General features: G+C 56.9%; 8 protein-coding genes and 1 non-coding gene across 19 annotated transcripts; 5 read left to right on the plus strand and 4 right to left on the minus strand.

Annotated features, from left to right (window-relative positions):
- Positions 1-1,693: 1,693 nt before the first annotated feature.
- TRIR (telomerase RNA component interacting RNase) lies at positions 1,694-4,850 on the minus strand. 2 transcript variants are annotated; one of them, XM_059918229.1, is made up of 3 exons: positions 4,413-4,835; positions 2,436-2,513; positions 1,694-2,131 (listed from the first exon to the last, which is right to left on the minus strand). In XM_059918229.1, exons 1-3 carry the CDS (start codon positions 4,761-4,763, stop codon positions 2,024-2,026), a joined length of 537 nt encoding a protein of 178 aa, XP_059774212.1. In that variant the 5' UTR covers positions 4,764-4,835; the 3' UTR covers positions 1,694-2,023. The 2 variants fall into 2 exon arrangements, with proteins under 2 accessions (XP_059774212.1, XP_059774213.1); XM_059918230.1 differs by lacking the exon at positions 1,694-2,131 and having other exon boundaries at positions 2,437-2,513; positions 4,436-4,850.
- A 1,421-nt stretch (positions 4,851-6,271) lies between these two features.
- Positions 6,272-12,469, plus strand: GET3 (guided entry of tail-anchored proteins factor 3, ATPase). Its single transcript, XM_059918231.1, has 7 exons — positions 6,272-6,460; positions 7,296-7,443; positions 10,171-10,319; positions 10,412-10,562; positions 11,311-11,418; positions 11,510-11,707; positions 12,127-12,469. Exons 1-7 carry the CDS (start codon positions 6,300-6,302, stop codon positions 12,256-12,258), a joined length of 1,047 nt encoding a protein of 348 aa, XP_059774214.1. The 5' UTR covers positions 6,272-6,299; the 3' UTR covers positions 12,259-12,469.
- A 3,740-nt stretch (positions 12,470-16,209) lies between these two features.
- Positions 16,210-20,652, plus strand: BEST2 (bestrophin 2). 2 transcript variants are annotated; one of them, XM_059919794.1, is made up of 9 exons: positions 16,210-16,550; positions 16,700-16,794; positions 17,637-17,870; positions 17,959-18,113; positions 18,455-18,532; positions 18,713-18,865; positions 18,953-19,033; positions 19,234-19,388; positions 19,856-20,652. In XM_059919794.1, exons 1-9 carry the CDS (start codon positions 16,399-16,401, stop codon positions 20,277-20,279), a joined length of 1,527 nt encoding a protein of 508 aa, XP_059775777.1. In that variant the 5' UTR covers positions 16,210-16,398; the 3' UTR covers positions 20,280-20,652. The 2 variants fall into 2 exon arrangements, with proteins under 2 accessions (XP_059775777.1, XP_059775778.1); XM_059919795.1 differs by lacking the exon at positions 16,700-16,794 and having other exon boundaries at positions 16,471-16,550.
- A 1,613-nt stretch (positions 20,653-22,265) lies between these two features.
- HOOK2 (hook microtubule tethering protein 2) lies at positions 22,266-33,718 on the minus strand. Of its 8 annotated transcripts, none has more exons than XM_059918236.1 (22): positions 33,564-33,718; positions 32,958-33,043; positions 32,816-32,888; positions 31,813-31,863; positions 31,591-31,723; positions 31,429-31,496; positions 30,862-30,924; positions 30,458-30,538; positions 30,201-30,361; positions 29,975-30,115; positions 28,518-28,719; positions 28,112-28,222; positions 27,363-27,450; positions 26,908-26,977; positions 26,032-26,169; positions 25,850-25,937; positions 25,617-25,651; positions 23,396-23,478; positions 23,212-23,312; positions 22,935-23,045; positions 22,795-22,869; positions 22,266-22,706 (listed from the first exon to the last, which is right to left on the minus strand). In XM_059918236.1, exons 1-22 carry the CDS (start codon positions 33,606-33,608, stop codon positions 22,557-22,559), a joined length of 2,154 nt encoding a protein of 717 aa, XP_059774219.1. In that variant the 5' UTR covers positions 33,609-33,718; the 3' UTR covers positions 22,266-22,556. The 8 variants fall into 8 exon arrangements, with proteins under 8 accessions (XP_059774219.1, XP_059774217.1, XP_059774216.1 ...); XM_059918234.1 differs by having other exon boundaries at positions 22,795-22,866; positions 23,212-23,315; XM_059918233.1 differs by having other exon boundaries at positions 23,212-23,315.
- Positions 33,719-44,527: 10,809 nt separating this feature from the next.
- JUNB (JunB proto-oncogene, AP-1 transcription factor subunit) lies at positions 44,528-46,350 on the plus strand. The gene has a single exon (XM_059918241.1). It carries the CDS (start codon positions 44,806-44,808, stop codon positions 45,847-45,849), a length of 1,044 nt encoding a protein of 347 aa, XP_059774224.1. The 5' UTR covers positions 44,528-44,805; the 3' UTR covers positions 45,850-46,350.
- A 2,163-nt stretch (positions 46,351-48,513) lies between these two features.
- On the minus strand, positions 48,514-51,642 carry PRDX2 (peroxiredoxin 2). Of its 2 annotated transcripts, none has more exons than XM_059918243.1 (6): positions 51,533-51,642; positions 50,959-51,063; positions 50,709-50,862; positions 49,978-50,100; positions 49,683-49,813; positions 48,514-48,836 (listed from the first exon to the last, which is right to left on the minus strand). In XM_059918243.1, exons 2-6 carry the CDS (start codon positions 51,059-51,061, stop codon positions 48,751-48,753), a joined length of 597 nt encoding a protein of 198 aa, XP_059774226.1. In that variant the 5' UTR covers positions 51,062-51,063; positions 51,533-51,642; the 3' UTR covers positions 48,514-48,750. The 2 variants fall into 2 exon arrangements, with proteins under 2 accessions (XP_059774226.1, XP_059774227.1); XM_059918244.1 differs by having other exon boundaries at positions 50,959-51,133; positions 51,533-51,635.
- Positions 49,078-49,150, minus strand: TRNAR-UCU (transfer RNA arginine (anticodon UCU)). The gene has a single exon. It is a non-coding gene; the product is annotated as a tRNA-Arg (tRNA).
- Positions 51,643-51,667: 25 nt separating the features above from the next.
- THSD8 (thrombospondin type 1 domain containing 8) lies at positions 51,668-54,279 on the plus strand. The gene is made up of 3 exons (XM_059918245.1): positions 51,668-51,996; positions 53,113-53,318; positions 54,191-54,279. The coding sequence occupies exons 1-2, from the start codon at positions 51,798-51,800 to the stop codon at positions 53,310-53,312; spliced, it is 399 nt and encodes a 132-aa protein (XP_059774228.1). The 5' UTR covers positions 51,668-51,797; the 3' UTR covers positions 53,313-53,318; positions 54,191-54,279.
- A 207-nt stretch (positions 54,280-54,486) lies between these two features.
- On the plus strand, positions 54,487-58,819 carry RNASEH2A (ribonuclease H2 subunit A). Its single transcript, XM_059918242.1, has 8 exons — positions 54,487-54,615; positions 54,829-54,900; positions 55,026-55,152; positions 55,248-55,335; positions 57,052-57,189; positions 57,296-57,383; positions 58,375-58,498; positions 58,607-58,819. The coding sequence occupies exons 1-8, from the start codon at positions 54,489-54,491 to the stop codon at positions 58,734-58,736; spliced, it is 894 nt and encodes a 297-aa protein (XP_059774225.1). The 5' UTR covers positions 54,487-54,488; the 3' UTR covers positions 58,737-58,819.
- Positions 58,820-64,630: the final 5,811 nt, after the last annotated feature.

A 64,630-nucleotide genomic window follows, 5' to 3' on the forward strand; every position in this document is an offset into this window, starting at 1 on the left:
TTAGCCTGAACACTCTTCCAAGGACCATCTTCACTGCCTGCCCCACCTCCTTCGGGACTTGGAACAAATGGTGTGGCCATTCCCGACCAACTTAAAAGTTGCCATCTCTCCCACTCTCATCACAGTCCCCCTTTCATGCTTTTTTCCCCCACCATAGAATGTATAACCATGTGGTGTTCTGTATTTTGTTTCTTGTCTGTTTCCCCCAACCAGAATGTTTGCTCCACTAGGACAGGGAGTTTGGTGTTTTGGTGCTCAGTATTTGGAATGCCCCACGCCCCACAGGCTGAATCTGGCAGTGTGAGGCTGGATAGGTGCTACCTCAGCCCTCCTCCCCCTGCCTCCACGGGTGGTGGAGGGCCAAGCACATGGTTACCACCTGATCCTGAGTCATGATGCTCCCCTGTGGTAAGAGGGACGGGAGCCTGGCCCTAGGATGGGCAGGAGTGTCGAGCTGCTCAGCATTCGTGCCTGGGAAGGCCTGGGAGATGGGCCCACAGCTGGGGGGCCTAGATGTTGCTCCAGGTCTAATAGGTTTGAAAAGGGGTCAGGAGGCAAGGGCATCTTAAAACATTTGTGGGCTCCAGGGAAAGCAGGCAGCCAGGCAGCCTTCAGCTCCAGCAGGATGAGCAATGCGGCCAGGAAGACACAGAAGTACAAGGAGTACTAGAGGGGCACTAGGGGCATCAGGTTTCCTTTAGGACGCCTTGTCCCCTGATATATCAGCTGTCATGTTCTGCAACGTGGGACAAACAAGACCCTTTGCATTCTTTCTCCTGATTATATATACGACTCGGTGGGGCGAACCCCAGCTTCCCTGGAAGGGCTACAGGTAGCTGGCAGGACAGAGCAGCCCCACGGGAATCCAGATCCTAGCCCTCTTTCCTTCCTCCACTGCCAACACCCCATCACCTCCCCTTGCCTGATCATGGCCTGGCCTCCTCCATCTCCCAGGTTCTGCCCAGACCCCTTCAGCCAGAGGGATCCTGTTAAGACATACTGAATGAAACACATCATGTTGCTCCTTACCTCACAACCCCCCCAAAGGTTTCTCACCCAAATTCTCACCCTAGCACACAAGGCTCTGCATATAACCCACCCATGCTCCTCACTCAGCCAGCTCCAGTCATAGGGGCCTCCTCAAAGCTCCCCATAAGGGCCAGGCACTCTCCCTGTCTTTATGCTGGCTGTTCACTACCCCTGGGACAGGCTTCCTCACCTCCCTCAGGACTCTGATCAGATGTCAACTAAAATAGACCCCTCCCTGCAGCCTCTATCCTGTCCTTCTTCGCAGTCACCTCCCAAAATGGCTTTCATCTGTTTGTTTCCTTCCACAATGGCAGGGAGCATGCATGGTCTGTTCTGTTCACTGCAGCAGCCGCAGGGCCCAGAAAAACCCAGGCACATGGTAGGTGCTCAGTGTCTTCTGATTTGAACAAACTGACAGCTCTGGCCCAGCACAAATGGGACTGTGAAGAGACACTGAACAAGAACACCCAACAGTGGGGGGGAAGTCAGGGGTGAGACCTGAGGAGAGTTCAGGCCTACAGGAGGTGATGCACCCTCGTTCTCCCCCCACACCCCCAAATCCCTCCCTCACTGGGCCAGATCCAGGCTTTGGTGGGTGCAGTGCCAGCCATGAGGGGAGGGCTTAGGTTGGAAAACAGCAAAGAAGGCAAACCAAGCACACAGCTCCAGCACTAGGTCAAGTTCTTTACTTCCCAGAAGTGATGGCTAAAGGGAGGGAGGAGAGGGTGAGACGAGGAAGACAGAAAGAGCCAGAGAGAGGGAGGAGCTGGGAAGACAGGGGACAGTAAACCACTGTTCTATGAAGTCTCAGGAGGCAAGTGCTCAAGGTAAAAAAGAGTCCTGGAGAATCGTCCGCAGCTGCGGCAGCTGCGGGAAGCATCTCGGTTTCCTTCTGTATATAAGTCCTTGGGGGAAAAAGGCTGCCGCGCTGCCGCTGCATTAAATAGTTATGTACATCGCAGAGTCCCAGGCCGTGGGCAGGCAGGGAGGGGGGTCATTTCACCAGGGGCCGAGTTTTATCATCATCGCCGCACTGGTGGGCTTTGTACTTTTTCACCTCTGCCATGTACTTGGCCCATGCATCACCTTTACTTGTTAATACCTGTTGGGGGGAGGGGAGGGACACACGGGGGTTGGGAAGGAGATGCCAAGGAGGCCAGGAACCAGGGTCAGGACTGTCCTGAGACAGCTGACCCACCCACAGTGTCACCCCAAAGGTCTTGGGTGTGAGGTAAAGATATGGAGAATCAAGTTATCTGGGAACATTGTTGAAAGCCCTCCTCCCCAACCCAGTACACCCATCCAAGGGCTAGATACTGAAGAGGGAGGGACAGGGCACCTGGGCCAGGAACTGAGGCTGGAAGGAAAAGGCAACGTGGGCGGCCCCCCACACCCAGCCTGCTCACCTCATCCTCCGTCTTCTGCTTCTTGGCTACTATTCCCGTCTTGAGGGCTAGTTTGTTCCCGCCTCTGCGCTTGCCCACCTGGGTGAAGGGACAGAAGACTGCAACGGTTACAGGAGCCGGGGCCCGCACTTGGCGGCGCTGAGGCCCACTACACCTTCCTAGCCCGGCCCGGTGGCCCGTCCCGACGCCGCGCCCAGCTCCACCAGCCGGCCGACCTGCGCAGCAATCAGAGAGGAGCACACGCGACTCAGCGCCTGCCCTGGGCCCATGATGCCCAGGCAGTCCTGGGCCCCCGGGCTGCCCTCCCAGGGAGAGAAAAGAATTCCCACATCGGTGGGGACGAGCGCTGTCCTCACCCTCCCCTAGTAGGAACCACACAGGCAGCAACAGCTCCCTTTATTGAGCACTTACTGTATGCTAAGCCCTGTGCCAAGTGCTTTGGATATACTATCTCCTTCCACTTTCACAGTCACCTTACAATGAAGGTTACGATCCCCATTGTAAAGATGAGGAAACATCTCTGAAAAGGAGAAGCCTGTACCCTGGATCATGCCGACAGCAAACAGTGGAGCTGGATTCAGGGTCAGGTGTGTCTAGGCCACAGAGCAGCATTCTTAACCACCAAGCGACACTGTTCCCCTACACGTAACCGGGCCTGGCCTCTTCGAGGGTGCTCCTGCAAATGGCCCCTTGATGAACAAATGAAACAGGCAGTGACAACTACTGCTATTCTCACTCACAGAGGGGCACTCGGCCTCCACCCAGTTCTCACACCAGCCCAGGTCCTGCCACTTCCCCTTCCTCAAACATAAGTCTTACTCTGAACTTTCATCCTGGTCCTCTGTTTTCTCCCACAGACTTGAGGGTTTCTTGTGCCCCAGGGGCTGCAACAGGCTTTACAGACATCCCATCCCTATCCCTCAGCCAGGCATTAAGTGACCTGCGCTGCTGGGACTATTCTCACACTCATTTTTGACGGATGAAGAAACTTGACCCCCAGTTCGTTACTATCACACCACACTTTGTTCTCCACACCACAGGAACTTGCTCTCAACACCAGAGAAAAAGCAAGCTCAGAGTTGACAATCAATATAGGTACATTTCTTTGGCCTAGAGTTTCTCAATCGCATATATTAGTGACATTTTGAACTGGATCATTTTTGTTGGGGAGGGGGAGGAGACGGTTGTTCTGCGCATTGTAGGATGTTGAGCACCATTCCTGCCCTCTACTCATAAATGTCAACAGCACTCCCTCCCCCAGTCTGACAACCAAAATGTCTCCAGACTTTGCCAAATGTGGGGATGATGTGAGGGGAATTGGCCCCAGTTGAGAACCACTGGTTTAGCCCTTCCTATAAGAAAGGCCCAGCGCTAATCACATCAGAAGATGCGATGATGCCCATTTTTGCAAGCAGGGAAAATGAGGTTAGGCCAGATCAGACGCCCCAGGAAAGCAGAGATGCCTGTCATAATCAACACAGCATACCCATCACCTAGCACACTGCCCAGCACAAGGTAAGGTGCTCAATAAATGGACACTGGACGAATGAGACTCAGGTAAGTCAAGCAAATCTCCTAGGGTCACACAGTAAGCAGACTGAGTCTCTCATCCACACAGCTCAGACTCCAGACTTGACTATGCCCCCCATCCCCATAGTGGGAGATGGTCCCAGTATCCAAAGTTCGGGATTCCACTCAAACAGGAATCCTGGTATCCTGGTTTCCCCATCCTCGGAGCGCTGTTTCCAATGGAATTCCCCCCAGCTCCCAGTTCTTGCGGGCATACTGCGGGGGTCCCCACCTCCGCCCCCAGACCTCTCTCGTCGAGAATCCAGTTTCCGAATCCTCAGCGGGTGACCCGGACGGCTCCCTCATCGGGGTCGGAGGGTGGACCTGGATCCCGATCCCCTTTCTCGAGCCCGATTCCCCCTGCCAAGGAAGGCCCTGGCGCCCGCCCCCACCCCCGCGGCTCCTTACGAAGCTGAGCGTGGGGCCCGGGCCGCCCTTCCTCTTCGGATCCCCGGGACCCGCGGCGGCGGCGGTGGCCGGCTGGTCGGGTCGCTGCGGGCCCGGGGGCGGCTCCTCCTGCCGCTGCCGCTGCTCCTCCTCCATCTTCCGCTTGAACAGCTCCAGGAAGCTGCCGTCGTTGGCGAACAAGTTCACGCCGCCCGACACCGGGCTCGAACCTGCGCCCGACACTTCATCATCCCCGCTCTCGGGCGACGTCCCGGGCCCGGACTCAGCCCATCGGCTCCCGCCGCCGCCGCCGCCCGCGGGGCCCGGCGCCTCCCGGCCCGGAGGTTCCGCCCGTCTCCCTCGGGCAGCCATTTTGTCGCCAGGTACCTCGCAAAGGATTCCGGGAAGGCCGCTCCGGGCCCGCGCTTGGCGCCAGACTTGCCTCGTCCCGGGCAATGCATGCCGGGAAGACCTGTCTGGCCCTCAGGCATCCGCAGTGGAGGCGGGGCATGAGGGGCGGGGTGAATGAGGAGTAAGGTTTGACGCTGCGCGCCGGCGGGCAGACGCCCCGCCCCGCGGATCGTTATAGCCCTGCTAGACTCCCGCAGACGTTACGCAGAGATGGTCTCTTCCGGAATGAGACTATTGTCCGCGCCTGGGGCTGTAGCTGGCTCTCGGAGTGAGGTTCCCGCTTGGGACTTGGGGGCGTATTAGCTTTTCGGGGCTAGAATCCCCTTCTGGCACCAGGGATAATCTCAGTGAGGGGTGGGACCTCGCCTGAGGCTGTGTGTTCAGCTGACACCTCGGAAGCTGGGTCCCTAACTAGGACTAACTAGAGGGCATATCTAGCCTGGGACCCCAGAATAGAAATGGGGGTGTCTCTGGATTGGGTACCTGTCTCTGGGGTGAAACTTTTATTTGGGAATAGAGACACAGCTGACTCCAAGGAGCTGGGGTCCCCATTTGAAAGTCAGGGTATTATTTTATGTGCTAGAGTACTCAAATGAAACCGCGGATATTTCTAGGCTGGAGTCTCTATCTAAGAGTGTCCACTAAGGGCCTGGGACCCAGCCTGTATTCCTGCCCAGGGCAGAGTTTCAAACAGAGAATTGCCTGAACTGGAATTTCCCCTCGGACAGAGAGCAAACTGGAAGGAGGTTTTCGGGAACAGGGTCCCTTCTACGACAAGGAGCGCAGTTGCAAGTGTTGTCCCTGCCCTGTCCTGTCCTGCATGGGGGCTCAGGGCTCACTGGACAAGGACCTGCGGACCTCGCCCACAACTGGAGTCGTCCTCCCTCTAACCCACTAGCAGCCCCGGGACCTTCTCCAGCCAACTAATCGGTTCGTTTATAATTGGTTTGCGTCAGGAGCCCGGTGGCTCCCAGCCAATTGAATAACAGAAGAGACAGACGGACCTGAGGCGGTGTTGGGACCCAGGTTGGAGAATAGGGGGGGAATGATCGACATGAAGTTGAGCCTATGGAGTCAGGTCAGGGTGGACCTCGGATCTAACTTCTTGAAAAAGGTATGCAACGGGTGTTTGGCCGGTTGCTAAGGAGAGGTTGGCGGCTACCGGGACCTGAGAGTGATTGGTAAAAGTAAGAGAAGATGTAGCCAATGAAAGGAGCGCTGCAAGACTTAGGGGCCAATCAGTAAAGGGGAGTAACCTAGGATGTACCAATATGTTAATTAGGCAGGGGGAGTCTTTGAAGAAAATATAGACAAGAGGCTGACAAGCCGAACCTTGGAAGGGGAAGACGTTGGAAATATAGCTTCTATTAGCTCCTAAAAGTTAGGCCATGAGAAAATTAATTCAATCTTCTGGCCTTGATGGGGTTGTGATAGGAAATTTCCCCTGTAGGTGCTTTGCATGGTGCGCTCCGCTTGATCACGTGAGCCGGTTCCAAGATGGCGGCGGGGGTGGCCGGGTGGGGGGTTGAGGCAGAGGAGTTCGAGGATGCCCCTGATGTGGAGCCGCTGGAGCCCACGCTTAGCAACATCATCGAGCAGCGCAGCCTTAAGTGGATCTTCGTCGGGGGCAAGGGTGGTGTTGGAAAGACCACCTGCAGGTACGGAGGCTGCGGTGGTGGCCGGGAAAACGGGTGGGATGTACCACAGGGCGAAGGGGAGGCCAAGGACCGCGTCTTCCACCACCAGACGGGCAGGAGGGCTGGGCCGGGGCCTTCCGGGTTGTACTCTTCGGAAGTTATCTGGAGCAAATGGAAGCTACCTCCTGAATGCAGGCCTGGCACCCTCTGCGTTGGACCATCCCTGTTCAAGGGCTGAACCACACTGGATCCAGCGCACGGGAGCCGGGAGAGCGTTTAGATGTCCCAATCAGCTAGACTGTACCACAGTGAGCCCAGAGTAGGGGGAGGGGCACCGGGGCAAACTATCCTAGTCTGGTGAACCTTGCCATTCTATGCCCACGTGGGGGTGGGGGTGGAAGGCGGGAGAGAGGGCACATGATCAGACTACCCATTCAGCTGGGAAGAGGGGGAGGGGTCCCCGGGGCAAATTACCCTGGACAAGTGGACTGAACTATCGAATTTAGCAGGAGGTGCAAAGGACCCCTTAGCTTAGCGTTGAGGGAGGGGACACAGGGTCAAGCTGGCTGGATAGCTGGACCATGTTACTTTGCCAGCAAGGAAGCAGGCATCAGGTGGGACGGACACATTCAGCTGAACCTTACCACTATATAGCCAGCTGGAGGGCTCAGTAGGTGAGGTCTGAGAGGGTCCCTCTGCAGGGATTGAGGCTTGATCCCACAGTCATCCGTACTCTTCTCTCAAGGCCCTTGCTGATCCAGGTCCCCTGCTCCGGGGACCCTTCTTCTCCCCATGCAGACCTAAGGAGCAGAGCCTAACCCTTCACTTCCCACCTTTTGGCCTTTCCCTTGCCCAGCTGCAGCTTAGCAGTCCAGCTATCCAAGGGGCGGGAGAGTGTTCTGATCATCTCCACTGACCCAGCCCACAATATCTCCGATGCATTTGACCAGAAGTTCTCCAAGGTGCCTACCAAGGTCAAAGGCTATGACAACCTCTTCGCCATGGTGAGTGCAGCAGGGCTCAGCCCCGTCCCCCACACCTTCAGGCCTTTCCTGTGAACACCCACCATCAGCTACCATGTCCTGCCCATTCTCCGTCCTCTGTCTCTCCACTTTCACTCCTTCTTCAACATACCCACAGGGGAACGAGTGAGGAACGTTTGTGGAGCAGAAAGGAGGCCAGAGTGACTGGAGCTTAGTGAGCAAGGGAAGGGGGGGAGACATCAATCAGGACCACATGGTGTAGGACCTTGCAGCCCACTGAGATCAGTTTAGCTTTGTTTCCAAGTTAATGGGAAGCTGTTTGTTTTAAGCAGAGTAATGTCATGGCCAAATTAGTTTTCCAAAAAGTTCCCTGTAGCTCTCATGCAGAAATTGGATTGTAAGTCAAGGATGGAAACAAGGAGACTGGGGCAGTGACCAGGCTACGAATGGTGGCAGCCCAAAATTGGGAGGAGGGGAGAGAAGTGGTCAAATTTGGGATGTATTTTGGAATTAAAGCAAGTTAACTGCTTGGTTGTAATGGGTGAGGGAAAGAAATGAATTAAGTATAAGTACATGTCTTAGTTGGCTCCCTGGGCAGCTGAGGTGGGGAAGACTGTGAGAGGAGCAGGTTTAGAAGGCCAAAAGTCAGGAATTTTATTTGGCCACAGTGAGACCAAGGTGCCCACTGGTCATCCAAGTGGAGACATCAGGACAGCAGCTTAGTTATGTGAACCTAGAGCTCAGAGGAGGTTGGTGTTGATTTGAGAGTCATTGTCCCAAGGGTGGTATTTAAAGCTGTGTGAGTGGAGGAACACGTGAAAGAATAGAGAGGCCCAGAAACAACCCCGGGGGCACATCAGCATTTAGGATCCAGCAGAGGAGGAGGAAGAACCATTGAAAGAGGCCAAGAAGGAGCCACAGGTGAGGTGGGAGGAAAGCCAGAGAGTGTGGGCTCCTAAGCTCCAGGAGGACAAAGGGACTCAGGCAGAAAGGTTGTCAGCTCTAGCAGGCACGTCAGTTTTAAGCAGATCACCCTGGGAATGGGGGCAGAAGCCTGCCTGGAATGGGTGAGCTGAGGTGGACACAGTGATCACCATGATGGGAGCAGAGAAATGAGCATGGCCATCCCTGGAGGGGGAAGGGAATGAGGGTTAAGGAAGGCTTTTCTGAGGAAGGAGATGCTAGAGCATGTTTGTTTGCTGCTGCACATACTTCAGGGAATTCCCTGGCGGTCCAGTGGTTAGGACCCTGGGCTCTCACTGCCAAGGGCCCAGGTTCAATCCCTGGTCAGGGAACTTAAGATACCACAAGCTGCGCGGTGCAGCCAGAAAAAAAAAAAAAAAGCTTCAACTGGGAGGGACAAGTGATGTTGCAGGAAGGAGTAAGGATACCGGCTGAGGACGGGCCTCAGGCAGGCGTGAGCTTGCTCCAGCGCACAGACCCAGGACTTGGGCTCTGCCAGGACCAGGGGCTTAGAAGGAATGTGGGGGGAGTGGGGCGTTTCCTGGGGGGAAATGAGGGTGTTGGCAGCCAGTGGCTTCGCTTTCTCACTGAGGCACAGGCGAGGCACAGGCCTCAGCAGAGGGTGAGGGACACACGGGCCAGAAGGGGTTTGAGGAGGGAGAAGATGTGGCATTAACATTCCCATGGGTGGATTTTCTGGCTCGTCGAGTGCCTGTTAGAGATTTGTGATCAGAAATGGGGAGCAAGTTTGAGTTCTTTGTCTGGGGTGTTCCCCTGATGTTCACCTCGGTGTAGCCATGCCAATGAGCTGCGAATAACCAGGGTGGGGCTTTTGCCAACCACAGAGGGAGAAGGGAGTGTTTGCAGAGGCATCTTGTGGAGACTGGGCTGAATAAGAGTGCCGCCCAAGAGGGACACTTACGGTGAACAAGCGGGCAGAGGTGCGGGGATGAGGTGGCCCAGGAAGGTCTAGAATAACAGGAAGTGAGAAGGCTGGGGTCAGAGAGTGGCCTGGTGACTAGGAACAACCCATCAAGGGTGTGACTGTGGGGGGGTGATGTGTGGACAAGCTCTCTGCAGGGAAATGACCTCTGAGGCCAGGGAGTGGAAGGCTTCGCCACAGGAAACATGAAGTCAAGTAGAAGAGGTGACACAGGCGGGAGAGAGAGAGGCAATGAGTGCAGGACGGGCCAGGGACCCCAGGCTTGCTCATCCCCTTCATGGAATCTGCATCCATGTTGAGGACCTACTCTGTGCCAGACACTTCCAGGCACTGGGGACACAGCAGTGAACAAGACAGAAAAACCTTTGCCCTCATGGGGCTGGCATTCTGGTTAGGGAGACAGGCGATAAACATGCTAAGTAAACCATGTGAGGAGAGGCCAGATGTTAAGAAGAAAGGAAGGCAGGGCAGAGGGGGCTAGGGCTGCACTGTTAGATTGGGCGGTCAGGGAAGACTCATATTAGAGGAATGATCTGGAAGAGGTCACAGGCCCGGGTCAGGGAACAGCCCGTGAGAAGGCCCTGCAACGCACTCTGGCTTCCCTCTGGGGCACTGAGCACAGTTGGCGATTTTCCATCTGCTTGTGGAAGACTTTAACAATCTGTGCCACCACCCGAGACCTTAAGCGCCTAAGGGAAGGGCCATGGCACCTCAGGGGTCTCCCCAGCTGTGACCTGATGAAGGGCTGTGCTCAGGGCGCCCCACAGGCTCCCTTGGGCTCCGTGCCCAGGTGGGAAGGCTCCAGCAACAGCAGTCTGAGTCTTGACCCTCTCGGCCCCCAGGAGATTGACCCCAGCCTGGGTGTGGCGGAGCTGCCGGACGAGTTCTTTGAGGAGGACAACATGCTGAGCATGGGCAAGAAGATGATGCAGGAAGCCATGAGCGCCTTCCCAGGCATCGACGAGGCCATGAGCTATGCAGAGGTCATGAGGTCAGGCCTGGCGGGGACTCTGGGTGCCCGGCGCTGCCTGGGGCTAGGGTGGAAGAGGGGGCGGAGCGGGCCTGATCCTCATCTCCCTGCAGGCTGGTGAAGGGCATGAACTTCTCGGTGGTGGTGTTCGACACAGCGCCCACAGGCCACACGCTAAGACTGCTCAACTTCCCCACCATCGTCGAGCGGGGACTAGGCCGCCTCATGCAGATCAAGAACCAGATCAGCCCCTTCATCTCACAGGCAGGCAGAGCCCCAGGGCATCCAGGAGTCCCCTGAGTCAGAGTGGGCCTCCGGACCCCCAGATGTGCAGTAACAAAGGCATTTCCCACATACGCTCTCACTCAGCGCTTCCCAATGGGTGGGATGGATCTTCACTGCGGGGGGACTGTCCATCCTACTCCGCAGCACTCAGTGTCCCCGCCTCCACCCGCTGAGTGCCCCAGACAGAGCTTGAAAGCACATATCCCAGAGCCAGGTGGCCCGGGTTCAAATGCTTTGCACTCTGGTGTGACACAGCTGTGTGACCTCAAGTCACTTCCCCTCTCTGGGCCTTCTGTGTCAAATGGAGAGCATGTGAATCCCCCCATGGATTATTATTAGCACGACATGACAACCCTGATGCCTTCACACTTTCGCACACCACTGCCACCTCCTTGGTTGTGTGTGGTCCCCCGGCGGGGACCTGTGCCTCAGTCACATTTGTGGAGCACTTACTGTGTGCCAGACACTGTTCCAAGCACGTGACATGTCATATAGCACAACAGCTCTACACATGGGGAAACTGAGGCTCTGGGAGGTCAAGCTAACCTGGCCACAGTCCCGCAGAAATGGCAGAGCTAGGGTTGGACCCCTGCGATCTGCTCAAGGGCCCACACCTTTAACCACTGGGGGGGTGTCAGGAGTCGTCCGCCGGGTGTCTAGTGAGCCCAACCCAGGGAGTATAATGCACCCCTGGTAAACCATGAGCCCTCTCACATCGTCCCCACAGATGTGCAACATGCTGGGCCTCGGGGACATGAACGCAGACCAGCTGGCCTCCAAGCTGGAGGAGACGCTGCCTGTCATCCGCTCCGTCAGCGAGCAGTTCAAGGACCCTGTGAGTTGCGGTCCAGGCGGGCGGCGAGAAGCTCGGGGGAAAGAGACAGGGCTGAAATCTGCCCCTCCCTGTCCTCTCTTGGATCCTGCAGGAGCAAACCACCTTCATCTGTGTGTGCATTGCTGAGTTCCTGTCCCTGTATGAAACGGAGCGGCTGATCCAGGAGCTGGCCAAGTGCAAGATCGACACGCACAACATCATCGTCAACCAACTCGTCTTCCCTGATCCCGAGAAGCCCTGCAAGATGTGTGAGGCCCGCCACAAGATCCAGGCCAAGTACTTGGACCAGGTGCGCACACCCACCCTCCCACCCAGCCCTCATACCTCTGACCCTGGAAGCTGGGGTCTGGCCCAGCCCAGCCAAGGCACTGCTGACCTTTTACCGTATTCTATGACCTTTTGCTCCAGCCCACCTTCTGTTCCTTGCCCCAACCCCCTGCCCTTCACCCACTGCTTCAGACCTTCTGATTCTGGCCTTCACAGACTGGCTGGCCTGGCCTGGATACCTCTCACCCTGGGGAGTGGGAGGTCCAGCCCAGTGGTCTCTGACCTCACTGGCGCCACTCCCACCTATGTCCCTGTGAAGCCCTTGCTCATATTCTCTCCCTGACTCTGGGAGACCCCTAGCCCGACCCTTTACATTGATCACATTCTGTCCCTGCCCTGTGGCCCCTGACTGCTGCCTTCTGCCCTCTGCCCCTGCCGCAGATGGAGGACCTATATGAAGATTTCCACATTGTGAAGCTGCCACTGCTGCCCCATGAGGTTCGGGGGGCAGACAAGGTCAACACCTTCTCTGCTCTTCTCCTGGAGCCCTACAAGCCCCCCAGTGCCCAGTAGCACCACCACCAGCCCCAGCTGCTGCCATTTCACACTCACCCGCCACCCACCGGGGCAGAGTTTGCACAAAGTTCCTCCATAATACAGGGGAACCACTTGGGGGAAGGGAGGCGGGGAGGGGGTCTTTTCCCCCTGGTGGGGCTGGGGGAGCTGTAGCTGCCCCCGCACCTCTCCCCGCCTCTCCTCCCTCAATAAAATGATCTTAAACTACTGTGGATGTTGACATGGGGGGTTGGGGCCTAGTACCTCCATGTACAGTTGCAAAGGTTGTACACTGCACAGAGATGTCACATCCAGAGAGGCATAGATGTATGTTTAGGTCTGTCACAACAGAGACCGAATAGAGATGTGTGTTTGTTGTGGTAATTTTGGAAGGAGGGTTCTTCTGTAAAGGGGTGCCTTTTTCTAGCTCTATATGGGTAAGGGTGTCCTCTGGGGCTGTAAAGCCTGGAGTAGAAGAAAGGGGCATCTGCCCACTTCCTTCAAGGCTCAGAGCGTGGGAACTGGGAGGCCCCTTGGCCAGCCCCAGGCTGGTGGGGAGCGGATTAGGTTGGCAGCGGGCCCAGCACTGCCTGCTGTTTGGTTTGGGAATTAGTGGGCACCCTGGGCAGAGGCTGGGCCTGCCAGACTGCGGATTAACAGTCTCCACCCCCACCCCCCAATTCCTGTTACATGGAATGGCATCAGCCCCTCCCAGCACAGGGCTGCAACAGGGGGGCTGATTAAGGGGCAGGATGACAAAGGACTCAGGCTGGACGGGCCCTGAAGTCTTGTCCTGCCCCCAGAGCAGTCTCACTGAGTGGCCTGCCGCCTGTTTCCTGCAGTTTGAGCTTCAGTCCCCGTATTCCTAAAATGGAGACAGAAGTGTGGCCATTCATAGGACCATGGCACAAATTCACCTGACCCTGGAAGGGTTAGCAAACCAGCCTAAAAGGCATAAAGCAGCCTCCCTTCTCTCCTTCGCTCCTCCCTCTGCCACTGCCTGGACAGTCGCTGTCATCCCCAAGACCCAGGACTGGCATGACCTTGGACGTTTGCAAGTTCCAAGCTGGAGCTGGATGGAGGTGGAGGGAGAAAGGGGGTGACTGAGGACACCCATGAGTCAGGAAGTGGTGTTCACAGAGCACACCCAGGGTGTGTATGAGGGGAATGCAACCACGAGCCTAGACGTGTCCCCCCAATTCAGTCAGGTGTACACAAGCCCGTGTGGGCACGTCCACATTGAGGAAGTGCTTGTAAACGAACGAACATGGCAGTGCAGCCCATGGCAGGACCCCAGGCTCCCAACCAAACTGCCTGGGTTCAGATCCCAGCTGTGCCATGAACAGGCTGTGCGTCCTCTGAGCCTCAGCTTCTCTACCTTGATAGCGGGAATCAGAGCACAAACTTCACATTTCCTGCTTGTGAGGACGCAATGAAATGAAATAGGTAACGACTTTACAATGGCCCCAGGCATGTACCTGCCAAGGACTATTTGTTACTATTCACTGTAACAATTAGTAAGCACGTGAACTAGCCTGGGCAACCCGCCTCTGCCCCAGCAGGAGTCCAGCAGTCAGAAGTGTGTGGGGACAGGAGCTGGGGGAGGGGAGATGAGCACGGGGGTCGATGGGGGCTGTGGAGGGGAGGGCTGGCTGCAGTATGTGAGGATACATCCAAGGGAATAGGGGCCTCTGGTCAGGTATGGAGCCCATCAGCCTGAAGCCTGTCCGCTCCCCAGTTCCCGTAGCTAGCAGAATCACCCTTCATCCTCTTTTATGTACTGTCCAGCAGCTGGATGGCAGAGACACGGGTCCGAGGACAGCCAGTCCGGGCTGGTTCCTAATTACCCCGGGCTGGGCAGACACCTGCCAGGTTAGGAACACAGCGTCCTGGCTGGCCGGACCTTCGGGGGCAGGATCGAGCGGAGCCATGTGCACTCCTGGTGCTGGGGTGGACTTGAGAGGCTCAGGGGCACCCCAGGGCGCCCCTCTTGGAGCCGGAACCCTGAGCATCTGCCCCTCCCACACTGGGCTATGCATTCAAAGGTGAGGATGGAGGGCTGTTTGTGCCAGGCTAGAGTGCCCCCTTTGTAGGTGTGTCTGTGAAGGGAGAACACCTATCCTGTATCCATGCCAAATGTGGGGACAAGGTTTTGTGTCCCTAAGCTTGTGTGTTCATGGCAATGTCCAAAGCGTCTGAGACCCAGGGTGTGTGTGTGCCTGCCCGTCGCCGCCCACAGTGAGGGGGTGTTGGGGAAGGTGTGTCTTACGTATTGATGTACAAATAAATGCAGGTAAGTTTCATAAGGGGTTATGGCCTGACTCCATCTGGATGTGACCCTCTGGGTCTGTGGGACTGTTGGGAGGGGTCGATGTTGTATGAGTGTGTCTTTGCTACATTGGCATATTGAAGGGACTCCCTAGGACCCAGCTCTGACCCCAGGACTGTGTGCTGCTGTGCTGAGGGCAGGTGCTCCTGCATCTGGCGTGTGGCCATGGTGTGTTTTTGTGCAGGGGAGATCAGGAATAAATGTCTGCTACCTCCCTCTGTGTGATGGCTCACGTGTGAAGGCATTCAGGAGTCGGGCTGGGGTCTGCACTTGGCTGGTTGTGTGACCTTGCGTGTGTCTTTATTACATAGTATGATCATGAAGGAATTCAGGGTGCCTGGGTCCCTGCCCCTGTGTTCCTGGGTGGCTGTTTGAAGCACTATGTGGGTGCCTGAGAGCTGAGAGCCTGGTGGGTTAGGGTCCATCTGCTTTATATCTGCGTATGGGGGGGGGGGGCTAAGTGTTGTCTCTTTGGCGACTCTGGAAGTCTTTGTGACAGTGTGTACTGCTTTCTGGGTCACCGTGGTCATGGGAGGCTGTGTTGAGGAAAGCTGTATTTGTATCTGGGTCTATGGTGTGTGTTTCTAGGTGCATCTTTGTGTGTGATTACAGGTGAGTGTGGAGCGACCCAGACTCACTGAGCAGTGTGTGTATATGTCTGGGTCTGGTAAAGACAGGGTTCCTGCCCCCTCCCCCAGGTCTAGGTCCAAGATTTCTTGGATCTGCCAGTGACTAACTGGGAGACGGGACAGGGAGGAGCTAAGAAGGACAAGGTGAATTCCCCACCCCCTGCCCCAGGTAACAAACTGATGAGACTTCAAAGTTCTGAGGCTGCAACTGAGGGGGGAGGGCCAGGGAGGGGCCACCCACGCCCACTCCCCAGCCCCCTCCCTCACAGAATCTGGCTTCAGCCCCACCCAGCCCTGAAGCCCATCCTTTCCCCGTCCCTGAGTGTCCCTGAACCAGCCACCAGGTGAGAAGGACCCAGGCCTGGGGGAATAGGGAACCTTGAGGACAAGTGGGTCTGCAGGCAAGAATCCATCTGAGTCCTCAGGGTAGGATGTGTGTGGAGGGCTCAGAAGGCTAGAGGGGGATGGACAGAGGAAAGGTCTAGGTGGATCCAGAGGAGGGAGGGGGCAGGGCCAGGTCGATCAAGTGGGAGGGAGATAGGCTGGGGCAGCCGTGCAGGAGAAGGAGCCAGCCTGAGGCCGAGGGGCTATGGGAGAGGACCTGGGGCCTGGAAGCTTGGGGACCCGGCTTTGGAGGGCTTCAAAAGGAAGTGCCGGGGAGAGAATGGGACGAGACTGGGTTAGGGGAGTAGGGGGAGGGAAAGCAGAAGTGGGACTTGAGGGAGGGAAGTCAGTTGGAGCCCCGGGAACATAGAAACTGAGGCGCTAGGGACTCGGGGAGCGGGGGGTGGCTGTAGATGGCGTCCAGGTAAGGGGTATGGGATCAGAGAGGGCAGCTCGGGTTAACTCGGTGCACCAAGGGCCTTGGGGGTGGGGGATGAACGGAGAGGGCCTGGGGAGGTCGGCGCAGGACGCTGGGACCTGGAGTCCAAGGAAGGGAGTGGCCTGCCAGAGGGGCCTTGGGGAGGAGGGCTGGGGGCTAGGGCAGGACTGAGCAGGTGGGAGGAGACAGGAAGCTGAGCCAGAGCCGGTACCGGGGAGGTGGCCGGGCGTGGAAAGTGACGCGGAGCTGAGTCGTCCCCACACCTTTCCACCCTCGCCCGCAGCCTTCCAGCCCGGCCCGGCCCCCCATTCCTCGGCCCCCAATCCCGGGTCCGGTCCAGCCCCCTCTCCTTGGGCTCGACCGGCCCGGACGCCGCGATGACCGTCACGTACACAGCTTGCGTGGCGAACGCGCGCTTCGGCGGCTTCTCGAAGCTGCTGCTGCTGTGGCGCGGGAGCATCTACAAACTTCTGTGGCGCGAGCTGCTGTGTTTCCTTGGGCTCTACATGGCGCTGAGTGCCGCCTATCGGTGAGGCGGCCCCGGGAGATGGGGGAGGGCCGGCCGGAGTGGGGGCGTCTGGGGAGGGGCTCCGGGCCGGCCCCGGAGGAGGTGCGGGAAGAGAGACCTGCAACTGGGGACCGGGGCTCGCCCGTGATCCCGCGCCCCCTCCCTCGCAGCTTCGTGCTGACCGAAGAGCAGAAGCGCTACTTTGAGAAGCTCGTTCTTTACTGCGACCAGTACGCCAGTCTCATCCCGGTCTCTTTTGTCCTCGGTGCGTTCGCGCTCCTGAGTTCCCCATTCCCTTCATCCCGAGAAACCCATTGCCATTCATGCCTTTTGGAGACTCCCATTCCTGCCTTTCTGAGACGCCCCCCCATCAAAGCCACCCCCCACAAATCCCCATTTCTGCGTCCTTTAGGCCAAGTATGGCCCCAATTCCTGAGACCTTGTATGTCACCTGGTCAGAGGGTCCCCTGAGGTGCCCCCAGTGAGAACTCCGTGTCACGCATAGGCTTATCCCTGATCAACTCAGGGACTCCCATCTGTGTCTGCATGGGATTACTAGTGCCTCCCCTCACATGTACTGAGCCCCAGGGACCCCCCTCCAAGGACCCCACATGACTCCATCCTCTCAAGTCCAGCCTGAGGGGCATCTCTCTGACAAGTCCCAGCCCCCTGTCCTCAGTGACTTCACTTGACCTCAGCCTTCCTCCCACCATTCTGGGCCCACAAGGATGGGGTGACCAGCCTGCCCCAGGTTCCCTGACTTAGACACCGTGCCCAACCCCTTCACACATCCCTGGCTCCGGGGCTCCCTGTGGCTTTGGTGACAACCTGCCTGTGGGCCCTCTGTCTCCACCTCTATACCGAGATCCCAATCTCCCATCCCAGGTGACATCCAAGTAGCCAGGGTGATCCAGCCTGCACCAACCTCTCTGACCTCAGGGCTGAATCTCCAGGTTCCCAGCTCAGGTGGCCCCACATGATCTGGGTATCCAGCCTACCGCATGTTCCTGATGAAGACCCTATGTCACTCCTCTTCCCATGACCTGGGACCCCAAATCCCTGGCCCTAGTGTCCCAACTGAGTCTCCCATTCCCGGCTCTCCCGCAGGCTTCTACGTAACGCTGGTGGTGCACCGCTGGTGGAACCAGTACCTATGCATGCCCCTGCCCGACGCGCTCATGTGCGTGGTGGTCGGCACAGTGCACGGGCGCGACGAGCGCGGCCGCCTCTACCGACGCACGCTCATGCGCTATGCAGGGCTCTCTGCTGTGCTTATCCTGCGCTCTGTCAGCACCGCTGTCTTCAAGCGCTTCCCCACCATAGACCATGTGGTGGAAGCAGGTGAGGCTCCGGCCAAAAGGAACGCGGGGGGGCGGGGGGGCGCAAAGACTGAGGGTGGGGCAAATAAACCCCGACCTCGCCCCTCCAGGGTTTATGACCCGCGAGGAGCGCAAGAAGTTCGAGAACCTGAACTCATCCTACAACAAGTACTGGGTGCCTTGCGTCTGGTTCTCCAACCTGGCGGCGCAGGCTCGGCGCGAGGGCCGCATCCGCGACAACGGCGCCCTTAAGCTGCTGCTGGAGGTGGGCTCTCCAGGTGGTCACTCATATAAAATGCCAGGGAAATTGTACCCCACGCACCCTGAGGTTGTGTGCCTGCCACGCGCCTCCCACAAGGCGGATTCCAACCACCCTTATCTAGCAGTCCCCAGGTGTACACTTATCTCTATGGGGTGGCTCCTAGGTGCATAGTGCCCCTAGGTGTACACTCACCACTAAACACTCTCCCTAAAGTCCCTAGTAGCACACGCCCACCTCCCACCAGGTGACCACTCACCTCCATCCCAGGTACACCCCCCCCCCCACTTAATCCCCATGTGTGAGCTCACTATTCAGGCCCCCTCATGACCTGTATCTGCCTCCAGGAGCTGACTGTGTTTCGGGGCAAGTGTGGGATGCTCTTTCACTACGACTGGATTAGCGTACCCCTTGTCTACACCCAGGTAACCCCGCCGTGCCTCTTTATATCCCGCGTCAGAGGCCCTGGAGCGTTGGTCTCAAGGAGAAACTGAGGGCCAGCTAAGACCCCATCACAGTGACTCGCGATCCTAGCTCTGGTCTCTCCATGACCCCCCAAGGCCCAGAGAACCCTGAATTGGCACCCCGTCCTGCCCCTCCCCCAGGTGGTGACCATCGCTGTGTACAGCTACTTCCTGGCCTGCCTCATCGGTCGCCAGTTCCTGGACCCGGCGCAGGGCTACAGAGACCACGACCTGGACCTGTGCGTGCCCATCTTCACCCTGCTGCAGTTCTTCTTCTACGCGGGCTGGCTCAAGGTGGGTGGGGCCCCGAGGCCAGGACTCCAGGGTTGGAGCGGGCAGGGGTTTTCAGTTCTCCGCCTACCTCTCCTCTTCCCCACTCAGGTAGCTGAGCAGCTTATCAACCCCTTCGGAGAGGACGACGATGACTTTGAGACCAACTTTCTGATCGACCGCAACTTCCAAGTGAGACTCTCTCGATTAAGACCATCCCTGGGCTCCCAAAGCGGCCCTGGCCCCACCGCTGCTAAGACTCGCTCAGACACATCGCCCCTGATCCATCCTTCTCTCTTTGGTCACCGCACTCCTACCCATCCACAGGGGTCCACCCTGCGGTGCCGGCGCTTTTCCATGCCCCACTCTTCCCCGCGTATCCTCGCCCGCAGGTGTCAATGCTGGCCGTGGACGAGATGTACGACGACCTGGCCATGCTGGAGAAAGACCTGTACTGGGACGCAGCTGAGGCTCGCGCTCCCTACACCGCGGCCACCGCCTTCCTGTTGCAGCAGCCCTCCTTCCAGGGCTCCACCTTCGACATCACGTGAGCCAGTGGGGATGGGCGGGGCCCCTTGGGGGCGGGGCTCATGACTGCGGGGTGTATCTGATTGAAGGGGCTGTGGGTGACCAGGTCGGGGCTAAAGGCTACACCCTGGAGATTCGGGGCTAAGAGCTAAAGTCATGAGGACTAGGACGGGGCAGGGGTCAGGGATCCGGGTCAAGGTCTGGGACCCGGCCACTAACTGGGGGCAGAGCTAAGGGCTACAGTCTATGAGGACTGGACGGGCCAGAAGAGATATAAAAGGACAGGCGGCAGGGCCCCAATTTAGCCTTTTGAGGCCTAAGTTTGAGCATAGCCAGAGCCAGAGGATAAGGCCAGGCTCTCGGGTGAGAAGCCAAGGTCTTTTGGGATAAGTGGGACAATGGGGTGGAAAAGCAGCGTTCCTCGGTCCCAACTCTATTGATGAAGAAGGGAGAGGCCGCAGCGCTGACCCATTGTCTCTTCCGCAGGCTGGCCAAGGAGGACATGCAGTTCCAGCGGCAGGACGGCGTGGATGCGCCGCTGAGCGATGCACACGGCGACTTCCTGCAGCGCCTCCTGCCGGTGGGCGCGGGCATGGCCGCTGGAGGCCTGCTGGGCCGGCGCCTGTCTTTACTGCGCCGCAAGAACAGCTGCGTGTCGGAGGAATCCACAGCCGCCAGCTGCGCATGCGCGGGCGCCCCTGATGGCGCGGCCCCAGAGTGCAGTTGCGGTGACCCGCTGCTAGACATAGGCCTGCCGGAGCCGGAGTCTGAGCCCCACGCCGGCCACGAGCCGCCAGCCCCCGGACCACCCGCCGAGCCCTTCACCGTTGTGCCAATGCCCGGGCCCCGGGGGCCGGCTCCACTCTGGCTGCCCAGCCCCATTGGCGAGGAGGAGGAGAGTCTAACCTGAGACCCTTGGACCCTGGATCCCCAAGGACAGGGAAAATGCCCCAACACCGCCCGCAAGCAGTGGTTTGGGCTTTATAAGCTGCCTGTGGACTCTGCCTGCCCGCTTCTTACCTGCCTGCATCCCGCCTTTACGTTTGGCACAGAGGCTTGGAGCGCCTCCTGTGGGCCAGGCACTGCACTGAGGGGCAGGGTATTCTTCCAGCATCTTTGAACTGCCGGTCCTTACCACCAGCTCTACTTCCTACCCGCCACTGCGTGAGAGTTTTTATCAGTGTGCCCTGCCTTTCTTCTTTCCTCAAAATGGACATATGAGTGCCCACCTCAATGAGCTGTGAGGGTGAAATGAAATGTGGCTTTAAACTGTTTAGTACATAATAGGTGCTCAATAAACTTTTAGTGTTTTTTTTTTTTTTTTTTTTAACTCAACTCCTGCCAGGCATTATGCTAAGTAAGCTTTAAGGAATCCTCCAGATTCTTTGATGATGCCCTGCCCACTTCTTCCCAAATTCTCTCTGAAATGGCCCCATTAGTGCCCAGGGTTTTACTCATTCATCAATGTAGGACCCACAGTCCAAGGACCATAGCTTTCTCCTGCCAGCGTTTTTCTTTTTCTTTTCTTCCTTCTTTTTTTTTTTTTTTGGCCGCGCGGCTTGCGGGATCCTAGCTCCCCGACCAGGGATCGAACCCGGGCCCAAGGCAGTGAAAGCACAGAGTTCTAACCACGAGACCTCCAGGGAATTCCCCTGCCAGCCTTGATTTATGCTTCTGCAAGTGACCCCTCTGCCTCAAGCCCCTGCACTCTCAGATACCCCTTCAGTGCTCTAGGTCTTACATCAATCGTATGTAGATGACTCCTGAATTTAGACGTCCAGCCAGGATCCCTCCCCTGACTCTAGACCCAGAGAGCCAACTTCCTGCTTGACATCTGCATGTGGGGATCTCACGGACACCTCGAACATAACATGCCCCCCAAACCAGCTCCCTATCGGCTCCCCACCTGTCCCAACCTCTGTCAGCTTTGTCCTTCCAGATGATGAGGACAAAACCTGGGAGTCACCTTCAGCTCCTCTCTTTCATCCCCTCTCCTTATCAACCCAGTAGCAAATCCCATCAGCTTAGTCTTCAAACTGTATCCAGAATCCAACCATTTCCCATTCGTCCAGGGTCCACACCCTGGCCAGAGCCCTCACTATCACTCAACCACCCATCTGGACTAGTGACCTGGTCTCTCAGCTCTGGCCCTAACACCCCCGCAGTCTGTTCCTCCCACAGGAGCCAAAGGGAGCCTGTGAAAACTTGAATCAGGTCATGTCGCTCCTTTGCTTAGAACGCTCTGTGGCTCCCACTTCACTTAGAATGAAAGCTAAAGTACTCCACATACCCCACAAGGCCCTGGACAGTCTCCCTGGTCTTGACTCTCTCCACTCTTCCCCTCACTCACTCCACTCCAGCCACACTGGCCTCCTCACTGTTCCTCTAACCCACCGAGCAAGGTCTCGTCCCCGGGCCTTTACACGTGCTATTCCCTCTGCCTGGATCACTCTTCCCCAGATACCTACATGGTCCCTCCCTCACCTCCTGCAGGTCTCTGCTTAAATTATGTCACTTCCTTGGTGAGGCCTCCTTTCCTGGCCTTTTATTAAAAATCACCACCTCCCAAATCCACTTCCTGCATCCCCATGACTTTTGTCTGCTTTATTTTTCTCTGTAGCACTTCTCACATCAAATATTTTATCTATTTTGTTTATTATCTGTCTCCATTGGAATTGACAGCTTCCTGAGGTAGGGATTTTTGTCTGAAGCTTCTTCAAAACCCACCACACACACATACAGTTACACAGATACAAACATGATTCAAACTTCCTACTGGGTGCTATCGGTCACTCACACTTTAGTAAGAACACAAGCTAGGATTTTCTTAAAAGCAGTGACCTGAGCCCCTGGCCTACCTTCTCTCCCTCCCCTCAGTGCCCAGAGTCCAGCCAAGTCAGATTGAAAGTCTTTATTATCTTTCTTCTCAAATATAAAATCACTCTCTCCCCTGGCAGCTCACTAAAATCAAGAATAAGAATCACATTGCTAAAAAGAATAGGCCCATTCCTGCCTCCCGCCTCATCCTGCACTCTCGTCCCACCTGGGAGAGAAAAGGGCAGAGATTGTGACTTCAAGGCTCTCAAGCAACTGGCTGAGGCATAATGCTGGGCCCCATGTGAGTCAGGGGAATCCAGGGTGGATTAAGCCCTGATTGGCTGGGCAGGTGGCAGGATCCTGAGATCCATCAGTGCTTGTCACTGGGGCGCATGTTCAGGGGTGCTAGGCGTCCCAGGGGTCCGCGGCGAGCGTTGGTGGCCAGCCGCTGCTGTGCCAGGAATGACTGGGCATGGGCAGGTGCCCGCTCTTCCCCGGCTCGCTGCTGCAGAGCCATGCCCTGGAGGGAGGGGCATAGTTGGGGTCAGGTGAGCCCACAGGACCCTCACCCCCACCCAATACTTCAGCCATGACAACGGTGCACTCACCATATTATACCAGGCACTGATGAGCAGCTTTTCTTCCTGCTCCTGCTGACTTCGACTCTTCTCAAAGTCCATCTGCTAAGGAGGCAATAGTCAAGGACCTGGATATGCTGGGGACAGTGAGAAGGGATACGGACACCCACCTCCAGGTGCCGGATGCGGACGTCCCGCTCCCGGAGCTGTGTCCTCAGGGTGTGGAGGTCCGGAAGAGCCCCCCCGGGTGGCCGCTGCTTGGGTTCCAGGGTCTGTATGACCTAGGGGTTGGGGAAGACACAGCCAGGGTGACCTTGGCCTCACAGGCCGTGGTGTAAAAGTCTGTGACATGATTAGGTATGACAGGTGTGGGGGCAGGAGGCATGAACCAATGGGAGGCAGCAGCCTCGGCAGGAGGCGTGTAGGGCACCCAGTGTCCGTCCTCACCATGCGCGCCTTGTCCACGTAGCGGCGGTACCGCTCCTCCATGGCCCGCAAGTCCGCGTCCTTCTTCTGCAGGTTGTGCTGCAGCTCCTCGATACGCCGGGCTGCTGGGGGAACAAGGTGGCCCGTCAGCTCTGTGCCAAGCTTGGGGCTCCCTGCACCCAGCCGGCCACCCAGTCCCACTCACTGCTGCTATCGGCAGGGGGCTCTAGCTCCTCGATGTACTCGCGCTTCCGCTGCAGCTCCAGATCTGCCTCATGCAGCTTCTGCCTGCGGGCAGGGGACCGGCAGCAGCAGGCTGAGCTCTGGGCCCATTTCTCCTCTCCTAGTGGTGGCCACAACCTTCCCAGCCAGCCAGAAGTGTCCCTGCAGACCTCTCTGCCTGACCCCAAGCCTGGGGGCTATGTGCGCTGGCCCCACCATCTCCTCAGCCATCAGAGTCCCAACCCTCCACACCCCTCATCAGGTGGCCCCTGGACCAGCCCTCCCATCTGTCCACTTCTCCCCATTCCACAGCCCACACGCTGGTCCAGGCACCATCATCCCTTTCCAGCCCCCTCTACTCTCAACCCCTCAGGTCCATTCTCTACCCAGCAGCCAGGCATCTTTCTGGAATGCAAATCTCTTATAAAACGAAAGGAAATGTGGGACTTCCCTGGTGGCACAGTGGTTAAGAATCCGCCTGCCAATGCAGGGGACACAGGTTCGAGCCCTGGTCCGGGAAGATCCCACATGCCGCAGAGCAACTAAGACCATGTGCCACAACTACTGAGCCTGCGCTCTAGAGCCCACGAGCCACAACTACTGAGCCTGTACTCCACAACAAGAGAAGCCACCGCAATGAGAAGTCCACGCACTGCAACAAAGAGTAGCCCCCACTCGCTGCAACTAGAGGAAGCCCGCGTGCAACAACGAAGACTCAACGCAGCCAAAAATAAATTAAAAATTTTTAAAGTTTTTAAAAAAAGGAAAGGAAATGCAAGCTAATACTTTACAGTTCTGCCACCTGTGGCAAAACCCCAAAGATTCCTGTAGGTGAGACTATTATCATGTGTTGGACATGGAACATGGTGTAACATCTAATAGTGAACCTCTGGCTATGTCTACTAAAATTACAAAGGCATGTACCCTGAGAGCCACCCATTCCATTTTTGTGTATATTTGCACACAAGCAAAATGATGCATATATAAGGTTTACTTTGTTACATTGCTTGAAATTGCAAATATCTAGAAAGAATGAGTTAAACACATTATGGTATTACAAAAAATGTTATAGGCCAGGCCTTCTGGACCAGAATTCTACAGGAGAATTAAGCCCTAATGCCTCCAGGTATCCATCCTCTGTAAGGAAATAACTTTCTGTGTTCTGGGACGGCATTAGCTTCATTGCATCCTTGGCAGAACTGAGAAAATAGTCATGAAAATAATTTTCTGTAAGGCCTAGTTTCCCTATGGACCCCCAGTTGACAAAGGCTGCTATATTTGAAAAAAAAATAAGAAGGACTCCCTTTATTTATTCCTATGGAGAAATTTCTCCAGTTAACTTGTTAAGTAGGGAAAGCAAAGTGCACATATTACACTACTTTTTGTGTAAATGAGGAATGATAGTAAAAATCTATATTCATACTCATTTGGATCTGCTTTAAAAATTCTGGAAGGAATTGCAATCATTGTTGCTTTTGTTGTGGTCATCCATGTACAATGCTTGGTGTCAGTCGATTTATCTCTTGTAAAAATAAAATACAGTGTGTGTGTGTGTGAAAAAAAAAATATATATATATATATAAATCCAAAGCCCATGAAAAAAAAAAAAAAAATTCTGGAAGGATTTCCATAATAAACTAATAGAAATGGGGGTGGAATGGGGCGGAAACTGAGTCAATGAAGGAGGACTGAGAGGTATACCCTTTATTTCTGTATAGCTCGGTATACATTTTGGTTTTTAAACTATAAACGTGATAGCTATTTAAAATAGTTTCTTTCTTTCTTTTTTTTTTAATAGTTCCTTTTTTGGGAATTCCCTGGCAGTCCAGGGGTTAGGACTCAGAGCTTTCAGCTTTCACTGCTGTGGGCCCGGGTTCAATCCCCGGTAGGGGAACTAAGATACCACAAGCCGCACAGTGTGGCCAAAAATGAAAAAAACAAAAAAACAACTTTCCTTTTTAACAATGCAAAAGTAAAAGGTAACTATTACTTTGTCACACAACCTTGTTGCAATTTCCTCTGTGGCTCCCCATTGTTCCCCCAAAACATTCCATACGCCTTCCCTTAGTCTATAAGGCCCCACTTGAGCTGACCCTTCAGACTCCCTTTCCTCATCAACAACTCCCCATCGACACCGGCTCCACCCCACACACCTTTGTCCCAGCCTTTCCCCCCACCAAGAGTAGCCCCACTCTGGGACTCACAGATGCTCCTCCAGCTTCCTCTTCAGCAGGGTTGACTGGAGGAGAGAAGAGGCACTGGGTGAGTGAGGGCTCCAGAGGTCCCAACCTCTTCCCAGACTGAGGGTAGGGGGTGCCACCCTGGGCTCAAGGTACTTACAATGGACTTCACGGGGCATCGGGCAGCAGGGGGGAGAGAGAGAAGGGTTATTGGGGGGCACAAAGGAGGGCCAGGCAGGGAGGAGGTGGGCACTCACGTCTTCAGTCTTGCCCCCTTGCTCTTGCAGGGCCTTCTGCAGGTCCTCCACCTGGGCCCGCAGCTCCGACAGCTGCTGCTGGTTCAGCCTGCAGGGGGAGGGGGGCCCACTTAGTGCCTGCGCCCGCCCTCAGCCCCCCTCCAAGCGTGTAAGAGGCCCCCCTCCACCAGTTGGGTCCTCACCGGTGCTGCATCTCCAGGCCGTGGCGCGCGCGGTTGGCCTCCTCCAGGTGGCGCTGCAGCTCCTCCTGCCGTTCCCGGTCGGCCGCCTCCTGCTGGCACAGGCGCTTGTTCTCCAGCTGAAGCTGCAGGAGCGTCTCCCTGCGGACCGGGAAGGAGTGAGCAGTGCTGGAGATGGGTCACCACTCAGGCCTGCCAAGGCTCCAGCAAGGAAACTGGGCAGACGGGGCCAGGAGAGGGATAGAGCCCTGGGGGAAGAGCCCAGCCAGACCCTGCGGTAGGGTTAGAGTACAGGGGACAGCGCCTAGGCGTGGGTGGGCGGAGCGCCGGTGGGGGTGGGGGGCAAAGTGGGAGGAGCCATGAGCTGGGTCTAGGGGTGGCGCCAGGGAAGGGCGGGGCTACAGGAGAGGGTTAGAACACTGATATGCGGCTGCAGGAAAGTAAGACACTGAAAAGAGAAAAGCTGGGGTGGGAGTTCTTACGGACAGCGCACAGGGCAGTGAACCTAGCAGGGAATATACTGAGGACAGGGCTGTATCCTGGGGGCAGAACCCGATGTGGACAGGGCTGTATCCTGGGGGCAGAACCCGATGTGGGCAGGGCTGGGGCAAAGGATTTTTGCCTGGGGAGTGGAGACAGATGGGTTGGATCTAATTTGTGCACTGAGGACGGATCCTGAAGAGGTGAGCCACCAATAGGGCTAGAGCCCTGGCCAGGTAAGAGCAGAATTAGGAGTGAGTGGGCCTAGAAGCCCGGCTAGGACTTGGGAACCAAGTTGAGCAGGCCTGGCTAGCGGTAAATACCTGTACTGGGGACGGGGCTGAGGGTGGGCACTGGCAGGCCCCAGTGGGGCCAGAGCTCTGAGTGACCCCAGGATACCTGAGCTCCGCAGGTAGGATCTCGGCTGCTAAGTTTTCCACAGCCGGTGAGGTGGGATCCAGTGAGGGGTCTGGAGAATGCACGAAAAGTCTTCAGGTGGCTGCACAGGGCCTGTCCGCATCCCTAGGATCCTCTTTCCGAGAAGCATCTTTGGGGGCTCAACTTCAGCCAAAAGCCTGACTTGACCCAAACCCCACCCCTGGCATGACAGGGAGCCATGATCCTTGGCCTGGGTTTGCCTTTGCCCCACCCAGAGCCCCGATAGACAGCCCCTGCTTTCTGTCGGCCCATGTCACCTCTTTCCACTCTAGCCTCCCTCCAGCGTGGCCTAGCTCTGTCCCCAACCTAGACAAGCCCTGGGACACTGCCTTTTCTGCCTGCCCTAACAGCACACCAGGCCAGGTAAGGCTCCAGGCCAGCCATCTCCCAGGCCCTGGGATGGGCCTCCAACTCACCGGCTTGGGTCAGCCCGCGAGGCTGCATCTGGGCGCAGCGAAGCTCCTCATTGGCCTCCCGCAGGGAGTCCCGCTCTGCCAGCAGCCGCTGGAGGGACGGGATGCAACAGGCCACTTGAGGCTGGATCGGTCTCCTAGGGTAGGGGTCCCCAACTCCTGGGCCGCGGACCGGTACCGGTCCGCGGCCTGTTAGGAACCGGGCCGCACAGCAGGAGGTGAGCGATAGGCAAGAAAGCGAAGTTTCGTCTGCCACTCCCTATAGCTCCCCATCGCTCGCATTACCGCCCCCCACCCCCAGTCCGTGGAAAAAATGTCTTCCACGAAACCGGTCCCTGGTGCCAAAAAGGTTGGGGACCGCTGGGCTTCCCTGGTGGTGCAGTGGTTAAGAATCCAGGGGACACAGGTTCGAGCCCTGGTCCGGGAAGATCCCACATGCTGCGGAGCAACTAAGCCCATGAGCCACAACTACTGAGCCCACGTGCCACAACTACTGAAGCCCGTGCGCCTAGAGCCCATGCTCCGCAACAAGAAAAGCCACCTCAGCGAGAAGCCCACGCACCGCAATGAAGAGTAGCCCCCGCTCACCGCAACTAGAGAAAGCCCGCACAGCAATGAAGACCCAAAGCAGCCAAAAATAAATAAATAAATAAGGTTCCCTTAAAAAAAAGAATCTTATAAAGGTTGGGGACTGCTGTCCTAGGGAATGGGCTCTGCAGGGTGGGGCTTGGGCGGAGGGACCTCAGCCTCACCTCCTTCTCCTTTGACACCAACTCATACTTTTCCTCCAGATTGCGGCACTCAAATAGCCATTTCTCGGCCTTCATGGCCTCCTCCTGCCGCTGGCCCTGCAGTTCCTGAACCTAAACAGAGGAGCGGGGAGAGGACAGCAGGGTGGGAAGGAGGGGCAGAGACTGAGTACAAGGTGAAAGGGCGGGGCCAGAGGGACCAGCTGAGGGAACTTGGAGGAGGAGGCTTAAGAGAAGGGGTGGGGTTTACAAGCCTAGGGAGGAGCTGGCTGGCCTAAAGGGCCTCTATATAAAAAATGGGAGCAGACTCTGGGTGGAAGAACTTAGCACCACGCTGAGGGTGAGCTAAAGTCAGCGGCCGGCCAAGAGGAGCCCCCACCCCAGTCCAGGTCCAGGCCCCCGCCGGTACCTGCCGCCGCTGCGCCTCTAGCTGGGCGCGCAGGGAGCCGGCCCGGCGCAGCTCTTCCTCCAGCTGCCGCGTGCGCTCAGCGTGGCCGGCGTTGCGCTCCTCCAGCTGCCGCACCTGCCGCCGCAGCTCCCGCAGCTCGCCCAGGCGGCGCCGGCAGCTGCTCAGCGTGGCCTCCAGCTGCCCTGCGCGCTCTGAGGACTGCCTGGGGGCGGGGGCAAGTGAGAAGAGGAGGCGGGGGTCTGAGGTCAAGGGTTCAGCCTGAATGCCAGACCCTCAGGGCAGGGGAAGGTGTCAGGTCAGCCTTGGGGCATTTGGGTTCAAGGTGATGGGTCATGAGGGTCAGGGGTCAGCGGGGCCTGGTGGTGTTGGGGGAATCATTAGGGAGCATAAAGGGAGCCCTAAACATCAATGGTTAGCCCAGGGTCAAAATCAGAATCTGGGGGACACAAAAATGACTGTGGGGTTACAGGGGGAATGATGGGGCCCAGAGGGTCTGAGGAGCCCCCATGGACACTTTGGGGTCATGATGTAGCTGTGGGCCTAACAAGGGTATTGTGGGTGCAGGGGCCGTGGTGGGGTCATGGGGGATCTTTGAGGCAGAGCACTGTGGGGCTCTTGAAGGTATGGTAGGGGCTCATTAGGCACTTTAACATTACAGGGATGCCATGGGGGTCACAGGGGAGCCCTCTGAGGCAACAGAAGGCACAGTGAGGTTGAGGGGTGGGTGCTACGGGGGCCTACCAAGCACTCTGTGCTTGCAGGAATGCTGTGGAGTCATAAGAAGGTACAGTCATGTGATGGGGGGACAGAGGGGTCACCAGGGGCAAAGTTATTGCATCATGGGGTCCTGGAGGGCACCATGGGATGCTGGGGCATGATGGGACCCGGAATGGTGCAGTGGGGTCTGGGGAGCATTATGACCCCTAGGCTTGCTGGGGTCACAGGGATCCTATAAGGCAGCGGTCCCCAAACTTTCTGGCACCAGGGACCGGTTTCATGGAAGACAATATTTCCACGGACCGGCGGGGGGTAGGGGGATAGTTCAGGCAGTAATGCGAGTGATGGAGAGTGGTGGGGAGCGATGGGGAGCGGCAGATGAAGCTTCGCTCGCTCACCCGCTGCTCACCTCCTGCCGTGTGGCCCGGTTCCTAACAGGCCGCGGACCGGAACCAGTCCGCAGCCCAGGGGTTTGCGACCCCCGCTATAAGTTATGTGGGATACAATGTGGGATAACAGGAGGACACTGTGGGGTCCTGGGGGGCACCATGGATCCAGGGAGTTTGATGTTGTCCAGAGGACATGGTGGATCCCAGGATAGCGCAGTGGGGTTCAGGATGGTATTGTGGAGGCAACAGGGCATTGTGGGTGCCCACTAGGAATCTGGGGGTTACAGAGGTACTATGGCATCAGAGGAGCACTCTGGCAATGGGGGTGTGTGGTGGGGATCTGCCACTCACCGAAGTTCATCCATCTCATCCTTCAGGGCCTGTGCCTCCTGGGCCAGGCTGGTCAGCTCCTGGTTCCGCTGCTGCAGCTCAGCGACCTCCCGCTCCAGCTCGGCACAGCGCACGCGCTCGTCCTCCCTGCCGCTCTCCAGCCTGGGGGATGGGGGAAGCATCACATGAAGGGACTGTGCCTGCCCCAGTCCCCTGGCCTGCTGGCCCTGTCCCCAACTGACTATACCTGAAGTTCTCTTCCTGCAGCTGCTCCAGCTGGGACTGCAGCAGCAGCAGCTTCTTGGCGGTGAGGCCGGTGGCGCCCTCACCCTCGGACCGGCCCACCCGCTCCCTCAGCACCTCATTTTCCTGAACCAGGCTCTGCTTCTCCTCTGACAGGAGTACTAGCTGTGGGCAGGGCATACAGACGAGCCGGAGCTGGGAGGGGGGCTATGCGGGCGGCCCTGCCCTGGGAGCACCTGTGGACCCCCACCTCGGCCCCACCTGCCGCTCCAGGTCCAGACAGCGCTGCCGCAGCTCATCACCCTCGTCAGCGTCCTCACTCAGGAAGTAGTACCTGCGGGACTGATGAGAGGAGTGGAGGGGGGAGGGTGGGGAGAGACAAGAAACTCAGGGATCCAGGGGAGGAAAATGGGGAAACGGAGGATGGGAACTTCAGGGACAGAGAGGAGGGAGCTGAGAAACCCTCAAGGTCTAAGAAGAGAGGGCTGGGACCTGAGGGGACTGGAGAAAAGGCAATTCAGGAACCCTGGGGACCTGGCAAGGGAAGAGGATAGGACCCTGGAGAATGGGAGTGGTTTACAGGCTTAAGGTCAAGCCCTTGCTCCTTAGGTAGCCCTGAAAATCAGTAATGGGGTTGGACCTTTAACAAGGTCCCCACCCCTTACCTGGCTATCAAAGTTCCCATATGTTTCCGGTGACAGGGAGTCAGAGGTGTCTTTGGTCATGAGCTGGAGGGAGGGGGGTGCAGTGGGAGGACATTGAGATGAGCTGGGCCCTCTGAGGGCAGCCTCCAAGGCTTCTACAATCCAGCCTAAGAACTACTCCATCCTCCTGTCCCCAAAGCCAGTCCTTCCCAATAACCCCAGCCCAGAGGCTGCCCTATGTGTCCAGCACGCAGGGAGTCCTAGTCCTTCCCCACTCCCCGGCCACCTGGCCACACTGCGCGGCTTGTGGGATCCTAGTTCTCCAACCAGGAATTGAACCCGGGCCACAGCAGTGAAAGCGCTGAGTCCTAACCACTGGACCACCAGGGAGTTCCGAGGCCTGGACCTTTTAGTGTGCTAGGTTGTGACTTAGAGCTGGGGGGCGCTGGCAGACACATGGGACAGGGAAATCTGGCCAGCTGAGTTCCAGACAGAGCCCAGAGCTTACCAGGGCAGAGCCTGTGCCCAGCTGCCTTGGAGATGTCCCCTCCCCTGAAGCTCCTCGCTACAGTGGGCATCCCCACCTACCTCCTGGATGGCTTCCATCACCACATGCTGAACTGATTCCTCTAGCGTCATGATTCTCTGGATGTGCTCTGGGGGTCAAGGTGGGGGAGACTGAGATGGGGGGTGGAAGGGCAAGAAGTGTTTCCTAAGGTCTTCCCCTAGGGACCCCCTAACCTCCCATACCCTGCTTCTTCTCGCAACTGATAGCACAGCCCAGCACCAGCTGAAGCAGCTTGCCAAGCTCTTCTGGGTCTGAGAACTCGCCAATGAGGCTCACATCTGGAAGGTGCTGCTCCAAAATGGGATGCCCCAGGACCTGAGGATGGGAGGAGGAAGGGGTATCAGGGGCTCACGGATCCCCCCTCCTCCCAACCCAATCCCCTAAATCCCTTTACAGTTACTCACATCCTGGGAGTACTCCACCAGGCTCTGTAAGATTGTCTTCAGATTGTTGACCTGGGGAGGAGCAAGGAGTTGTGTCCAGGGTCCCAAATCCCCCCAGAAGGGGCCAGGCAGCCCCCACCCTGAATCTGTCTAGCCCATTCTTTTTTTCTCTGTCTCGCCTCCCAATCCCTGGTCATCTCATCCTGTTTAGCCCCATTCTCTGTCTGTATGTCCCCTCTCCTAGGAGTGACCTGTCTGGCTGCCTGCCCTTCTTACCCATCTGCCCATCTTGTTCACGTGTCCCCAGAATCTAGTCACTTCTCACCACCTGCCCCACTACACTTGGACCCTAGCCATCATCATCTCTCACCTGAATTATTGCACCAGCTTCCACTCTTGCTGCCTACCCCTCCATTTCTCTACAAGCATCCAGAGGGAGCTTTTTAAAGCCCAAGCCAGGTTTGTGTCTTTCCTCTACTAAAATCCTTCCTTGACTTTACACAGCACTTAAAATAGAATCTATCTTCCCTGCTCCAGCCTGCCAGGCCCTTGATGATCTCATCTACCATTCCTGTCCCCTTGCTTTCTGTTCTGACCCCCCTGCCATTCCTCGATCACACCAAGCTTATTTCCAACTCAGGGCCTTTGCATTTGCTGCTTCCTGTGTCTGGAATACCATTCCTCCAAATCTTACATGGAGATCAGCCCATCTGGAGTAACCACCCACCCACTCTCAGTTGCTCTCTCTCATGGCCCAGCTTTTATTGTCTTCATAGAACTAATTGCCATTGGAAGTCAATGTTAATGCTTGTGTATGCAGGTTTTTGTCTGTGTTATTCCTTGCTGCACACCCAGGCCTGATTAATAGAAGAATGAAGGAACAAATACATAGTTGGCTGGTCACCATACATCTGTCCCTCTTCCTGTCCAGATCTGTTTGTCCATCACCCAGGACATGTCTAACTGACCCTTCCCTGATCAACTCTTCACCAGTCTGTCCCCCATTCATGAGTCCACCTGTCACCTTCAACCTCCGGTTGGGACCTGGGTCGTCTGAGATGCCCTGGAGCCATGCCTCGTTGAACCAGGAAGGGTCTCTGGGGGTGAGAAGGTGGGATGAGCTGCTGGGGGACCCTTTTGGGACCCTCCCCCTCAGCCCCACTCACATCTGGTTCAGCACATAGGCTACTGCGAGGCCACTGCTCAGTTCCTGGGGGCTGGTACAGGGGGGCGGTACATGGAACGTCTGCAACTGGTGGGGGAGAGGAAAGTGCAAAAGGCATTGTCAGGGCCTGGGACCACGGAACGACACCCCTTTTACAGACTTTTCCGGTCAGCAGGACCCTCACATGCTGGGTGGGGGCTGGCCTGTTGCTCCAGCAAGCCAGCTCCGTGGGGGAGTGGCTTCTGCTCACCTGGACGGACCGGAGGGGGCGTGGCCTCATTATACCTCTGCCCAACAAACCCCGCGCGACCAGGCGAGGGCAGACCACGAGTCACTTGGTCCTCACAGGCACCACGTGACCAGGCCAGCTCACCTGTGCCCTCGCCCCACATGACCCAGCCACGAAGGGGCGTGGCCTCACCTGCTCTTTACACGCAAACCTGCCACTTGACGGGTCAGGTGCTCAGGCCAGAGTGCAACGGCCTGGCAGGCCGACGACCCCTTCCTCCTCCCTGCCCCAGAACGGAAGGGTGCACAGAGCCAAGGTCGGGGCTACCGGGCGAGAAGAGAGGGCGTACACCTGTCCCTGGCCCCGCCCCCGACCTACCCAGGTGAGCAGAGACCCGCATAGCTCGGCCTTGTCCACGCTCATGGCTCCCGATTGGATTCGACCCCGGCCGCGGAGCCCTGCCACCGCAGCGGCGTCCAGATCCGCCACCAGCGAGCGCCCGCAGCCCCGACCTCCCGCTCGGCCTAGAGCGCCGCCCCGCCCCCTAAGCGCAGGCCCCGCCCTGGACACGTGATCTCCTCCCGGCACCAGCTCAGGGCTTCAGACCCGCCATCTTAGATACGGGAAGCATTTGGGCGCTGGCCCTGCCGCTAGGGGTCAGTCTGGGCCAGCCTTGCGCATCCCAAGGGTGGCTTCGCCTCCCCTCCCCCCCGAGCTCTTTTTGGGGTAGCGGAGACTTCACCGTCATTCCTCTTCATCAGAGGCGGAGCTGCCCCACCCTGTTGTACAGGCGCATTCGCGTTCCTTCCCTTCGGCTGAAAGAAATTCTGCTGTCTAGCCACATTATGATCAGAGCCTTTGCGCGGGAGAGGGGCAGGTCATAATATATTCTATGGACTTGGATGGGGAACACTAAAGGGTTCTTCCCGGTGTAGGTGACTTGATAGTCTTGCCCAGGGGTAGACAAGGGGATTCGGGTCCTAAGTCGACGGCAGGATGGGTCAGTCAGACCCATGTCCTGGGTAATGGACAGACTTATTTGCCTATCCTGGATCCGTCCTCCACTGAGCTTTCCCTGCCCTTTCCCTTCCCTGAGCCCCGAGCCGGGGCCCTCCTCCCTCAGAACGCAGGACGGGGCCGCCCTGGTCGCCACGGCCCACCGGGGGCGCCCAGACCGCAGGAAGGCGGCCTACGGGGAAAAGGATGGGCCCACTCTGAGACCCCGTCTGGGCAGTGAAGGGGGCTTAAAGGAAAGTGCTGACAATACTAGTTAACAATAAAATTGCAGTCACCATTTATGGGGTGCCTACAAAATGCAGTCTCTGCGCTAAGCGATTTAAATATACAGATGGTTGAAATCTCCACGACTCTAGGTGGCAAGTGCTCTTTAAACTCCCGGTTCGCAGGCGAGGAAACAGAGGTTCTGGGTGGATCCGGCTTTAAGGGAGGGGTAAAGCACCGGACCTCTGACGCCTGAGTTCCCCCGGCAGTCCCTCCCCCGCGGAGCGGGCGAGGTAATGAGCAGTAATTAGAGGTTATTAGCTGTACCCAGAGAGAGGGGCGGACTCTGCTTTGGGGGTGGGTCTAGGTCTGAGAGGCGGGGAGCTGCTCCCTCCAACCCAGAGTGTGGCTTCAGCGACCCTGCCCCCGAGCGTGTTGAGCAGGATGACTACAGCTCCCCCCTCCCCCCCGCACTCCCCCCCTCCCCGCAGCATCGCAGGAACACAATCACTCTAGCACCAGACTCCAGGTTACAGCCCACTCAGACGCACAACTGCACGCACGCAGGGGCCTTGGAGGCTCGTCTACACACCCACATCCCCTTCCCGAGTTGTTTTCAGCCTCCATCCCCTGGGAGCAGAGTGGAGTGGGGAGAGTAGGGAGGAAGGGGACAAGGGCCAGCAGTGCCGGCTTCCGGACAGGGCTGCCTTACGGCGGCGGGCGTGAGAACAGCCGCCGCTGATTCCCTTATCCCGCACCCACTAAGGAGAGGGTGCTGCCAGTAAGGGGAAGCGGGGCCCCCCTGCCACCAGGCAAAAGTGGAAGGTGAGCCGGAACTATGGCTCTATGGAACCATATGGAACTATGGAACTATGCCAAATATTTGGGAGTGGGGTCCCCAGTACTTGCAAAACCCGCAGGGATCTTGATGTTTAGGAAGAATCTAAATATCCGGAGCATGGACTTGAATTGTTCTAACGTTGCCATGATATTATAGGCGTTATAGATGTTCAGGGACCCAAAAGTCCCCAGATTTAAAGGAAGGTCTGGGTGCCCTCACTTTGGGGGAGGAGTCACAACCCTCCATTTGGGGCGGCAAGGAATCTCATGTTTGGGGGGAAAGGGAGCTCCCTACGTTGGCAGGGAAGAGCAGCAATCCCTGTTATGTGACGCAGGGAACCCCACTTTTGGGGGCATCAGTGTGCCTTCAATCCAAAGAGAGGGGTCACAAACCCTCATTTTGAAGCAGGGATCCTTTATTTGGGGGAAGGAGTCAAACCCCCAGTTTCGGTGGAGAGAGCCCCAAAGTTTGGGGAATGATCTGGAGGCCTCCATTAAGGACAGGGTGCGGGTCTGGACCAGCAGCCCCCAGCTGGTTTGGGGACCCCACCCCCTCCTGTCTGTTTCCAGGAACAGCTGGGCCCAGCCTGGGCTGTACTGCTGGGAAGCGGGTGACTCAGCCCCTCCCTGCGGCCACAGCTGGACCCCCGCCCGCCCCCTCCGGCCTTCACATCTGGGCAGAGACCCAGTCATGAGAGCTGGGATGGAGACCCTAGGTTCACGCATTTGGAGATGGTGCCCCTCCCCCCCGGGGCTGACCACAAGCTCAGGGTGGACACCATGCCCCATACCATGAGGGGCTCTGGCAGGCTTTCTGCTCTCCAGACACTGACATTCCACCAGGACTCCCATCCTGACCCCCTCCCCGGGTCTGTATATGTGTCTCTGAGTCCATGTGAAGTGTGTTCACATCTATGTAGGTGTGAGATGGTGGGTCTGTGATTGTGTGTGCACAGGCCTATGTGTCTGCATCTACCTGTGTCTTGGGGCCCTGGGAATTTACCCAACAGGCTATGTGTGTGTGATTTGGTGGTTTTGGGGGGGTGCTGTCAGGGACTAGGGCACATGCTTCTCTTTATGGGACCTTGCTGTGTGTCTATATCCCTAGGTCATTCTTTGTGTGAGAAGTGAATGTATGACAATCAGTACTTCAGTATGGATTTAGGTTGTGTTTCTGTGACCGTGTCCTACTTTCTCTCCATCATGTGTTTTTCTGTGATAGCATGAGCCTGTCATGTTTGTCCTTGGTTTGTCCATGTCCCTGAGACAATCTGGTGTCCATGTGTGTGGCCTTGTGGGTTTGTGTCTGTGACCCTACTTTACTTCATGTGCCCTATTTGTGATGTCTGCGTGACAGCATGACCGTCGTGTGTCCGTCCCCAGCATGTGTCTCTGTGCCTCTACAATCTCCATGTGAGAGGAGTGGCTGTGTGACAACTGGAGTCCTGAGGTCCAAGACTTTTATCTGTGTCTTACTTTGTCTTGATGGTGTGGCTTTATCGGAGTGTCTGTATATGCCACCTATCTGTGTATGAAGATGGCCCTACCACAAACGGTGTGTGACAGTGTGACCCTGACCACGTTCGCTGCGGGGCTGGCTGGACTAGTGAATGTTTGTGCCAACGTGTGGCAGGTGTATCCTGTGTCCGTGTGACACTGTGGATCTGAGAGTTTGTGACCTTGTGTGTGGGGTGGGTGTCAAAGTCACACAAGACAGCGTGAGGAGGCGGTGATGTGCTGGGGGGGGCGTCAAGCGCCCGGAGTCCTGCCGCTCTCGGCCCCTCCCGGCGCTGCGGGGGCGCGTGCGTCGTGCGTGACGTGAGGCACGACGGGGGTCGCTGCGTGCGTGGAGCCAGACGCGATCGTGCGTGCGAGCGCGGGGGGGATGGGCTACCTGCGTGCGTGCGTGCGTGGGCGGCCGCGGGGGTTAGGCGCGTGGGGGAGCGCAGAGCACAGCCCCACCCCGCCGGGGACTTTGGGCGCGGGTGAAACCCGGGAGGGGGCTGCCGTTAACCCCTTCCTGCCCGACCTGAAACTTGTGGCCCCTCGATAGAGCGCGCGGGGGCTTCCCCAGCGCGCGGGGACCGTCCCTGCCGAGGGAGGAACCCCGCCATTGAGCTGAGAGACCCCCCAGTTACCATGGGAACCGGAGCTTCCCGCGCGGCCGGGCGCGTGCTTCCTCCCCCCTCCCGCTCTTCCTCCAACTCCGTATTCCACCGACAATGCGCTCCCCGCTCCTAGCCTCCTGGTCTCCGGGGAAGGGGCTGGGGTCAGCGAGGCCCTGGCGTGCGTGACTCAGGCCAGCTTGAGGGTCCCCTGGCCGCAGCCGACCTCGCTCCCCCTTCTCCACCCCATGACTCACCCCTCGCGGCTTTCCCCTTGTGTGACTCAAGCCCTTGGGGAGGGGGCTGCGTACTCTGAGACCCCCCCCCCTCCAGGCAGTGGGGGCTGAGAACCAAGTACTGGGGGCCTAGAGCTTAAGGGGTGGGGCTCTCCCTCCAGCGAGGGTAGGTGTCTGGTGTCTTCCCTTAGACATCCCTTGCCAAGGTTACTAGAGCCATTTCCCCCACCCCTGAATTGGCAGCACCTACCCCCCAACCCTCCGGGAACCCAGCCCCCAGCCCCTCCCCCATAGCCCACAGGAAGTTTTTGCAGAGCCCATCGGCGATGAAACGGTTAAAGCCGTTTTCTTATTCATTTCATCCAGGGGCCCCTTTTGACTCAGAGCAAGCCAGGCGCCCCCTTGAGCCGGGCCTCGTGGGGGCCTGGGTTCATACTCCACCCCACATATACCATTTTTAGAGAGGGGAGGGAAGGCTGTTGGTGAGCTGGCTGGGGGTCTTGAGTAGCATACAGGGTTGGGTTCAAATCCTGCCTCTGCCCTCATTGCTCTCTGGGTCTCGGTTTCCCCATCTGAAAATGGGGAATAATTATGACCCGCTTATTGTGGCGTTGTGGGATTAGGTGAATAATAGATGGGACGCTTTGTTCCCAGAGCTGGGCAGAGGAGCAGGGAAGGGGCTTGGCCGGTAGAAGGACCCAGGCTCCTCCTGTCTCTCAGGCCTGGGTGTCAGGGTGACCAGCAGAAGCGAGTCCTTGTGGGGCGCGCCATGCCCCACCCAGGCGCTCTGAGGCCATGGGGTTCATCCCGTCCACCCCCTGCCCGTGGCAGGCACCCAGGAAGTGAGAGGCGGGGCAGGAATGAGGCGGAACCTGTTGGGCCCGTCGCCTCCCCACCCCTCACCCTCATTCCGGGGCCCTGGCATGCCCCCCCCCCCGTTGCGGCCCCACCCCCACCGCCCTGGACGCCTGGGTCCTGACCCGACGGTGGCCCAAGGGAGGGGATGTCGGCGGAGACAGCGTCTCGGGAACATCCTGTGGACTGCTGGCTGTGGACTGCTGGCTGGACAGACCGGAGGGTCAGCCCCTCCCCGGGCAGGGCAGAAATCGGCTGGGGGCAGAGTAAACATGGCCCAGGGTGGCCAGACTTGGGGGGGCGGCAAGGAGTGTACACATACACAGTCACACACACAAAACCCGTGTCACCCTGGCCACAGAGAGACTACCAACCGGGGACACACTGACAGGGTCAGACACAAATCTGGGCAAGACGGCTGTCAAACACAGACAGAGTGACAGGGCAGACTTAAGAGGAAGACTGAAATGCTGCCAAACACACAAAGACACCGACAGGCCAGAAGTATAAAGGCAGGGAGTGAGTGACACAGATAAATCAACTCAGCATACAGGCAAGATGGACACACTGACAGACACAAATACAGAAGGACATTGACATTCTGGTGAGAAGCACACAGCCTGGCAGACAGTGGCATGCTCACAGGCACTCTGAGACAAATGTGACAGGCCAGAAACACACAGGCAGGATGGACACGCTGAGAACTGTGTGTCAGACACAGACAGGCAATACATGCATGTGGATAGACTCAGAGAGAAGGGACAGTCACTTTCAGTGCAGGCTCCCCGAGAGCTGCACAAGAGATGTTCAGACACAGTGTCAGATCCTGACACACGAGAAAGCAACACAGGCGCGCACACACACACACGAACACACACTAGCAAGATCACCAACTCAAAAAGATACTCAGAGGCAAGAGAGACATACATAAACCTATGGGAGATGGACATACATAAACCTATGGGGAAGGACACATACAGACCATAACAGAATCCCCCCACCTCCCGCCACAGTTGCACACACACTCAGAGATGCTCTAAGGACATCAGAAGTCAGCCTTACAGATACACACTACCTCACCGATAACACACACGTCAGACCCTCCGACAGATTGGGCAGATGTAAGCAGACAGACTGACAGTCACACACACGGTCTAGCCAGACAGTCACACCCAACAGCAGAGAAGCATTGACAGGCCACAGTCGGACATTAACACATTGGCACAGAGACACCGTGACAGAACCTGTTGGCTAACACACACACACACACACACACACCAGCCAGAGCCCACATAGACACACACACATAGACGAGCCACAGACACACACCAGCCACAGACCTCACACTCACAGACCTCACACAGGCAAGCCATGGACCTCACACACACACACAGACACACAGACACACCAGGCACGAATAGGTTAGCCATATGAACTCCAAAACAACCTACATTCATGTATATAGGCCAGCCACATGCAACCTATTTCATAGACCATACACATACTCACACACACACTCCCCCCCCAAACCCCCCCCCAAAGCAGGCAGGTCCTACACACCCCTGCAGTGTTGGGCCAACACACAGACACATGCCCTGAGAAGACAGGCCTCACACACACTCTCACACGTCCTGACAGGCCAGCCACACACTAACCCACAGCCAACCAGACACACACGTGCCCCTGGACCATGCTGCGGGGCTCTGGGCTTCCCAGCCAGTCTCTACCCCCACCCAGAGATCCTGGTGCTTCCTCTCTCCAACCACCTCCCCCCCCACGCCACCCTCCGGCCTGCTGTTTGTCACTTCCCCTAGGAGGCCCAGCTCAGCAGCCTCAGTCCCTGGTGGGGTGTGGGCCTGTTTTCTCAGCACATCCCCCGTAAATGGGGCACCTGGGATCTCAGCCATGCTCAGGCCCCCCAAGACCTCGCCAGCATTGGGGGGCACAGGAACAGCTTTGTGGGAAACTCCCCTCATGCCCAGCTGAGTCAGCCTGAGGAGACAGACTCTCCTTCCTGCTTCCAAGAAAACTGAGCAGCTTCCTCTCCAGGAGAGGGGTGAGGGACCCCCCAGACCACAGAGGTGGGGGAGGGGAGTGACTGGAAAGCCAGGGGCTCCTGGGGGAGGGCCTCCGTGGTCCTCAGCCTCTTCCTGCCAGCTGTCTGTCCACACCCAGGGGCAGGGACGAGGGAGTCTGGGTGCTATGACTTGCGGGTTCTCGTCCTGGCCTGCCCACTGGCTGACTCACAGGCAGCCCCCAGCCCAGTTTCCTGGTGAGGGCCCTGCCGGCCAGTGGGCCACGGGGGAGGGGGGTCGCCAGGCTATTTATAAGAAGGAGAAGTCCCTCCTGCCAAGGCCAAAAGCCCCAGAGAGACCCGTAGGTGGGGGTGGATGAACTTCCTCCTTATCCAGTCCCCCAGGCCCCGGGCCCTTGGGCATGATGGAAGCCTGGGCACAGACACCTCAGCCAGATGCTGGTCTGCAGCCCAGGGCCTGGGCAGTACCCAGATGCTAGTCTGGGCACCCAGGGCAGACGGAGGAGGGGGCTATCCTCACACCCTCCTCACAGGGACGGCCGGCCTTGGCGCCAGTGGGGCGGCATGAGGTGGTGGCACCCAGGCTAGAAGGGTGAAACTGGCAGGGGCTTGGAACCGGCTGTACCAGCTTAGCTGGGCCCCCGCCCTCCCTCACTGGCCCAATCCCCACCCCCTGGTCAAACACCCATGCAGAGAGCATGCTGGCCTGCCCCCAAACACACCAGCAGCCCTCTGCCCTGTGCCCAAGCCTGGATAAATGAGACCCTTCATGAAAGGGCCTGCAGAGCTTGGCATACAGTTGGCACTGCATAAATGCCTCTCTGATTGTCATTATCCACATAAAAAGTGGCTAATGCTCTGGAGCCAAACAGCTCAGGTTCTAGGTCAACTCCAGTGCTTATAACTGGAATATCAGGCAAGTTCCTTACCTTCCTGTGCCTAAGTTTTCTAGTCTGTTAAATGGGGCTACAAATAGCATGCATTTCGCTGGGTTGTTGGAAGCAGGCAATGAGTTATTCTATGTAAACCACTTAGAAAAGTGCCTGGCCCATGGTAAGAGCCATGTAAGTGTTAGCTACTAAAATAATAATTATTATTTCTCAGTCTGTCTGCCTATCTTAAGGGTCTCTGACTCGTGCTGTCTGCATGACTCTAACCCTGCATCCCTCCCTGCCCTGACCCCCACCCCCCATACATCCACTTTTCCTTGCTGGGTCCTTGGCCTCCATCTCTACCCTTACTGGGCCAGTCTCACCTCTCTCCAGGACTCCCCTGGCATGGCCAGCCTCAGCACTGGTCAGGGCTGACTCACTGTGGCCTCCTGGCCTGTGGGACCTGCAGGTTGGCTTCCTGATATGCTGCCCTCCAGCCAGGCCTGCCCAGCCCCCCGACGTTGCCCGCTGCGCCCCCGCAGGGCCCAGCCAGATGTCAGCTGCAGTTATTAGCATGGGCAGGAGACACAGGCCTGGCAGCTTGCCTGCCAGACTCAGCGGCCACTGGAATCTCCCTTGAGCCTGGGGCGGGGGAAGGGAGCAGTTCAAGCAAGGGAGGAGGAGAGGGGGTACCCAGGGATCACAAGGACCCTCCAAAGATGGGGACACCCCCAGCTTCTCCTGGGACCTTCCTCCCCAAAGCCACTGCTCTGCTGGACTTCCCCCAGCCCCCACAGAGCTCAGTTTCTCTTTTGCCTCTTTCGTTTTCCTTCTCTCCTCCACACTTGGTGAGCTCTGCGCTTGCCCTACAAAGTCTGGCTAGCCCCTCTCTCTCAGCCTCTCTCTACCCTAAAGAAACTTCCATGCTCCCAAAAGACAGAGGCCTCACACTCTCTCTGAGTGAGAGAGAGAGAGAGACTGAGCTCACCTCTGGTTCTAGTGGCTCACAGACTATCTGCTTGGAAGTCCCACCTTAAGTCTAACTGGAAGCCTCACCATCTAAACCTTCACCCATTCCTGGGGAAGGGGCTCTGGAAGGGTTCCCTCAGACGAGGGAGACACCTCAGATGAGGGAAAGGATCCCCCTTTTAGGTATTCTGGATGGTGAGGCGACCCGCACACTGAAACAGGAGTAGGGCCCGTCACCCACTTGAGTGAGGGTGGGGACACCCCAGCCCCTAGGGATGTATGGGGGGAGGGGCCCCAGATCTCCTGACAGAAAGTAAGGGCACCCAGCTCGAGGTAGGAGGCAGCCGTGCCAGCCTGCCCAGGCACCGGGATCGCCTCGAGGCACTGACCCGCCCCCTCCACGCCCGTCGGGCCGGGGGCGAAGTCCGACCCAGGCCCGCGGGCAGGCGGGGACCTGCCAGGCTGGGTCGAGTCGGGAAGGGCCTGGCAGGACGCGGCCCCAGAGCGGCTGGGTGGGGCCCGGCCAGGCGGCTGGGGCTGGTCGGGACTAGCCGTCCTGGGGCCCTGGCGCGCCCTGGGACCTGGCAGATCGGGGCAGCCGGCTCCTGGCCGGGGCTCCGGGACAGCGCTAACCCCACCCCTTCCTGTGCCCTTATATGGGCGGCGGGGAGAGACTCCGTGGGCCGCCCCGCCCCCAATCCTGCCCGCGGACTCCGGCCTGTTGCCATGGCGACCAGGCCCTGGTGAGTCCCCCTCCATCAGGCCGATGGAATCGTCCCGGACTGCCAGCCTCGGCGATCGCCTGCGAGCGCCAAGGGCTGAACCATTGCTTGGGTGGGGATCGGCGACTGGAGGCCTCTGCGGCGGGGCTTGTTCCACGCCCCTGGCTTCCTCTGGGGTCGCAAGCCCAGGTTCCTCTTACGAGGCGCAGAACCCGGCTGGACCCAGGGCGGGGCGCATGGTCCCGTAGAATTCGAGTGACGGAGGCAGGGCCCGGTTCCTTCCCCCCAGGCTGTTGCCACACTTCCTGCCGCGGCGCTCTTTCCCCAGCCTGTTTCTAAGGAAGGAGTGGGGTTGGGCGACCGCGCCCCGGCCGTCGGGCTGGGTCTAGGCACCAGGAGCCAACACTGTCGGTCAAGCCCAGGGTCACTGGGGGAGGTCTTTGGGGTGGGGACAGAGTATACAGGCACCTAGAGGTCACCCACAAGAGGGGGCGCCGATCGTGGAAGATGCAGCAGTCCAGGTCCCCAGGATCCTCAAAAGACCCCTCCTTCTCTCATGTCTCAACCGGAGACCCTCTGTCAGTACTATCTCAGTACTGAAGGGGTGCCCCGACCCTTATAATTCTCCTCCGTCGGGCCTTCACAGATGACCCCCAGTGACCTCCAACCTCTGACAGTGTCCTAATCTTCTACCCCACATATTTTCTTTGACTCAGTGTACCCCAGAACCCTCACTCACTTTTTCCATATCTAGGTTCCCCCAATTCCTTCCCCTTCCAACTTGTGGGGGACTCTCGGTCTCTCCCATGGACTCCAGGACCCCTATTCATTTTCTGCATAATGGGTCTCCAGCAGCTCCCGTGTACACTTTTGATCGCTCCCCCTCCTCACTTTTCCTGGGTTCAGTTCCTCACGTGAAAATTCCAGTCCCTCAACTCTTCTGTACCCTGGACCCCCACTCAATTTCTGAGTCAGGCGTCTCCTTACCACTCCCCCACCTACCCTGCTTAACCCTCCTGTCTCTCCTTTGGGGGGTCTCTCAGTGTATTCTCAGCCCCGCAGCCCCTCTGGAAGACTCCAGATCCCTCAGGCCTTTCCGTGTGCAGCTCGGGACCACCCCCCTCCCCCCAACACACACACACTTGCTCTGTACCAGTTCCTCGTATCCCTCATCGCGTACTCCAGGGGAGTCATCTCCCTCCCTGAAGCCTCTCCCCGTGTACCTCTGACCGCCCCAGCGCCCCCTTCCTCGCGCACCAGGGTCCTCTGAGCCCCTCCCCCTGCAGTCGCTCCGAGCCACCCAGCCCGTGGCCGCTGTTTACAAGGACACGCGCTTCCTGACAATGACGCGAGCCGCCTCCTCCCCTTCCCCACGCTCCAGGAGGGGGGAGCGGGGGCCCGGCTCGGGCGACCGCCAATCGGAGCGCACTTCCGCAGCTGACAATCGCCGTATAAAGGCTTGTGGCTCCGGCTGAGCGGCCGGGACCTTGAGCGCGTCCAGGCCAGCATCGGAGCCAACGGGGAGCGGGGAGCAAGGGGGACGCAACACGAAGAAGGCGAGTGCGCCAGAGGTGGGCAGAGGGGCTAGAGAAACCGCACAGAGCTTCCGTGCACAGCCGCCTGCTGGCCTCTCTCGGCCCGTACAGGCCCCCGGGAACGCGCGTACAGACACCTGGTCCAGCCACCTCCGCGGACTGCGCGCGTCTAGCCGCAGCGAGGCCCGGGGCGGCCCCGCAGGGACCCTCAGACCGCCCGGGCCGCCCGGATGTGCACTAAAATGGAACAGCCCTTCTACCACGACGACTCATACGCAGCGGCCGGATACGGCCGGACCCCGGGCGGCCTCTCTCTACACGACTACAAACTCTTGAAACCCAGCCTGGCGCTCAACCTGGCCGACCCCTACCGAAATCTTAAAGCACCAGGAGCGCGGGGCCCCGGCCCAGAGGGCAGCGGTGGCGGCAGCTACTTTTCCAGCCAGGGCTCGGACACCGGCGCGTCGCTCAAGCTCGCCTCATCGGAGCTGGAGCGCCTGATCGTCCCCAACAGCAACGGCGTGATCACGACGACGCCCACGCCCCCGGGACAGTACTTTTACCCCCGCGGGGGTGGCAGTGGTGGAGGTGCGGGGAGCGCAGGGGGCGGCGTCACCGAGGAGCAGGAAGGCTTCGCCGACGGCTTTGTAAAAGCCCTGGACGACCTGCACAAGATGAACCACGTGACGCCCCCCAACGTGTCCCTGGGCGCCAGCGGGGGGCCCCCGGCCGGGCCCGGGGGCGTATATGCCGGCCCGGAGCCGCCTCCCGTCTACACCAACCTCAGCAGCTATTCTCCAGCCTCTGCGACCTCCGGAGGAGCCGGGGCCACCGTCGGGACTGGGAGCTCGTACCCGACGGCCACCATCAGCTACCTCCCACACGCGCCGCCCTTCGCCGGCGGTCACCCGGCTCAGCTGGGCCTGGGCCGCGGCGCCTCCACCTTCAAGGAGGAACCGCAGACCGTGCCTGAGGCGCGCAGCCGCGACGCCACGCCGCCGGTGTCCCCCATCAACATGGAAGACCAGGAGCGCATCAAAGTAGAGCGCAAGCGGCTGCGGAACCGGCTGGCGGCCACCAAGTGCCGGAAGCGGAAGCTGGAGCGCATCGCGCGCCTGGAGGACAAGGTGAAGACACTCAAGGCCGAGAACGCGGGGCTGTCCAGCACTGCCGGCCTCCTCCGCGAGCAGGTGGCCCAGCTCAAACAGAAGGTCATGACCCACGTCAGCAACGGCTGCCAGCTACTGCTTGGGGTCAAGGGACACGCCTTCTGAGCGCCCACCTATCCCCCGTACAGACATTTTCCCAACCTGGACGGCTGGGCGCACGCCTCCCATGGGGCGAGGGGGCAGGCGGTGGGCACCGACCCCGGGGCCTGGGGGCGCCACAAACCACACTGGACTCCTGCCCGCCCGCTCTGCGGCCAGTCCTTCCACCTCGACGTTTACAAGCCCCCCTTCCACGTTTTTTGTGTTTTTTTTTTTTTGTATTTTTTTTTCTGCTGGACTCAATTCATATTGAATATAATATATTTGTGTATTTAACAGGGAGGGGAGGAGGGGGTGATTGCGGCGGAGCTGGCCCCGCCGACCGGTACTCAAGCCCTCGGAGATACTGGGGAGGGGACCCCCGCCCCCTGCCCTCCCCCCCTCTGCACCGTACTGTGGGGAAGAAACGCGCAGAATTTATTTTAAGATGTGTTTGTGTGTGTGCGTTTGTTGTTCTTACTTTTTATTGAATCTATTTAAGTAAAAAAAAAAAAGGTTCTTTATTAATTTCTGTTGTCTTTTTTTCCAAGCCGGGCGGGCGGAGGGAGGAGAGTACTGGGATGCCCCCACCCCACTGCGGTTTGTGGCTTGCTCCTGTAACTGTGTCAATCTCGCCAGCTTTGTTCAGACATCTTGCGTCCCCAGCCTGGGTGTCCAACCCTTCTTGCGTCCCCTGATCTCCCGGGTTGGAAGGTGCAGGGCGGGGACCAGATCACGCAACTCCCCAGCACCGGGGGACAGGATGCCTGGGGCGAAACGCGCAGTGCGCAGGCGCGGCCCCGCCCAGACGCGCGCGCCGGGGCTTTCCCCACTGACGCTACGGAAGCGCTGTCCAAACATGGGCTGATTCTGCCCAGTGACGCGACGGCGGTCTCTGGGCAGATTCCGGGAATCCCCTCCCCCGCTCTGCCGGGCAGGGCCGCGGCGCCGGGAAAGGGGCCGGGATTTTCCCAGCCTGGCGGCTATCAAGGCCCGGAAAGCCCCAGGCCTGGGTCCAGAGCGTCCGCGGTGGGCGGGCCGCACTCCAGAACCCCGGGAGCCACCCCAGAGTCTCCCCCATCGGGCTGGTGCCTGGGTCCTGCCGAGCCCACGCCAGCTCCGTCTGACCTGACCCGGGCAGGGGGATGCAGTTGCCTGCGCGTCGTTGCCGCCGCGATCCCCTCCCCACCCCCGCCAGGAAGGGCGGTGCCCGCCTGCCAGTTTCCCCTCCCGGGTGCCAGGCCGGGAGCGGGGCGACTGCCAGGTCTGGTCCTGCCGGGGCGGCTGCTCGGGCCGCCGGGCGCCGCCGCCGCCCTCTCATGGGGCTGCCTCCCCCGCAGCTGTGACGGGTGCGAGGGCGGATGGTGAGCCCCGATGGGGATCTGGCTGGCTTCGGAGCTGGAAGCCCCCAGAGCAGCAGAGAAAAACAGATCGAGAAACCAAGCCACAGGGGCGAGGTGGGGTAGAACAGACGCTTCATTACTTCACTTATAAAATACTGAACGACCTGGCCCTGGAGTCACTTACAGACTGGACCAGGGCCGACAGACAATAAACAAGCAAACATGATTCGGAGATGGTGGTAAGTGCTAGGAAGAGAAAAAAATGGTTAAAGTGGTAGTGGTGGGGCTGGGGAGGTGAGCTGCTTTGGAGAATGGATTGGGAACATGGAACTTAAATGAGGCGATCTTTCAGCAGCTTTGAAGCTGAGCCCTGAGAAAATCCTGAGTAACAGCGTTCTGGCAGAGGGAACAGCACACGCAAAGCTTCTGTGGCCAGAACAAGATCAGCCTGTTAAAGAACAGCAAGAAGGCTGTGTGCTGCAATGGAGTGAACCAGGAGGGGGGAGATGAGGTCAGGGAAGACCACGCAGGGCCTTGGGGAGGAGTGTAGATAAAATCCCAAGGCTGAGATGGGTGACCTTGGAGAGCATTAGGCTGGATAGCAATATTAATAATGGGTCTATGGATTAAATGAGCTTGTCAGTCCTGTTCTGTGGAAGGAAATGGGGGCTCCGGCTGGCAAAGCCACTTGCCTGAACATGCACAGCATCAGACTGAGCTCCTTCAAACACTGTCTTGCTCCTAACACCTGCCTCCCAGCCTAACCCTCATCCTTCCACTTCAGGGGCACAGGCACAGCCCTTCCAACCTGGGGTGGTGTAGAACTTGCAGCAGGGACTGTGCCTCTACCTCAAGCTCCCTCTCTTGGTTCTATGCTCAGGATTGGGTCCCTACCTTCTTCCAGCCCCAGGAACTTGGTCCTAATAACCATTAACAGAGCCCTGAGCTTCACGTACTTCATCTCTTTTAACGTGAAATGGTGAAATGTAGGTTGTCTTTATTCCCATTTTGCTGTTAAAGAGACCCAGGGAAGATCACAGCTCTTAAGCGGCATTCGAACCCAGGCTGGCTGCTGTTTAGGTGTGGGCGCTGCCCTGCATGGCCAGGTTTCAGGTTGTAAGGCAGCCTGGGACTTGCTCCCTGCAAGGGGCAAACAGCGCCATCGCCCCCGGCCCTCCACCCGTCTTCAGGCCAAGGAGAAAGAGGGAGGAGAGTAAGCGGTGAGGATGATGCAAGGCTGCCACCTTGTGGTGGAGATCAGTAACTACAATGTCAGTTTCCCAGGCCACAGCCTGGAGAAGGGGGTGGGGGGTGGTACCATGCCAGGACAAATCACACCAACACAGACTTACATCTGTCCCTAATACTTTATTAGTCACCTCTAGGCCTGTTCTCAGCTATGTGGGCTCCAAGGAGGGGGTCACCATTCACCAGCTCTCAGCTGGTAGCTTGAGAAGGCCTTGGCCTAGCCCTCTGGGGTCATGGGCTGTAGAGTCTGAAGGGGCCTTTTCTGGGTCAGTATGGGGCACCCAGGTAGGGGCACAGATGGGGGCCAAGAGCCCAAGCTTGCCACCCCTCTGCCAGCCTAGTTGTGTTTGGAGAAATACTCCTTGCTGTCGTCCACGTTGGGCTTGATTGTGTCACTGCCTGGCACCCAGCCAGCGGGACAGACTGTGGAAAAACAGGGGTGCACGTATGAGGCTAGAGTGCCATATTCAAGGTGGAGCAGTAGTGAGGGGACAAAAAGAGGCAAAGCAAGAGCATGAGTTGCAGAAGAAAAAGCCTGGAGCCAAGTGGTCCAGGCCTAAGACCATGCCACATGGTAAGAGAAGCCCTCCAAGCCCAGCTGTAGGATTTTCTAACTGACATTTTATTTTTTTTTGGCCACACCATGTGGCATGCGGGATCTTAGTTCCCCGACCAGGGATTGAACCCGTGCCCCCTGCAGTAGAAGTGCAGAGTCCCAACCACTGGACCACCAGGGAAGTCCCTATTTTATTTTATTTACTTTTTTGGCCGCACCGTGTGGCTTGTGGGATCTTAGTTTCCCCGACCAGGGGAAACTCGAGCCCTCGGCAGTAAAAGTGCAAGAGTCCTAACCAGTGGACCGCCAGGGAATTCCCTGGCTGACATTTTAATTTCTTTCTGGCTCCTTTAATTGCATCTTTCTCTCTTAGCCCCAGCCCCAATGGACTTTGAGGGCCTGTGGTCAGGCTGTGGCCTTCACATGAGAAGATACTCTGATCCAACTAACATTCAAGCCTGCCTTGGTACAGGCCTTCTCAAATACCTTCTATAGATTTCTATTACCTCCCCAGCTCCCCACCCTTATATTGGGGTATCTCTCCCACCAGACTAGAAACTTCCTGCAGACAAGGCCCTGAGTTACATCTTCTTTGGGGCCCTCACATCCACCCCACACAAGCGACAGAGCGGGCCGTGAATGTATGTGTGCATGACAAAGGGGCTGCATATGTACCCAAGTGTGAACACATGTGAATGTGGGTTTTGGCTCACCTTCCCCGTGCTCATCTGTGTACTGGAAGGCCTGGACCAGCCGCAGAGCCTCATCCACGGAGCGCCCCACAGGCAAATCATTGATGGTGATCTGGCGAAGGACACCCTTGCCATCGATGATAAAGAGGCCCCTGAGATATCAGAGTTCACAGTGAGGAACCAGAGTTCCCACTGTCAGGACCCAGGGAGGGAGGACCGACTTCCTGCTAGCCACAGGGCTGGGGGCAGAGAGGGCATCACCCAAGAGTGATCCCCTCACCCTGAGGATGGGGGCTTCCTGAGGGTCCCACAGTACCTGTAGGCGATACCCTCATCTTCCTTCAGCACGCCATAATCACGGGACAAGCTTCTGGTTACATCAGCCAGCAGAGGGATGTTCAGGGGGCCCAAGCCTCCCTCCTTCCGGGGGGTGTTGATCCTGGGGGTGGGGGAGACAGGGCTGGGACCTCAGGATGCCTGGCACAGCAGGGTCCTCACCCTTTGGGCCTGGCTGTGATAAGGGCTAGAGAGGGGGTTCTGGAGGTGAGAGATAAGGGGCTTTTGAGCAACTCCCGGGGAGCGCCACCCACCCCACCCTGAAGTGGGTGCTGGGGCTGCTTCTCACAGCTGGGAAGACTCAGCTAATACTCTAAGCAAAGTGGCTTCACATGTGCTGGTGGTTTCCAGCACCTCGAGGCAGAGAACCTGCAGAGTCCCCATCCTCCTCTCTCTAGCTCTGCGTCGTTGGGCCCAGCCCTTCACTCTCTTGAACTGGAGTTTCCACCTTGCTGAAATAGTTCATGGGAGGGAGGCTGTGTTGCCCTAAGTGAAAAAAAGCATCTGCCAACTCTCTACGCCACGAAACTAGTTTCCAAAAGCTAATTACTGTCATCATCGTTGAGGACTTGGGAATCCCTATTTCCATTATCTTCTTGATGGGAAAGGGAGGCGCAGAGGTTGAGCACCAGCCATGAGAACACACAACTCAGACCCTATAGAGGTGTAGGTTTAGCTGCACCCTCCCGCCTTACTGGTCCCCACTCATACCAAGCCAGGTGGGTGAACTGAGAGTCGACAGAGACGCCCAGCACATCGCAGTTCAGCTTGTGGAACTCCTCGGCACGCTCACTGAAAGCGATGATCTCCGTGGGGCACACAAAGGTAAAGTCCAGCGGGTAGAAAAAGAGGACCAAGTATTTTCCTGGGGAAGGGGGCGGGAATAGACAAGGAGTTAGGGCTCAGTCCCTCTAATGCCTGTGCCCCGCCCCCACCAGGGCCCCCTCCAGGCCGCCCTCACCTTTGTAGTCTGAAAGCTTCACCTCCTTGAAGGCGCCATCCACCACGGCGGTGGCCTGGAATTCCGGGGCGGGCTTTCCGATGTGCGCGTTGCCGGAGGTCATGACTGAAAGTCGAGACCCCCGCCCGGTCAGTGCGCCCTGGACGACCCTTTGTCCTCGCTTCCCAAGGTCACGCTGCGTACCGGGCCCAGTTACTGAGTCAGAGCGGCGGAGGCAGCAGCACTGCCTCGCACCCTCTCCGGGACCAGGTTGGCACGGCCTTGAGACTTTGGGAGACCCGCCCCCCCGGACAGCTAGAGGGGCCGGACAGCTGCCGACCGGCCCCCAGTTAGAGTGTCGGCCTGAGCGCGGTCGCGCAAGCCCACCGCCCCAGGAGGAGATGCCGCGAGCTGGGGGCGGGGAGCCTGGGGATGCGGCCTGCACTCCAAGGCCCTGGCCTCGGTTTTCCCCGCAAGGACAAAGGCAGCCACTACGGCGGGCGGAAAACAAAGGCGGCCAACGCTGAGGTCTGGATAGGGCCCGAGCTGCTCCAAGGGGGCTCCCCGCAGCCCGATGCACTCCAGGTGTCCATACCTGCGTGGGCAAGGGCGGGACACACGAACTCGCAGACGCACAGACTCGCTTTCGCAGGGCGAAGTGAGTCCTGGGCCTTGGAGCCTTTTATATTAGGCCCGAACCATGACGCATAGGACGGAGGGGTGGGCGGACAAGCGGAGCGGTCGGGTCCACTGCAAGCGCAGGGGAGGGAAAGAGGAGCCGGCCGCGACCACTTGCCCGCGGGCGGTAGGGGGAGACGCGCAGCCGCCGGCCCCGACCACTGCGTCGGCCCGCGGGGGTGATGCGCGGGGCTCCTCTTTGGAGCGCGCCGGGGTCGGTTGAGTCCGGCATGGCCCGGAGCGGTGTGGCACTACTGCTCCTGCCTCTGATGCTCCTGCCGCTGGCAACCCCTGCCCAGGTCTCCCCCGACTACCAATACTTCGGCGAGCAGGAAGAAGGGGACACCTGGGAGCAGCTGCGGCTGCAGCATCCGGAGAAAGGTAACTGCAGGCTGCGGCTGTGATAGTGCAGAAAGGTGCTTCATTGCCCCACTTCACCATCTGGCTGCAAATAGACCCTCCTTCAGGGACTTCAAATCTCTGCCCACCTATGCACTGGCGGCGCCCCTCGGGCTGATTACTTTTCTCTGAGGCTGTTTTCTCATCTGTAAATTGAGATAGAGACTGTCTTTAAGCAGCTTACACGGGGAGAGGGGACGTGAGCAGGCAATAAATACCGACGCAGACATATCCATAAACTCATGGATAAGTTCTGGGAAAGGCGGAGATAGAAAAGGCAGGGTGCATGCAGGTAAACTTCTGAAGTCAGAGAAGGCCCGGCTGAAGATAGGTAACCAATGCAGCCGGAATGACAAGCAAAAGCCCAAAATGCGAAGATTTAGGGGGAAGAGTGCACCAGGGAGTTGGAACAGCAAGTGCCAAGGCCAAAAGGCCTGACAGAGGACTGGAAAGAGGCCAGGGTTGTCTGGCAGAGGCTTGGTGAGCTCATGAGGTGTCAGGACTTTGTGAGCCAAGATTTGGGTTAAGACCTGTCAACTAGGGCTGTAGGGAAGAGTCAGTAAAAGAAGGGTTGTGAAGGGCGTCTGATAAACGTTGTAGCTGCTTTGAAAGTGATCATAATAATTGTTTTTGTATTATGTGCTAGCACATCGCCAGCGGCTTTAAGTACCTTCATTATGACAATTATGTCATTTAATTTACCACCTGGCAACCCTGCTGGTCAGGTGACACTGTGCCAGTTGGACAGGCTCAAGATCATGCCCCTGAAGAGAGGAGTCACCTTCAGATGGTGGACACCAAGGGTGTTGTACCACATTCCCAACTGGACAGGCAGGCACAGGTGGGAAGTGTCATTTTGCAGTCCCTCTGGGCCATTCACCAGTTGTGTGAGCTTGGAAGGGTGGCTTGTTCTCTCTAAGTCTCAGTTTCCCCACCTGGGACTAATGGTAAGATTAGAGATAATCTATGGCAGGGTACCTGGCACAGAAGCACAACTGAGCAAATACGAACTGTTGTGATTTGTTAGTGTCTTTATCCTCCTCCCTCCCTGGGGGGTGGGGGGGATAGGTTCCCTCCTACCTGGCCCTCCATCCCTAGACTTGGAAGACTCTGCCCTTGGCCCCTGGGGAAAGTGGCGCTGTTTCTGCGACCTGGGTAAGCAGGAGCGCAGCCGCGAGGCTGTGGGCACAGCGCCGGGCCCGGTGTTCATGGACCGTGAGAATCTGGTTCAGGTGCGGCCCTGCCGGCAACGGGATTGTTTATCCTGCGAGCCGAACGACTGCGACTGGAGGCCCTGAGCCCGGGTGAGCCTCGGGCGCGGAGGAGGCGGGGCCGGGGCTGGCGGGCAAATCCGGGGCCGCGGGTCCCCAGGGTGGGCGGGGAGACAGGAAGGGCTGTGGGGGGGCGGGTACGAGGAGGGCCTCGAAGAGGGAACAATGGGGCACTAAATCTGGGGCTTGAGCGCAGCGTGGGAAGGGAGAGCTGAGTCAGGAGATGTGAGCCCCGCTGATAACCGAGGAGAAAGGAAGAAAGGTGGTGGGGGCGGGGAGGGGAAAACGGAGATGGAGGAACTGGGACCCTGATGAGGAACAGAAACCCACAGTCTGAGGGCGTGAGCTCTGTTGAGAGCAGGGAATAGAAAGAGACACGTCGTTAGAGTGGTGGACAAATCTGGGAGGCGTGCTCCTCGCTAAGACGTGGGAGAAAGAGGGAGAAGGTTGGGAGAGGGGGCGGGAGCATGAACCCTGAATTGGGGATGGAGGGGAAAGGAGCCTGCGTGGTGGGCGGAGACTCTGAGCCGGAGTCCTTAGAGGTCTGGGATCTCGGTTCGGAGGTAGGAGAGGCTTAGCCCGGATGAGAGAGTGGGTAGAAAGCAGGCGAGAGGCGGGGGGTGGTGGCTCTCCCGGTGAGCTACGGAGAGAGGGAGTTGGGGGACTTCAAGTCCGAAGGTTTGAGCCCAGCGTGAGCCAGGATACCTAGTCCAGGGGGCTTAGACTGTGTGGAGTGGCAGGGACTTCGAATACAAAGAGCCTGAAACCAGATGGGGGACAGGAACTCAGTGATGCGGACACCGTATTCTGGGAGTCTAGTGGTATCTGACCTTCTAGGCTCTGACCGGGTCGAATCCTTCAAGGCCCCCCTCAATTTCCCCTTTATTTCCCTGTCCTCCCACTAGCCCCGGCAGGCGGAGCTCCAGTGACACCCGGGCGGAGCTTGGAAAGCGACCCCGCCCATCCAGTTCCCCAACCGCAGAGCTCGGCGGTCAGCCTCGGAAACTACAGTTCCCAGGAAGCTGCACGGCAGCGACGTCGGCGTGTGCTGCGCAAACGTCAACGGCGGCGGGAACGTTTGGGGCGTGTCTTGCGCGGCGATTGGTCGAGAGCTAGCACTGCCTCGGGGCCCGCGGAAAACGCGCGCAGAGACCTTTCCTTGCAGACTTTGTGCCTGCCGCTGGTGGCGGCGGCTGAGGCGGCATGGATCTCAGCGAGCTGGAGAGAGATAATACGGGCCGCTGTCGCCTGAATTCGCCTGTACCTTCTGTGTGCCGCAAGGAGCCCTGCGTCCTGGGCGTCGATGAAGCGGGCCGGGGCCCGGTGCTGGGTGCGCCCCCAGGGCCGGGTGGGGGAGGGGCGTGATAAGGTGGCTGCAAGTTGCACTGGAACAGGAGCTGGGATTGCACCTCACTCAGGGTGGGGGGTGGTGATAGTGGTGATGGCGATGGCATTGGTGATGGCACCGAAAAAAAAAAACGGTGATGATGGAATAGAGATGGCGGCTTTCACGGGCTCACTGTTTGGACCCCCACTTCCCCAGGCCCCATGGTCTACGCCATCTGCTATTGCCCCCTGTCCCGCCTGGCAGATCTGGAGGCCCTGAAAGTGGCAGGTGAGCCCTGGGGTAGATCTAGGGAGGCGATTCCTGGGCATGTTCAGGGGCGGGTGCAAGCTGGAGGGGGAGAGCAGGAACTGAGGGAACCAGCCGCTCCCCTTCTCTCCCAACCCTCCACCCAGACTCAAAGACCTTGTCGGAGAGCGAGCGGGACAGGCTCTTTGGGAAAATGGAGGAGGACGGAGACTTTGTGGGCTGGGCACTGGACGTGCTGTCTCCAAACCTCATCTCTACCAGCATGCTTGGGCGGTGAGGGGTCCCGGGGGGTGGGGGGGGCAGCCATCATGGGCTGGAAGGGATGGGTGGCTGGAACGATGTTGACTGGGCTCTGTCCACCACCACAGGGTCAAGTACAACCTGAACTCCCTGTCTCATGATACAGCTACTGGACTGGTGCAGTATGCATTGGACCAGGGTGTGAAAGTGGCTCAGGTGAGCTAACTGTTGGTTGGATTGTCCCCATTTGATCACCTCAGGATAAAATAGGAGTATAGAAGTGCGATGGACGATTCTGCATCAGACATATCTGGAGTACCTCAAGAATGTGTGTTACTGCTGTTGATGTCCTACTGTCTTTCCTACCTTAAATGTGTGCCCCACTAAGGACCATGGTGGGGCCCCCAGCCTCACCTCCATCTAATCTATTTCCATATCCTAAAGGCTCAGTGTCTAGAACGAATCCCACATCTGTTCCCCCTGCCCGCAGTCTGTATCCTAGCCCAGGGCACCCTCCTTCTGGATACCTGCCCCATCCTCCTCCAGCCCCCTCCCCTACAATGTGCTCCCCGCACAGCAGACAGTCATTTACATTTTTGAAATGTAAATCTCGACGTTTAATTTTCTGAACACAGTGGGAATTAAATCAGGAAAATTTACAGGCAAGTGGAGAAAGATTAAATCACCAGAGAGAAATATAAGTTGGCATTGCATCGAGTGCTGCAAGGCAAAGAACAGACCGTTTTGAGAGAATCACGAGGGTAAATATACTTGAGATAGAGAATGTAACAAGGGAGGCCTTGCTGAGGAGGTGGCTGAGGTCCAGGGCTGGAATGTGGAGCTGACGATGCAGTACTGAAGCAGAGAGACAAGGAGCCTGCCCTCGGGTTCATGACCAAATCAGAGGAGATGGATGGGCAGCTGGTAAGCAAATAGTAAAGGTGATTTTTGAGAATAATAAATGCTCTGGAGATTACTTTTCTTGTTACTTTTCTGACCTCATTTCTGTTCTAGACATGTAGTCCCCGTACTGCTGTCCAGCGTACTTGACATGGTCCCACCTCAGGGCCTTTGCACTAGAACACTCTTTCCCAGGTCTCCCTATGGCTCATTCCCTCATTTCCTTCAGGCCTTTATTCAGATGTCACCACCTCAGAGTGACCTTCCCTGAACACCCCCAAATTGTTTAAAATTATAATCTCTTCTGGATCTCCCTTATTCTTTATTATTATTATTATTATTATTTTAATTAATTAATTAATTAATTAATTTTTGGCTGCGTTGGGTCTTTGTTGCTGCGTGCGGGCTTTCTCTAGTTGCGGCGAGCGGGGGCTACTCTTCATTGTGGTGCACGGGCTTCTCATTGCGGTGGCTTCTCTTGTTGCCCAGCACAGGCTCTAGGCGCGCGGGCTTCAGTAGTTGCAGCACGCGGGCTCAGTAATTGTGGCTCGCAGGCTCTAGAGCGCAGGCTCAGTGGTTGTAGCGCACGGGCTTTGTTGCTCCGCGGCATGTGGGATCTTCCCGGACCAGGGCTTGAACCCATGTCCCCTGCATTGGCAGATGGATTCTTAACCACTGCGCCACCAGGGAAGTCCCTGTTCTTTATTATTTATCCTGTTTCTTGTCTATGGCCCTCACCAGAGTGTCTACTCTGGCGTGTTTACTGCTATGTCCCCGACACGTAGAGCAGCCCATGGCATGCAGTAGGTGCTTAATAAATGTAGAATGGATATAGTGTGATCAGGAAGAGCCTCTTTAGAGGGTGATATTTGAGCTGAGACCCCTGAGAGGAAGATGCAGCCTGGGCATGAGCTGAGAGACGAGTATTCCAGGCAGTGGGAACATCAAGTGCAAAGGCCGTGAAGTTGGATCATCTACACAGTTGTTTTTCTGGATGTTTGTTGAATGAATACATTTCTGTCACCATGGCAGGTGTTTGTGGACACTGTGGGGCCCCCAGAGACATACCAGGAGCGGCTGCAGCAGCGCTTTCCTGGTGTTGAGGTGACAGTCAAGGCCAAGGCAGATGCCCTCTATGCCGTGGTCAGTGCCGCCAGTATCTGTGCCAAGGTTAGGCCCCTGCTGGCCATGGCCAGCTCCCAACATCCCCCTGGGCAGGAGGCAAGCGTGGCTGCTTCGTGAAGAGGGAGATCCCAAGTGCCTATCTTGCCCACAGGTGGCCCGAGACAAGGCTGTGAAGAACTGGAAGTTTGTGGAAAAACTGCAGGACTTGGACACTGATTATGGCTCAGGCTACCCCAATGGTGAGCAGACGGCAGTGACAATAAACTAAAAAGGCAGGCTTGGCATGCTTCTGAGGTTTTCTAAGTTGTTCTGACCACCCCACTCTGCAGCAGAAGAGGCTGAGGCCCAGACAGGGGGGCCACTTGCTTATGGTCAAAATGTGGCAAAGTTGGATTCCAGCTGGCAGACTCCCTCTTCCCTTCTCCCTCCCTCCCTCTCTGCTCTCTCTCTGGAGCCCCAGTGAAGGACTGAGACTCACGATGGACATCTGTCCATTTGTTAAGGGGCAAAGGGCAGAGTAAGGGGTACTGGCTCCTGTTCAGTGCTGTCCAGTGGCCCCAGCTTGAATCCATTGTTTTCTCTTCATTAGGAGCTTCAGTCTCCCTGTTTGTAAAGTGGAAATGATCGTGACCCTCCCCTCCAACTCTCCCAAAGACACACAAGGGCAGAAGCCAAGATTCAGTAGCTGGGTTCAAGGAACCCTTTGGTAGTTGGGTGGGGCAACACAGCAAGTCTGTGATTGGAACTTAGGTGAGGCCAAAGGGAGGAAACCAGGTCCAGGCCAAAGACACTTTGGGCTGTGTTCAGTGCTTACTGAACACCTGGTATGTGACCTGCAGGGCCAAGCCCTAGGGATTTAGCCATGAGCAAGACAAACAAGGACCTCCCTGTGCCCACTGAGTTCGTGGTTACATGGGAGAGATGGGCATTAACTCAATGGTCCACAAATGCTGGTTCAATGCCTCATGTCCTTGGAGAGGTAAGAGAGATGTCTCAAGGGCAGTCTCCTTAAACTGCCCCATGAGCAACTGTTGGCCAGGCAAAGAGTTGGGGGGAACTGCTTGTGCAAAGGTCCTGAGGCAGGAAGATGTCTCAAACAGTGGGCGGTGCTTCAGGTACTCCAGAGGAGGCCTGAGATGAGGTGGTAGGGCCTCAGATGCCAAGCTGAGAAGCTGGGACATTATGGCAGGGCTCAGGGCTATCACATTGTCCACCCTACCCTTCCCCCAGATCCCAAGACAAAAGCGTGGTTGAGGGAGCACGTGGACCCTGTGTTCGGCTTCCCCCAGTTTGTCCGGTTCAGTTGGCGCACAGCCCAGAGCATCCTGGAGAAGGAGGCAGAAGACGTTACATGGTAGGTGTCCTGGAGGTGCTGTGAGGAAGGAGGGTGAGAGGCCAGGGCTCAGCGCTGCCCGAGAGGGCCGATCCCCCGGAAGTCAGTGTCGCCACCTCTCTCCCACAGGGAGGACTCGCAGACAGGGCATCAGGAGGGACTCAGGAGGATCAAGTCGTACTTCAGCGAAGGCCCCCGCGCCCGCCTCCCCCATCGGTACTTCCAGGAGCGGGGCCTGGAGTCAGCCACCATTCTCTAGCAGCCTGTACTCCCTTTACCTGCTCCCACACCCACCCCCACCCCCCCCCCAGTTTGTGATTAAAATTCTTCAAGGAAAACTAAGTGTGGAGGTTCTGCTTTGGGGTGGTGGTAGGGTGGAGGTGTGCTCTGTCTGCATCTGGACCGAGTTGCTGACTAATAGAACTTAAACAGGATGGACATTGATTGATTGATTTGATTTGATTTTTTTTTAAATATTTATTTATTTATTTGGCTGCGCCGGGATCTTAGTTGCGGCATGCGGGATCTAGTTCCCTGACCAGGGATTGAACCCAGGTCCCCTGCATTGGGAGTGTGGAGTCTTAACCGCTGGACCACCAGGGAAGCCCCTGATTTGATTTTTTAAATGCATGGTATATTTGATGCAGAATTAGAAAGGAGTATGCTGAGAAGCTTCCCTCGCATCCTACCCGCAGCACCCTGGTGGGCTTATTGGGGTGTCTCAGTCCTTTGTGGGCTGCTGTAACGAAATACCACAGGCTGGGCAGCTTGTAAACAATATATATTTATTTTTCACAGTTCTGGAGGCTGGAAGTCCAAGATCAGGGTACCAGCACAGTCAGCTTTGGGGGAGGGCCCTCTTCCAGGTCACAGACTGCCATCTCGCCGTGTCCTCACATGGTGGAAGGGGTGAGGAATCTCTGTGGGGTCCCTTTTATAAGGGCACTAATCCCACTCATGAGAGAACTCCACCCGCATGACCTAATCACCTCCCAAAGGTCCCACCTCCTAACACCATCTTCTTTGGGGGGTTAGGATTTCAACATGAATTTTGGGGGGACACAAACATTCAGACCATAGCAGGTGCTTTCTAGGTCCCCTGGAGATATCCTGGCATGTTACAAACATACATACAGATACATCTTAACTGAAGATTTTTTTTTTTACACAAATGGAAACAAAGTATTCCTTAGGTAGTGTGCATAGCTCTTTTTACCACATACATCTTGGAGATAATTCCAAATAGGTGTCTAAAAACCTTCCTTGTTCCCATTACAGCTGCAGATTCCTGTGGTGTGACTGTCCTATAATTTATTTAACACTTTTTTTTTAAAGTTAATTAATTAATTTATTTTTGATTTCGTTGAGTCTTTGTTGCTGCGCGAAGGCTTTCTCTACTTGCAGCGAGTGGGGGCTACTCTTCATTGCGGTGCGCGGGCTTCTCATTGTGGTGGCTTCTCTTGTGGAGCATGGACTCTAGGCGCGCGGGCTTCAGTAGTTGTGGCTCGCAGGCTCTAGAGCGCAGGCTCAGTAGTTGTGTTGCACGGGCTTAGTTGCTCCGCGGCATGTGGGATCTTCCCAGACCAGGGCTTGAACCCATGTCCCCTGCATTGGCAGGCGGATTCTCAACCACTGTGCCACCAAGGAAGCCCTTAACACCTTTTAATAGACCTTGACTTGCCCTGCATCTTGCTGTTAAACTTGTACAGCAGGAAATGACAGGTTTGCTATCATTTCTCACAATGTTTTGTCTGTAGAAAAATTCCCAGGGGTAGGTTTCCTCGGTTAGAGGGTCTGTGTGGTTTGTAATTTGGAGAGATATTTCCAAATTCCCCTCTGTGGAGACTTGTACTCAATGGCACTCCCATGAGCAATAGGTGAGCACTTGTTTCTCTCACAGCTTTGCCTGCACCAGAACAGGTTTATCTCACTCCATGAGAAGTTTGGAAGTCAGGTGGCTCAGCAACATCAAAGACACTTTTTTTAATCCATCTTCTGTTTTGCCAATTTTGGTGGGGTTTTTTTTACCTCTTATCGTGCCAAGATGGCTGCAACAACTCCAGACATCACATCCCAACCTCCAAAGGCCTCATCTCCAAGCAGCCACCCTGTCCCTTCCTAGCTGAAAGTAGGACATGTCTATGCCTGAAGTAATCTGTGGCAAGGGGAATGGAATATCTGGGGTAAAGAGTCAAAAATTGGTACCTGGGGGTAGGGAGAGACTCCATATCCTCCCATCCTCCCCACTCTTGACCCTCCCCCCACAACCTTGACTTGAACAGTAAACAGTAGGATTTTATTTCACTTTTTTTTTTTTCTTTTTTTTTTTTTTTTAATTTTTTTAAATTTATTATTTATTTATTATGTTTATTTTTGGCTGTGTTGGGTCTTCGTTTCTGTGTGAGGGCTTTCTCCAGTTGCGGCGAGTGGGGGCCACTCTTCATCGCGGTGCGCGGGCCTCTCACTGTCGCGGCCTCTCTTGTTGCGGAGCAGAGGCTCCAGACGCTCAGGCTCAGTAGTTGTGGCTCACGGGCCTAGTTGCTCCGCGGCATGTGGGATCTTCCCAGACCAGGGCTCGAACCCGTGTCCCCTGCATTGGCAGGCAGATTCTCAACCACTGCGCCACCAGGGAAGCCCCTGTTTTTTTTCTTTTTTGGCCACAAGGCTTATGGGATCTCAGTTCCCTGAATCTGGGCCACAACAGTGAAAGCACTGACTCCTAACCACTAGACCACCAGGGAACTCCTGAACGGTGAGATTGACTTTTTAAATTAATTAATTAATTATTTTGGCCACACCATGCGGCATGTGGGATCTTAGTTCCCCGACCAGGGATCAAAACCCGTGCCCCCTGCAGTGGAAGCTCAGAGTCCTAACCACTGGACCACCAGGGAATTCACCAGAATAGTGAGATTTTAATGGAAAGGAAGAGAGAATGGCTCTTCACTTTTTAATAAATGCTCTGATGACAGAAACCCAGGGCACTGTGGCAGTATTATTTATAGAGTGTGTATTATTAGTCAGCCAAGGGTGCCATAAGAAATATCATAGACTGGGGCACTTAACCAACAGAAATTAATTTTCTCACAGTTCTGGAGGCTGAAAGTCCAAGATGAAGGTATCAGCAGAGTTGGTTTCTTCTGAGGCCTCTCTCCTTGGCTTGTAGATGGCCATCTTTTTCCCATGTCATCACATCCCTCTGTGTGTGTCTGTGTCCTAATCTCTACTTCTAAGGACTCCACTCATTGGATTAGGGCCCACTCATGGGACCTCATTTTACCTTAATTGCCTCTTTAAAGATTTATCTTTAAATATAGTTACATTCTGAGGTACTGGGGGTTAGAGCTTCACCATATGAATTTGGGGGGGGGGCAGTGGGTGCAATTCAGTTCATGAGAGAGCACCTCTGCACTCTATGCGTGTCCTGTGCTGGACATGGGGGAGCCCGTGCTGACCAGCCAGAAAGGGTCCCAAACCTCCCATTGAGGACCGAGGGCCCCTGGAGTGCATATGGGGAGGCCAGCTCCAGCCTGGGGCTCGTAGAGACTGAGGACCTGACTGGCCGAGATCTGAAGGGTGAGAGGGGTGGAACAGATAACTGGAGGGTAAAGGGGGTTCTAAGCGGTGGGAACAGCAAGTGCAGAGACCCCGAGATGAGAGTACCTGGCTACAAGAAGGCCCTAGAGTAGAGGTGATGAGGGCAGACCTTGGGGAGGAGCCATGACCACCCCATTTTCCCACCTAAAGCCATCTTCTGTTCACGCCTCTGCCTGTGGTTGTCACTATAGTTGCAAGACGTTACAGAACCTGATTCCATTTGTAATTCTGCCGTTTTCTATGCCGTATATGCAGAGTATCTCAGACTTGCCTCTTTCCCTCTCAGAATTATTAAAATTACAGTTCATCTTGAAATTATAGGCCCTCTGACTGCTGATGGAATTTGCCTTGGTAAGATAAGGAGAGGGACTTCCCTGGTGGTCCAGTGATTAAGAATGAGTCTTTCAGGGACTTCCCTGGTGGCGCAATGGTTAAGAATCCGCCTGCCAATGCAGGGGACACGGTTCGATCCCTGGTCCGGGAAGATCCCCCATGCCGCGGAGCAGCTAAGCCTGTGCGCCGCAACTGCTGAGCCTGCGCTCTGGAGCCCATGAGCCACAGCTACTGAAGCCCTCGTGCTTAGAGCCCGTGCTCCACAACAAGAGAAGCCACCGCAGTGAGAAGTCTGCGCACCACAACAGAGTAGCCCGCATTTGCCGCAACTAGAGAAAGCCCGTGCGCAGCCATGAAGATCAAATGCAGCCAAAATTTAAAAAAATGAAAAATCAGTCTTGCAATGCAGGGGACGCTGGTTCAATCCCTGGTTGGGGAACTAAGATCCAACATGCCGGGGGCAACTCAGTCCACATACCGCAACTACTGAGCCCTTGCACTGCAACGAAAAGCCCGTGCACCGCAACGAAAGATCCCGCGTGCCGCAACGAAAGATCCAGCGTGCCGCAACTGAGACCCAACGCAGCCAAAAATAAATAAATAAATATTAAAAAAAAAAAAAGATAAGGAGAAACTGCTCGCCTCTTTCCTCCCATCTGGTGACAAGCAGAAACTAGTGGGTACCCTAAAGTTGTAACTCGAAAATATTTCTTCTAACAAAAGTCTAGGGATCCCTGGCTATTCAAAGTGGGGTTCCCAGACCAGCAGCCTCAAGCTCACCAGGGAGTATGAAATGTGGAGTCCAGCCATTTGCAACTGAGGCAACCTTCCTAAGACCGTGATAGAGAACCAAGAGAATCACAAGATGGAATTGGGTGGAAAATAAAGAATGAATATATGAGTCAAAAAAAAAAAATAGAAAGAAATGTGAAGTTCAGGGTCCCATACCAAACCTGCCAAAGATTCCCAGGGTTTTATTTCAAATGAGGTTGAAAACAACCCCTGCTTCTTGAAAGTTTCAAATGATCACTCCCACTCTCCTCAGGACAGCCTTGTGGGTTATTCCTCTGACTCCCTCTCATTCATCCCCTTCTGCCCATCTTTCAGTTCTCGTCCCAAGGTCCTTACTGGTGCCCCTCACCTCCAGTCTCACCCTCCCCCAGACCTGCTTGTAAGTGGCAAGCACGAGTGTCAGTCTGAGGAACCTTCCCCTGCTTAAACCTTCCATGGCTCTCATACCCCTTATCAGCAGGTCCAAGCGCTTTGCCAGGCATTCAAGTCCTTCTGTGATCTGACCCCAGCTCCCATGCTCTGTTCCAGGCTTTCTGAGCAGCTGGGAGTTCCCCAGAACCTTCCCAGAAATCTTCAGGCCTGCTTGAAATGCCCTTCCCTGTGTTCTGGTCATTTACCTGGAGCTCCTTCAAAGGCTTACCTCACTCCTCTTCCTTGAATGCCTGCTTATCCGCTTTGCCACAATAACAGTACATATAAAACATCATCAACAACAGCAGTGATCATGGATGGTGTCTGCATTTATTGAGTGTTAATTACGTGCCAGGCACTTTCTAAGCATTGTATTTGACATCCTTCCCATTAGGAGGTGGAGTCTAGGGCACCTCCCTTTTGTCTTTAGTGACTTACATTAGTGAATAGAAAGCAGAGGTGACACTGTGTGACTTTTTTTTTGTTTTGGCCGCACCGCCTGGCTTGCAGGATCTTAGTTTCCTGAGCAGGGGTTGAACCTGGGCCCCAGCAGTGAAAGTGCCGAGTCCTAACCACTGGACAGCCAGGGAATTCCAGCATAGTTTGACTTCTAAGGCTAGGTCGTCAAAGGTGAGACAACTTCCACCTGGCTCTCTTTCTTGGGACATGTACCTTTAGAACCCAAACGCCATGTTATGAGGAAGCCCAAGCCACTGGGATGGGCCACGTGTAGTTATTCTGGCTGACAGCCCTAGCTGAGGTTCAAGGCAAGAGCCAGCACCAATCACCAGATACGTGAGTGTGACTCTGCCCCAGCCACTCTCTGCAATTGCATGAGAGACCTTGAACAATAGCCATCCAGCTGAGCCCAGGGAAACTCCAGAACCATGAAAGATAATGATTGTTGTTTTACACCACTAAGTTTAGAGTTGTCTGTTACACAGTGATGCATAACCATAACAACTTGCATTAACTCATTCGATTCTCCCAATAACCCTACGAGAGGAACAATTATTATCC

This window comes from Balaenoptera ricei, chromosome 3 (assembly GCF_028023285.1).
Source record: "Balaenoptera ricei isolate mBalRic1 chromosome 3, mBalRic1.hap2, whole genome shotgun sequence".
Lineage (NCBI taxonomy): Eukaryota > Metazoa > Chordata > Mammalia > Artiodactyla > Balaenopteridae > Balaenoptera > Balaenoptera ricei.

What these genes read in the sequence shown, in the direction of transcription:
- JUNB (XM_059918241.1), top strand. Translation starts at nt 44,806, where the DNA reads ATGTGCACTAAAATGGAACAGCCCTTCTACCACGACGACTCATACGCA.
- GET3 (XM_059918231.1), top strand. Translation starts at nt 6,300, where the DNA reads ATGGCGGCGGGGGTGGCCGGGTGGGGGGTTGAGGCAGAGGAGTTCGAG. An exon ending in ATGACAACCTCTTCGCCATG is followed by an intron (nt 7,444 to 10,170) that starts GTGAGTGCAGCA and finishes CTCGGCCCCCAG; the next exon opens with GAGATTGACCCCAGCCTGGG. An exon ending in AGGCCAAGTACTTGGACCAG is followed by an intron (nt 11,708 to 12,126) that starts GTGCGCACACCC and finishes CCCCTGCCGCAG; the next exon opens with ATGGAGGACCTATATGAAGA.
- HOOK2 (XM_059918232.1), bottom strand. Translation starts at nt 33,608, where the DNA reads ATGAGCGTGGACAAGGCCGAGCTATGCGGGTCTCTGCTCACCTGG. An exon ending in TCGCGGGCTGACCCAAGCCG is followed by an intron (nt 26,978 to 27,362) that starts GTGAGTTGGAGG and finishes TGCATTCTCCAG; the next exon opens with ACCCCTCACTGGATCCCACC. An exon ending in GCCCCCTGCCGATAGCAGCA is followed by an intron (nt 23,316 to 23,395) that starts GTGAGTGGGACT and finishes TTGTTCCCCCAG; the next exon opens with CAGCCCGGCGTATCGAGGAG.
- TRIR (XM_059918229.1), bottom strand. Translation starts at nt 4,763, where the DNA reads ATGGCTGCCCGAGGGAGACGGGCGGAACCTCCGGGCCGGGAGGCGCCG. An exon ending in CGGGCCCCACGCTCAGCTTC is followed by an intron (nt 2,514 to 4,412) that starts GTAAGGAGCCGC and finishes CCCTTCACCCAG; the next exon opens with GTGGGCAAGCGCAGAGGCGG. An exon ending in AGCAGAAGACGGAGGATGAG is followed by an intron (nt 2,132 to 2,435) that starts GTGAGCAGGCTG and finishes TCCCCCCAACAG; the next exon opens with GTATTAACAAGTAAAGGTGA.
- RNASEH2A (XM_059918242.1), top strand. Translation starts at nt 54,489, where the DNA reads ATGGATCTCAGCGAGCTGGAGAGAGATAATACGGGCCGCTGTCGCCTG. An exon ending in CCGCCAGTATCTGTGCCAAG is followed by an intron (nt 57,190 to 57,295) that starts GTTAGGCCCCTG and finishes TCTTGCCCACAG; the next exon opens with GTGGCCCGAGACAAGGCTGT. An exon ending in TGGCTCAGGCTACCCCAATG is followed by an intron (nt 57,384 to 58,374) that starts GTGAGCAGACGG and finishes CCCTTCCCCCAG; the next exon opens with ATCCCAAGACAAAAGCGTGG.
- THSD8 (XM_059918245.1), top strand. Translation starts at nt 51,798, where the DNA reads ATGCGCGGGGCTCCTCTTTGGAGCGCGCCGGGGTCGGTTGAGTCCGGC. An exon ending in GCTGCAGCATCCGGAGAAAG is followed by an intron (nt 51,997 to 53,112) that starts GTAACTGCAGGC and finishes CTCCATCCCTAG; the next exon opens with ACTTGGAAGACTCTGCCCTT.
- PRDX2 (XM_059918243.1), bottom strand. Translation starts at nt 51,061, where the DNA reads ATGACCTCCGGCAACGCGCACATCGGAAAGCCCGCCCCGGAATTCCAG. An exon ending in GAAGCTTTCAGACTACAAAG is followed by an intron (nt 50,863 to 50,958) that starts GTGAGGGCGGCC and finishes CCCCTTCCCCAG; the next exon opens with GAAAATACTTGGTCCTCTTT. An exon ending in GATGAGGGTATCGCCTACAG is followed by an intron (nt 49,814 to 49,977) that starts GTACTGTGGGAC and finishes CTGATATCTCAG; the next exon opens with GGGCCTCTTTATCATCGATG.
- BEST2 (XM_059919794.1), top strand. Translation starts at nt 16,399, where the DNA reads ATGACCGTCACGTACACAGCTTGCGTGGCGAACGCGCGCTTCGGCGGC. An exon ending in TACCCCTTGTCTACACCCAG is followed by an intron (nt 18,533 to 18,712) that starts GTAACCCCGCCG and finishes CCCCTCCCCCAG; the next exon opens with GTGGTGACCATCGCTGTGTA. An exon ending in GGCTCCACCTTCGACATCAC is followed by an intron (nt 19,389 to 19,855) that starts GTGAGCCAGTGG and finishes TCTCTTCCGCAG; the next exon opens with GCTGGCCAAGGAGGACATGC.